At 52.2% G+C, this 70147-nt stretch overlaps 10 non-coding genes across 10 annotated transcripts; 5 read left to right on the forward strand and 5 right to left on the reverse strand.

The window, feature by feature from the left end:
• Window positions 1-3616: 3616 nt before the first annotated feature.
• TRNAG-UCC lies at window positions 3617-3688 on the forward strand. Its single transcript has one exon. It is a non-coding gene; the product is annotated as a tRNA-Gly (tRNA).
• Window positions 3689-8189: 4501 nt separating this feature from the next.
• Window positions 8190-8261, reverse strand: TRNAA-UGC. Its single transcript has one exon. It is a non-coding gene; the product is annotated as a tRNA-Ala (tRNA).
• Window positions 8262-11271: 3010 nt separating this feature from the next.
• On the reverse strand, window positions 11272-11346 carry TRNAM-CAU. Its single transcript has one exon. It is a non-coding gene; the product is annotated as a tRNA-Met (tRNA).
• Window positions 11347-18272: 6926 nt separating this feature from the next.
• On the reverse strand, window positions 18273-18346 carry TRNAT-AGU. The gene has a single exon. It is a non-coding gene; the product is annotated as a tRNA-Thr (tRNA).
• A 7182-nt stretch (window positions 18347-25528) lies between these two features.
• Window positions 25529-25601, forward strand: TRNAR-CCU. The gene has a single exon. It is a non-coding gene; the product is annotated as a tRNA-Arg (tRNA).
• A 10231-nt stretch (window positions 25602-35832) lies between these two features.
• TRNAI-UAU lies at window positions 35833-35926 on the forward strand. The gene is made up of 2 exons: window positions 35833-35870; window positions 35891-35926. It is a non-coding gene; the product is annotated as a tRNA-Ile (tRNA).
• An 18462-nt stretch (window positions 35927-54388) lies between these two features.
• TRNAR-CCU lies at window positions 54389-54461 on the reverse strand. Its single transcript has one exon. It is a non-coding gene; the product is annotated as a tRNA-Arg (tRNA).
• A 1676-nt stretch (window positions 54462-56137) lies between these two features.
• Window positions 56138-56209, forward strand: TRNAQ-UUG. Its single transcript has one exon. It is a non-coding gene; the product is annotated as a tRNA-Gln (tRNA).
• Window positions 56210-62901: 6692 nt separating this feature from the next.
• LOC123359526 lies at window positions 62902-63065 on the reverse strand. Its single transcript, XR_006575874.1, has one exon. It is a non-coding gene; the product is annotated as a U1 spliceosomal RNA (small nuclear RNA).
• A 6326-nt stretch (window positions 63066-69391) lies between these two features.
• On the forward strand, window positions 69392-69473 carry TRNAS-UGA. Its single transcript has one exon. It is a non-coding gene; the product is annotated as a tRNA-Ser (tRNA).
• The last annotated feature ends 674 nt before the right edge of the window (window positions 69474-70147 follow it).

A 70147-nucleotide genomic window follows, 5' to 3' on the forward strand; every position in this document is an offset into this window, starting at 1 on the left:
TGGCCCAGTATAGATTTTAGTATTTTGTGTTTTCAAATAGAATTTATTTTGCTTAGTTTCAAAGTCAATTTCTATTAAAAGGAAAGCTACTTGAGGAGATAAATTGTATAAGTTTTTACCCACTTAGACTGTAAGGGTCACTGTCTTCCCCAATTCTCTAATTTGCAAAGGAAAGGCCTGACATCTGTCACAGGATGTGTCCAGCATGTAGGAAAGCTGCACTCATCAACCATCAATATAAAGAAGAAGACTGAAATCCATTGCCTTTCAGGTCAATAAGCCAGCTAAAGGCTGGTCGATGTTGAAAAGCTCTGTTGGCAGAGCCACATATCTCAGGGGTGTGAAAAGTCCTCTCCACTGAGAGAAGTCATTAATGTGACCTGAGCACCAGTGTAGACAGTGTTAAGTTGTCAGAAGAATATTTCCAGTGTTTGAAGTGTAGACACAGCCTTAACTTCAATTCAGTTTTGATCCATTTCCCTATGTATGAGAAAGTTACTCGTATGGAGGGCTGCGCCACCTGTCCGATCACCTGGTTCCTCAACTGTAGCTACAGCTCTTAGTGCCCATGAATGTAAAGACTTAGAGAAATGGAGAATTCCAGCCATTGTCATTTTAGTATCTTATTGTTCCTCTATCTGTTTTTTGTGCTGGCCTTTCTGTTCTATCAGGGTGTGACTGTATAGCTCAGTGCATCTGTGACAAAAGCTCATTGGTGCCAATTGGCAAAGGGGTCACTGTTCTTCACAAGCAACTCCTGTGTCAGACCTGACAAACTCCCCACACCTAATACACTGCTTTTATGATATTTATCCAGGAAGCATAGCAGTGAGATCTCTGCTGAAAGCTTGTAAATTATTGATACTCCTACTCACTGCGAGAGGGGTGTCCAAGTCATGGTTAAGGAGTAATGTAAGTACATGGGAAATTATGCCCATATGGTATTGTTGTGAAAGTGAGTCACCCCAATCATAGGTCTTGGTGGGGACGGCCCATTCCAGTGGGAGGGAATTGGCACCTCTCCCTTGCTAGCCAGTTATGTGATGTATTGCTCCATTGTCAGCCTTTGCACCAACCCAGAAAAGCCAATGGAAAACCATCAAAGACAAATTACAGACATTGAAAACCTGTGGAAGTGACAAGGACAATATGAGAATGAGGAGTTCGTCCTTTCTGTGAATAAAGACAAAACACTGATTCAGTTCATAACAGGGTGGAGAAAAACACTCTGGGTCCATTCACCAAGGAGATTCCTAATGACCAGTGGTGCGTCATGAAAGGCAGGGCCGTGGCGCCTAGGGACTAGGAATCTGTGAAATTGACTGAAGTGAGAGGTGAGACTCTACTTACATAGGAAAGGTAACTATTAAAAAGTGTAGGTTGCATTTTCTGATTTTGTTTAGTTGGTAACAGTTGGTTTCCATCACTCACATTTGTTTGTTTAAATCTCTGTCGGTTGTTAAATAAATTTCTGCTTGTTTGATAACTATACTCAAGTGCAGTGTGAGATACAGTAGCAGTGGTCCACAGTAAAACTAGTAACCTGGGATATACCATTGCTTTGGGCAGAGAGAATCTGGGATTTCTCTGAGTATGTGGTGATCCGGGCTGGACCCCAGAGGGGGACACATTGAAGGAACTGAGGGGTTAGGGTGGCTGCTGTAGCTCAGAAGAGGGTCCTTGAGTTCCTGACAGGCTGGGTGAGTTTGGTCACTAACATCCAGCTGCCAAATGCAAAACTCCCTCTTCCTAGTGGAAGGTGGCAACAAGGAAACTCACAGCCCTCAGCTCTCTGAGAAGGGTCACAATATGTCTCTGTGTTGATTCACCTGTCCGATTCACACAGGGAAAGCTCCCTATAGCATAAAACTCTGCCATATGAAATCATGGAACATGTGCTCTTCACTCTGTGAAAGCATGTAAAGAATCCAAGCGCTGGAGGACAGGGTTTGGGTCCAGAGTGACCTAGACAAATTGGAGGATTGGGCCAAAAGAAATCTGAGGAGGTTCAACAAGGAGAAGTGCAGAGTCCTGCACTTAGGAAGGGAGAATCCCGTGCACTGCTACAGCCTGGGGACCGACTGGCTAAGCAGCCGTTCTTCAGAAAAGGACCTGGGGATTACAGTGGATGAGAAGCTGGATATGAGTCAACAGTCCCCTTATTGCCAAGAAGGCTAACAGCATATTGGGCTGCGTTAGTAGAAGCATTGCCAGCAGATTGAGGGAAGTTTGTTCATTTCAAACCTGCAGCTTATTCATTTCATGTGGTGACCCCTCCTAGTTCTTGTGTTATGAGAAGGAGTAAATAATACTCCCTTCCTTGGTCCTTTAAAAGATATTATGTGACCCCCTCCTCCTTGTGTCTCATGTCTTGGGACCAACATGGATACAACACCACTGCAAACAACAAGGTTCAAAGTCAATGCACATGGGAGAAGCATCTTGTGTTTCATTCCTTATGTCCTAGTCCCATCGTCTGGCCATTTCCTTTTCTTCCTTTCAGTTAAAAGCTTTGGTGTTTTGCACAGAAACATCATTTCCCCAGGAGAGACTCAGGAGTGAGGGCTGCATTCCTGTGCCAAACAGTCACTAGAAGGGGGCAGACAAAGGCCTTTAGGACGAGGCGTCTGTCACTGTCAAAAAATCATCTCCTTCCTGTGGTTCCGCGGGCAGCAGGAGCAGCCGCAGCTCGGTGGCCCCTGGCAGCAGCACTCCTGCGGTGGCCGGAGCAGCAGCAGGCCCCCTGGGGCTTCCCCGTCTGGGGCAGCAGCTGGAGTGGGGGCGGGGGGGGGGCTGAAATTTTGGACTGGACATTGTAGCTCCACCGTTATTTTATTGAATTGCCTCAAAACAGAAAGTCAAGAAAGTCTCCGAAGTGCCAGGCTCTCTGCCATGGGAACAGCTGCCCCTGCTCTCCAGGAGTCTGTGTATTCCACCCAGCAACGTACAAACCTCTGCACTGAAGGGGGGTCAGACAGTGATGGTAACACAAATCTTCCAACTGTTAAACCAAGTCCCTTCCTTCCTTTAACCCAGGATGTGCCAGTCAACTGTTAGCCATGGTGTTATCTTCATCTTAAAATACCTCTCAGGACATTGAACAGAGGAAGTGAACCCCCCTCCCCCAAATGGCTCCCTGTTGAGGCGTTGTACCGTACCTGCCCCTGGTTTTATATCCTTAGAGCTTTTTCTGTTCAAACCCCTTATCCCAATCTATGGGCCACCTCCACATTTCAGAGTTTAGAATTTACTCTCCTCACCCTCATATGGCACTTTCCATGTGGATTAGACAAAGGGAGTGGGGGAAGCTCCATGGCTAATGAAAACCAATGCTTTGGGTGAGGCCTGAACTCATAACCCCAGCAATGCACCTCCCTCACTAGCCAGGTGTGCCCCTGTAGGTGTTTCATAGACAAGCTTGGGAAGTAGGGTATTTACCTGTGTCTGTGATTAACCACTTTGGTGACCTAATTGAGAGGCTGATGGTTCAAACCCAGGTGAAGATAGTGATAGTTTTTTTTTAGTGATGAGACTCCAGTACATTTTAACAGGCAGTAAAATGCTTCAATTCTGGTCTAGTCTCATTGGGCAAGTGTAAGTGATACTTTTGCCAGATGCATTGGTGGTACAGTGGTGAGCGTAGCTGCCTTCCAAGCAGTTGACCTGGGTTCGATTCCCAGCCAATGCAAAGATGTGATGTTCTTTCCCCTGGGAATTGGTTTAATTCCAGTCATGTTGTATCAGTTTATTAATGGAACAAGAGAATCAATGTGCTGCAGGTCATTCAACACCCAGTGGAGGAAGAAAGGGGTGGGAGTATACAATGAGCAGGTGGAGTCATTCTGGTATTACAATGTTTGGTTTATTTTTTATTTTTTTCCCTTTACTTCCCTCTCCCTTTTAGACGCAGAGCCTTTAAGGTCAGAAGGAACCAATGTGATCATCTAGTCCAACCTCCTGTACCTTGCAGGCCAAAAGACCCCACCCACCCACTCCTGTAATAGACCCAGGAGGGGAGGCAGCTCTGTGCACTGCCCCTACCCCAGGCAGCACATGGAGGCCCTCTGCTCCCCTCCCCTCATGGGTGTGCAGAGATGTGCCAGCAGCACTGAGGTGGCTCCCTGCCCACTCTGCCTCCATCCCTCCGTGCTGCTCCCAGAAATGGCTGGCATGTCCCAGCATCCCCGGGGTGGGAGGAGTGTCTCCATTCACTGCCCCTGCCCCAAGTACCAACTCCACAGCACCCATTGGCCAGGAACTGCAGCCAATGGGAGCTCTGGGGGCGGCGCCTGCAGGCAGCGGCACACGGAGAACCCCTGGCCCCGCCCACCTAGGAGCTGCTGCCGGAGGGTTGTGTGTACCAGTCACTTTGGGAGCTGCAGTGCCCGGGGTAAGCGCCACCCCGCCTGTACCCCAACCCCCTCCCCCAGGGCAGAGCCAGCACCCCACACCCAAATTTCCTCCCAGAGCTTTGCTTGTCTTTCTTTCACACAGAACCATCCTTCTCCTGGGCTGCAAGTAGCCACCCCTGGGAAGCCAACAGGCAGTCACAGGATTCTACCTCCCAGCAGCCAACCGCACCTCCCCAGGCTTTGCAGAACGAATGGTGGTGCTCTACTAACCCCACTTAGCCGCACTGAGGCGCTTAGCTTCTGATCTGCCTTCCTCAGCTCGACTTTCTTCTTTTTCCCCATTCCTGCCTCACTCCCTCCTTTGGCAAGTCACGCAGAGGAGGCCAGCAGGAAGAGCCGGCCACCGTAGGCCAACCTCCCAGGGCAGAGGAGACCAAACCACAAGGCTTCAAAAGGTGACTGGCCAAGATCCTCTAGCTTTCCCATGCTGATGCCAAGGCTTTTTCTCAGCTCATTTCACCAACCTCTGTCCTGCAGGGGTTGAGTTTATCGCAGGTGTTACCCAAAATTGGGCTGGCTAGTAAGCGTAGGGAGGACTAATGACCAACCAGAGTTTGGCAGAAAGCAGCACGTTTGTTATACTGACAGCTAAGCTCAAAATAAGCGGCGGGGCGGGTGTCACACTCGCACTCGCATACTCACGCTCCCAGGACAGGCACGGCACTGGAGATGTCAGGATTCTGCAAGGTAAGTGTCCCACAGCGGAGCTATGGACGGTGCGATGAAGGTAAGTCTTCCTGAGGCACAATGAAATACAACGCAGAGAACCACTGGCCAGGTGGTCTGGGCGAAGGGCATTCACTGGAGGTACAAGCTTGTGAGTGCTCTCCTGAGCACAGGGCCCCTTCCCCTTTTAAGGGCCTGCGCCTCATGGCCTGTGACTAGAGATGACTTGGCTGCATCAGGTTGGTCACACTCCACCTTGGGCAGTGTCCATGCTCTGGGTGTGTGAGTGCTGCCTAATTAGCGTCCCAGACACCTTGTCTACCTGGGAGCTCTTCTGCTCTTCAACCAGCCAATTCATCCCACGAGCAATCCAGGAGGGAACGGGAGGGGGAAAACTACTTCACAGGCATTCAGAGAGAGGAGACAAAAGTGGGAGCAGGGGAAGTATAACAGACCTTTTGAGCATAGAAATCACTGCTGCTCCTACAACAGCAGGGACAGGCCAGGAGGAGCTGGGAAAAATAAGCCAGCATGTTTCTGCCTGGCTTTGAACCAAGGACCTTTTGAGCATTAGGCAAACATGATAACCACTACTCTATAGAAACTCTGTTGCAGAGCTCTGCCCCTTCCTTCATAAGAACGTAAGAATGGCCATACTGGGTAAGACCAAAGGTCCATCCAACCCCGCATCCTATCTGCCAACAGCAGCCAATGCCAGGTGCCCCATACGGAGTGAACCTAACAGGTAATGATCAAGTCATCTCTCTCCTGCCATCCATCTCCACCCTCTGACAAACAGAGGCTAGGGGCACCATTCCTTACCCATCCTGGCTAATAGCCATTCATGGACTTAACCGCCATTCATTTATCTGCAAAAAGAACAAGGAGTACTTGTGGCACCTTAGAAACTAACACATTTATTTGAGCATAAGCTTTCCTGGTCTAAAACCAACTTCATTGCATGCATGCAGTGGAAAATACAGCAGGAAGAGAGATATATATATACACATAGAGCATGAAAAATTGGGTGTTGCCATACACACTATAACGAGAGTGATCAGTTAAGGTGAGCTATTATCAGCAGGAGAAAAAAACCTTTTGTAGTGGCTTTCATGGCCTTTGAGAAAGCAAGACAGAGCCTTGGAAGACCCAGCAGGGTTTGTGGCACAGGAATTGTTCTCAGATTCCACTGAGACTTCAACTCAGATTGCAGGATTCAAAGTCCTGAGTGCTGGTCCTTACACCATGGGACCAGCAGAGCACCTGTTGATTACTGTAGACTTCCAGCAGGGAGGACTCTGTGGGCAGGGGCAGCTCTAGGCATTTTGCCGCCCCAAGCATAGCAGGCAGGTTGCCTTCGGCAGCTTGCCTGCGGGAGGTCCGCCAAAGTCGCAGGACCAGCGGACCCTTCACAGGCACGCCGCCGAAGGCAGCCTGCCTGCCGCCCTCACGGTGACCGGCAGAGCACCCCCCGCAGCTTGCTATCCCAAGCACGCGCTTGGCGTGCTGTGGCCTGGAGCCGCCCCTGTCTGTGGGGACAATTTTTTCTGGCAGGGAGGACTCAGTGGGAACATGCCTCTCTGGCCAGCCCTGCATTTGCTCAAAAAGTCAGCACACAGCACTTTGCTGCAGGCCCAGAGGCCTTTCTTCCTCCAGACTGTGAGGCCAGTGGACAGATGAGGCAGTAGCACCTTCAGTCCCAGGCAGTAAAGGGCCCTTCCTAGGAAAGGCCATGTCCTGAAAAGGAAAAACTAAAGTCAAGGAGAGTCCTTCTGAAACTCTCTGGGGATGTCACAGGGGGAAAGTGTTTCTTTGTTAGCAAAGACTTGAACCCTGAACCCTCAGATTAAAAGTCTGATGTTCTGCCAACTGAGCTAGCCAGGTTCATGTTTAAAAAAAAAAAGCAAATTTCATGCAGAAGAGGAACCAGTCAAGAAAAATGAGGGCAGGAAACAATACAGAAAACCTGCTACTCTTGCTCTCTTAGCAGTCCTAGCCCCAGCCTGCTCCTCCATCTGGAGCCCTGAGGCCTTATTCTTTTTTTCATTAAATATCAAATCCAGGAGAAAACACAGTTATACAAAGCAAAACGAAATCACAAACAGAAATGTCATTGGAAATACAGAAATAAAAAAGGAAAATGCAGTTCCCATCACTTTATCATGTCTGGGCCATTCCTGTACCGAGAGCACCCGCTAAGGTCCTTGTGTGCTTACGAGAAACGTGAAGGAACTCATACCACAGCCTGAACATGAAACTCAACTGCTCCCAGGTGCCGCAGTAAAACCCTTTCCCAGCCGTGACGTTGCACTCCATAGGGTTTTATGAATATATGCTAATGAGTGTGAATATAAAGTGACTGGACTATGCTTCATGCAAAAGGTCTCTTGTAAGGTATCATTACAAAGCTTATAATCTACTGTGTGTGTTCATCCTATTTGTATGAACCGATCATTCTTGGATCTGAAACTAGAAATATGAACTATAACTCTGAGGTCCTGTTGTAATGATGCAAAGTGTGGGCCATTAATAGTGGTTTGGACTCTTGATGGCTCCCATTAACCAGGACAATTCACTGTAGATGGCTCTGTCCTGCACCATCTGTGAGTCAGGCCAGGAAGAATGAAGGCTTGGGGGGGTCTCACAGGACATGTGACCATGTCACCTGGTACAGGAATCCATCTTAAACCTGGGGCTCTTCCTCAGGAGAGAGACAAAAAATTCCTGCCTTGTACCAAAGCTGTATAAGGGGGTGGAACTGAACAAACATGGCTGCAGTCATGAGACATCCCCTAGCTACCACCTGAGCTGGAACAAGGACTATACCAGGAGAAAAGATTGGGCCCAGACAAGAAATAAGTCTAGTCTTTGCCTCTCAGTCTGTGCAGATGGGACCTTTCCCTCCAGTGCAGGAGGAATCTCCCTTCTCATCTACTCTTGTCCCAAGCAGCACAGCGGGTGGGAATCTTAAATGTACAGAGAAGACTTAGGAGCAGAAACCCCCCCAGACCTTCCATGCAATTGGCACTTACCCCTCACTGAGCAGGATTGAAATTTCTGGAGGGCCACATTCCCTCTGGGCATGAGCAAAGCAGCAGGGTGAGAAGAACCTGGAAATGCTGGGGATTGAACCCAGGACCTCATACATGCAAAGCATGTGCTCTACGACTGAGCTACATCCCCAGATCGGTCATGTGTGCTATAGCTTACACTCAGAGCCCTCCTGTTTCCAGAGCATCCAGTGGCCTAAGAGCAGCATGGGAGACACATTCCCTGCTCTGAGGGCCAAACCTGCTGTCCTGGAGGCTGCTAGTTCTTAGGGGTCACTTTGCAGCAGGGCCAGATTCGATGTGTGGGGCAGAGAGAGTGGGTGCCCTGGACTCAGGATGCAGAGATACACTCAGCCCTCTCCCCTGCATTGGGTGGGGGGTGCTGCCACCCCCTGCTGGAAGGTAATGTGTCGGGGGGCACTGTGAGTCGCTCAGCACCTGACCCTGGTGGCAGAAGTGCTGTGGGGAGCTCCAGGTGTTTCTAAGATCTGCTCTTTCAACCTGCCTGTGAAGTCCAGCTTTCCCCAGCACATTCACTGCCGTGCAATTGGGTCACTGTTTTCATGGCTGAACAGCAAAGAATCACGCCCAGGTTCCCTTCTATCGGCAGCAGGGTTAGCCTGTGTCAGTGGTTAATGAGCTGGATCTAGTTGTAGATTGTTATTCATTCCCCACCTTGACAATTCACACAGTCCCTTTCCCATGCAGATTCCCAGCACCTCGGTGATCCTGGTAGCGGGGGTTGGGTCCTGAGATTTTCAGGGTCCTTTTTCCCCTCCACCTGCAGTGAACTCAGCTTTTCCCCCATCCCAGACAATCCATGAAATAACAACAGGGGCATAAAGAAAGAGGGGAGGGAACATCTCACGCCCAGGGCTGGATGTGCCCAGGGCCCCCTGCTTGTCCATTGTTTCCATGGAATTTGGCCCCCTGCTTTGCACAAGGGACAGAGAAAGATCTTGCTGTTCCTGTGTCTGTGCAAGGAAAATTGTGCTTTCCTACGAAAGAGAGGCAGGAAATGGCCCCGTGATGGGACAATAGCCTCAGGATTAAGACCTAAGGACTCAGGCTGAGAACTGATGTAACTGCACTCATCTGGGATTTAACAAATTGTCTTCCATGGAGCAGGGCCACTTCCAGTGTTTTTGCCATCCCAAATGGAAAAAAATAAAAAAGCTGCAGTCAACTGGAGCTCTACCTCTGCTGCTGTTGGCCTCAAGTCCTTCCCTCTGAGAGGGACAAATTGCTGCTGAAGCCTCCCCTTTCCATTGACTGCCCCAGGGACCTGCTTGCTGCGCTGGTGCCTGGAGCCAGCCCTGCCATGGAGACACTGGGAAGATGGGGAATCAGGAAAATACCATGGATTTGTTTACATTGCAAGTGAAGAAAGACTAAAGCATTTTTGGTTTAAAGTCACTTTTCCCTGACTGGATATTGAATCCAGGCCGTGATAATGAAAGTGCCAAATCCTAACCACCAGACCACCAGGTAGGTGATAATGCTGTTTTTCTTCTCACTTATGTTACACTTTCTTAGGCTACTTTCTATCCAATTTCCGAAGCTGCTCCATTGCCCATTCCCTGAGGGGCTAAGAGCAGAAAGTGCAGGAATCCCTGTACTCAGGGTCACAACCTGAGCCCAACCAAAGCCACTGAAACATAAGAACATAACATAAGAACATAACATAAGAACAGCCGTACCGGGTCAGACCAAAGGTCCATCTAGCCCAGTATCTGTCTACCAACCGTGGCCGATGCCAGGTGCCCCTGAGGGAGTGAACCTAACAGGCAATTATCAAGTGATCTCTCTCCTGCCATCCATCTCCATCCTCTGACGAACAGAGGCTAGGGACACCATTCTTACCCATCCTGGCTAATAGCCATTTAACAAACACAAATGATGCTTTCTCCAGCAGTATCACAGAGCCACACAAAAAAACCCATGAGGAACAATCCTCCTCTGCCTTCATTTACCCCATTGCAACCCTCTCAGCAGCCAACTCTTGCAGGAAGGACACTGAGCTGATAGGAGCTCTGGCATAGACACCAAGGGAGGGGTGTTGCACCCCCTCAGTGTGAGCTGATCACATTCTGACTCTGGAGGAGGAGGGAAAGGCGATGGCCACATGATGGGGCCAGTATGTACCACAACATGGTTCTTTTATGTGGGATGACTCTGAACACTGACTGATCTCCACTCCCTTGGATTTGAAGAGATGTTTAGTTGTGCACTTAGGAGGCTGAAGCAATTTTATGGATGGTGACACTACGATTAAAGGGTTATTTATTGTTGTAGAAATTGTTAAAAACACTGAGCTTAAACTGGAACTGCCTGTTATTAAAGGCTGGTTTCCCCACATCAGTTCCATAAGCTCTGCGAGAAACACCCTGGGTTCTCTCCTGCCTCGGTGGGAACTGGAGGGAATCGTCCCCTGCTGCCCTTGGCTCCAGGCTGGTTTTTCTGGGGAGGGGACGTGGAATTGATTTGTTTGCTGTTGAGAAGGGAGCCAGGCCAGTTCTCAGGGAACGAGAACTCCCAGCATCTTCCCAGCCCAGCCCAGGCTGCTGCCCTGTCCCAGCCTCTGTTCCCCTGGGGGCCCTGCGTGTTTGACTCTACAGCAGGCCGGGAGCAGCAGCTGAGGCAGAGGACAGCCTGGGCCGGGCAGATAAGAAGGAGTTTAGCAAGCAAAAAAGATAAAATGGCAGTGGAGTATCACCTTGGACTCGACAGCATTTCTCCATTGGTCTGTCTGCTTTGGGGCAGGGACAATAACACGTCCTGCTGCTTTCGTTATTTCAAAGGGCGGTTTAGGATTTTCATTCTCACACACGGTGCACAAAGCAGGACTCAACCTTTGGCGTAAACTAAACAAGCTGCCCAAAGATTCTGGCAGCCACAATGAGCATTTGGGTGAGAGCTCAGACCTGCCCCTGTCCCAGAGGAAGAGGGTCATCTCTGTGGGGACTGGACCACTGACCTACCCACTCCTAACTCCCAAACTTTCAGTAACTCTATTATCACTGCCTGTGAGTGTAATTTAAACCATGAGAAAAACCACACTGGGCTAGACCAAAGGCCCATCTAGCTCTGAATCTTGTCTTCTGACAGTAGCCAAAAGCAGGTGCCCCAACAACCAGTCAACAAAGCACCACTGGGAGTTGAACCCAGTATCTCCTGTTTATGAAACAGATGCTTTAAGCCAGCTAAGCCATGGTGCCTGTTGATGGCTAAAATACAGTGTCTGCCCACACCTGACTCCCTGCCATCGCCACCAGGGCCTGACAAGCTTTGCTTGTCTTTGGATTCTGCAAAGCAGAGGAGCAGGTGCACTACAAAGTTGTTTCAGCAGAATTATATTGCTCTTGTGTGTGAAAAACACATAATGCTCTCTCAGTCGGTAGCTTGTGGCTGGTGCACACACTGCAATGCCACGTCTGGCGACAAAACTGCCCTGTTTTGTTGACAAAATAAAACAACTTCGATGAGAGGTCTAGAGCTTTTTGCAGCAAACTTAAAGTAACACAGTAAACGCTGTTGTTTTATCACCATAACTGGCCTCCTCCAGTATCCCACAATGCCCGCCGTGAACTCGCCTGGCCTGCATTCCTGCTACAGAGCCATGGGCCCCTCCCGTTTCATCGCTCTGGGAAGTTCTGACAGCTGAGCCTGCTGCTCTGCTCCGGCAGCCAGGAGCAAATCACTGCCGTGGATGCTGCTCTCTCCTGCCCTGCGAACACAGAGCAGGGTGGTGGGAACTTCCTTACATGTGGGGGTGCACCGGCATCTAAAAGTGACACCCCCACGACACCCCTTCCCTGGAGGAGGCTCTTACCTTCTAAACAGGGACGGCTGTTTTCTAGTAAAATCACTAAAAGGGAAGGAGAAAACTCAAAAGAGGTTCCTCCTGGCGCTCGCCTCCGTGAACCCGAATACTCTCTCAGTCCTCAAAGAGAGACATGGAGAAGGAGACTTGCTGAAGCAAAGCCACAGGGGTCTCTGAGGTTTCCCTGGCCCCTCGCCCCTGACCTGCCTGCCTGATGTCAGCCTCTCTCTGTGAGGTCACCACCTCCCCACCACCTTTGACCAATAGTCTAAGGTCCTGCAAAAGGCCTTTGTGATGTCACTGCCACACCCCTCCCTTGCTGTGCTAATGTCCTGTCCCTGGCCAGGCACTTTGGAGGTTTGAGCTACTCCCTGTGGATCACCCCACTCAAGGAGCGTTCGTTCTAGGAAGCAAGTCGGCTAGACAGGAAAACATCAGACGCTGCTCCCAATGCTACACTCAGTTTTTCAGAAATTAGTAGACTTTGAGGCCACAAGAGACCATTACAGCATCTAATCTGACCCCCTGCATATCACAGGCCTCCTGTATGACATAATAGCTACTTTTGGACCAAACACATTCCAGAAAGGCATCTAGTCTTCATTAAATGACATCAAGGAGAATCCTTGATGGAGAATCCAGCACTTTCCTTGGTAGCTTGTTCCTGTGGTGAAACATCCTCGCTGTTCAATATTTGTGCCTTAGTTGTAATATGAATTTGTCTCTTCACCTTGCAGCCATTGGGTCTTGTTATGACTTTCTCTGCTAGATTCAAGAGCCCTTTAATACCCAATCTTTTCTCTCCATTAAGGCCCTTCAACACTTCAATGAAGTCACCTTTCAATCTTCTTTTGGTAAGCTAAACAGGTTGAGCTCTTTCAATAGCGCACTAGAAGGCATTTTTCTCCAGCCCTCAGAACATTTGGTGGCTCTTTGCTGACCCAGCTCCAATTTCACAACATCTTTTTCAAATGAGGACACCAGAACTGGAGGCAGTATTCCAGTATCAGTCTCACTGATGCCGTGTCACCTCCTGTGATGTTATTGACATAATCTGTAACTGTATAGATCACCGTTGGGACCACTGTTCTATATTTGCAGCCAATGTAGTAGAAAGGTTGTCGTGTAAGGGGTCTATGGAGAGGTTCTGATTGGCTGATTATAATGATGCTATCTCTAGATGTGTATCATTTTTGTAGCTGACGTTATGAATATTGGCTCTATGCTGCCTGTATTTCAAACTTGTGCTATGCTTCCAGGGAACACCCCAGCCAGACAAGTTGGTGTCAATTCTGCCTAGCCTGCTTGATGGCCAATTAAGGACCATCAGCTATACAATCGACCCATTGAGAGACGGCAGATACGCCTTGTGCCTCAGCAAGGTACGCAGGGACCTGCCTGTGGACAGAACTCTTAAGTTTTTCTATGCCACATGCTGGATAGAGTGTCCTCGAGACAAAGAAAGCAAAGACCACATGGCAAGAGACTATACAAGGCTGATGCCTCATCTCCATCTTGTCTTCAATCCTGCTTCATACCTCTGGAGGAACTTTGATACAAACTGAAGCTCTAGACAAAGGACTGAATGACCCATCCCTGCTGTGGATGGACTCCAGAGACTTGATTTGAACCTGCAGTTTATTCCATCACTGCTACAAGCCTGAACCAAGAACTTTGCCATTACTGAAGGGTTAAAATCAATGTGCATTTTATATAACAACCCAGTCTATGGATTGTGCCAGTTCTTTTCCAGACCCAAAGTCCGGAATATGGTCAAGGGACCGGAGGCCTAGGAAATCGTGATCAGCTAAGAGAAAGCTGGATAAACAGAAAGCCTTGCTTGCTAAGATAGGCCTGGTCAGCAAATTGCCAGGTGTTGGAGCTAAGAACTAAATAATTGTGTCTTATTCAGAGTTGCAGATTGAACAAAGAATCCCTGTTCCTATTGTGTTAGTCCCATCTGTAGGGAGACATTCTTCCCACAGATCCAACCTGGAGTTTATGAGAAGTTGGCACATGTCAGTATAAGATATGGCATTCTTCTCCCTCCCTTCCCATGGACCATGTAGTAAGTTTTTTGGCAGAAGGGGGTTGTAGTGAAAGGAAGTTTGAGAAACTCTGGCATAGAGCATCTCCATTAATGAGCTGCAGTGACATAGACTCAATGTTTGAAATGTTGACTTGTCCTTAGCCTCTGAATACATCTAGACTTGGCGCACTGTGGGTGATCTGACACTGAAAGTACAACCATGAAGATACCACACACCAGCCTTGCCTTGCTGGCAAGAATCAAGCCTCCACAGAAAGACACCCATGGTTTTCTAGCCCAGCTCCCTAAGCCCTCAGCCACAACCACTTAACACAGGGGCCTTTCTACACTATGGCTCTGTTCTCACTGAAAGGTCATTTCCAATTGTTTGCTCAGACCAGCTTCCCCAGCACACTCACTGCTCTGCAGCTCTGTACGTGTGGCCATGGCTGAACAGCAAGAATTCCTGCCCATTTCCCTACTGGCTGGAGCATGGTTAGAGTGTGTCTGTGGTTAATCATGTTGCTGTAGATTGTTCATTCCCTGCCTTGACAATTCAGACAGTCCCTTTTCCCGTCGTCTCGCCAGCACCTCTGTGAGTCCAATAGCAGGGCAGGTTTTCTCTGTGCACTGAGATTTTTCAGGGAGTTGGTGACTTCTTTCTTTCCTCACCCTGGAGTAAACTCAGCTTTTTATTCTATCCTTGATGACTCATGGAATAACAGCAGCAGCATGAAGAGGAGAGAGAATATCTCACTGCCGGGGGGCGGGGGGTGAAGGTGGCCGCATCCCCTCTGTCTGACCATTGCCATTGCAGGAGAGAAGGTTTCACTGGAATCGAATGCCCTGGCTCAGACAAGAGACACAGGGAGGTTTTGCTGATCATGGATCCATGCAAAGGAAATTGTGTTTCTGTGTGAAAATGGGGAGGGAAATGAAACGCCCACAGGGTGGTGCCTAAGGCAGAAGGGACCCCTATAGGATTAGAACAGGACACGTTCTCAAGAAGCATGTTTCTTACTTTGCCCATCTGTCAATTTTGATTATTATCGATGGAAATATTTTGCCATTGGGTCGTGTGTTTCCACAGAAATTGACATTTACCAACAAACATGTAATTCTTCCAGTCCTGCCGAGTCTGCCACTGGTGAGTTTAGAGAGACACACTCCCTCTTCCCACTCCCCATGCCAGGCCTGTGCTCTCCAGAGTGTCAACTTCCCACACAGCTGGGATCCCTCCCTGATCTCCACTGCCCCCCACCCAGTGGCGTAGCCAGGTTTTCAGCATAGGGGGAGCAAAAAACATAAAAAAGGTGCCGCCCCCCCTTGGCTCCTCCTCTGGCCACGCCCTCAGACCAGAACCTCCCCGCCGCTCACCTTCCCTCCTGCGCCGCCGCCTGTCCTCAGCTCCTGTCCCAGCGCTTGGCGGTACCTGCACCGTCCGGCAGGCTCAGCTTCCACACCAGCCTACCGCTGCAGCCCTGCGGCTCCTCTGGCTGTGCAGCCGGCAGGCACCGCTTCCGCACCTGCCAGCCTGATGGGAAGTGGATGCTTCTGCTGAATCCTGCCAGCTATGCTACTGCCCCCCACCCCGCCTTCTGGGATCCCCTCTGAACACTGTCCAACTCCCCTGCTGGCAGGATCCCTCCCCATTCCTTTCATTTCCTGCCTCCCCTCTGAGCAAAAGCTCTGGACTGTCCCCACACTGGGAATTGAACCCAGGCTGCCTGGATGAAAACCAGGAAACCTGACCACTAGATCCTATGGGACTTGCACAGGCACTAATCCAATTACACATTCACTAACATATTCACACATTCACATTCATTAACATTTAAAAGTAGCCGTTCAAAAATTGCAGAGTTACAATTTATTTGCAAACTTAACACCATTAATTTGAGCTTGAATAGGGACTGGGAGTGGCTGGCTCACTACAAAAGCAATTTTCCCTCTCTTGGTATTGACACCTCCCCAGCAATTATTGGGAGTGAACCACATCCACTCTGACTGAATTGGCCTTCAACACTGGTTCTCCCCTTGTAAGGTAACTCCCTTCATGTCATGTTCCAATAAATATTTATGCCTGTATCTGCAATTTTCACCCCATGCATCTGAAGAAGTGGGGTTTTGACCCACGAATGCTTATGCCCAAATAAATCTCTTAGTCCTTAAGGTGTCACCAGACTCCTCGTTGCTTTTGTGAAATAAAAGCAAAACGCATTCTAAGCTGATCTTAACCCTTTCAGTGCCCTTACAAACTTAGATGCTTCTCACCACAGGCTGGCTGGTTGCTTTTCAGCCAGGCTCTCCCCTTTCATCAGCTCTTCAGTCGCTTGGTGTGGGGGTGTCTGTAGGCGGAGCTGGAAGAGAGAGGAAAAGCCTGGCGAACGTCTCTCCTTTTACCTAGCCAATAGGTCAATTAAGTGACACACTGGTAATTAGTACAATGGGTCAATGATAGGATATTGTTAGCCTTTTTCCAGAGGGTATGGCTGGAGAGTCTTGCCCGCATGCTCGGGGTTCAGCTGACCACCATATTTGGGGTCGGGAAGGAATTTTCCTCCAGGGTAGATTGGCAGTGGCCCTGGAGGTTTTTCGCCTTCCTCCGAAGCATGGGGCAGGGGTCGCTTGCTTAAGGAGTGGGTGGATCGGCTTATGTGGCCTGCATCTTGCAGGAGGTCAGACTAGATGATCATAATGGTCCCTTCTGATCTTGAATTCTATGATTCTATGATTCTATGTCCTTTCTTCCCCATTGGCTTTGTGGCCCTCTTCAGAGTCAGGTGAGCATCACTGCATCTCTCCAAGCAAGGTTGAGCAATTCCCCGTGTGTGGCCTCATGCAGGTGATGGCTGATTCCCCCAACTTACAACATAGTGACAACCATACTGCACAATTCTCATAACTTCATATGCATGAATGGTATACATCTATGGGTAGAGAAATGACTTTCAGCAGATCATATCCTTTCCCCTGGTACATTACAAGTCATGCTTTATATGTAAGAATGGTTATATGAAAATGAGGAATATGGGGGTTACAGCACGCTCCCCCAAAGGTATAGAATGTCACACTGAGATTCTATTTTCATTTCTTATGTAACCAACTTTGACCTCTCTACCTAACACTTATAATCACTTACACTCTATCTTTCGGTAGTTAATAAACTTATTTTAATGTTTTATACTTACTTGTGAAATTGTCCAAAGTGCTTGGGAAAGCTGCTCAGATTAAAAAGGCTGGTGCATGTTCACTTTCTTTTTGAAGAAGTGGTGAATTAATTAATGAGCTTGCACTTTTCAAGAGGTTTTGAGCAGTGTAAGACCGTACATTTCTGAGATGCAAGGCTGAGGGCTGGGGAGATATGCTGGTGTCTCTCTACGTATAATTGAGAAGTGGCTTATAGAGCATTCATGCAACTTAGTTGGGTGCATTGCTGCATGTTGTTGGCTGAGTCATCACAGCACATGGAGGAGGTTTTGCTGCTTGTCACTAGTGCAGCATTGTAAGACACAGCACAGGCTGGAGAGATAAGAAGATAGAGCAATTCCACAGTTTGGGATTGTACACTGTGGATCCCACCACACAGAGACCCCGCTGTGACCAGCCATGGTAATATTGTGTTTAGTGCTCTGCCTTGTAGCTTCAACAACTGCACATGCAAGATGAGTTACAGTGACCTTGACCTTGTTTCCATGTTTATCCAAAGCCTCCTTTTGACAGTTGTCAGCAAAAAGACCTGTTTCTTTTGCAAGCATTTGTATAGCTAGCCAGAGTCGGGCTTCTCCGTTAACAAAAAAGATTGACCAAAAGGGGACAAGAGGAGGCATGTTCAGCAAGGCAGCACTGGATGCTGGATCCTGAATCTGCTCTTTATCCAGCAGCTCTCTTGGCAAGCTCTGCCATGGTGCCACACTCTGGGACTTCTCCCCTAATTGCTCCATTTTTCATCAACAATAACATGAAAGGTGAAAGGACAGCAATTCTCCATTTCCTGCAAGCCCTGCAGAGAACCCTCGAGAAGGGGCTCTGTGCATAGATATCCCCAGCGAATCACATGGGCGCATGACACAGGCTCTCCTGTCACAGTAAATTGCAGCCGGAGCAACCTCCTTGCCAATGCCAATAGCCTTTTGATCAACTCCAGACTGAGGATTTGATTCTCTCAAACGCTCTGCTGGAAAGAAGCCTTTTCCTTCACAAGCAATTACTTGGATTGTCAAGGGAGGTCTCTTCTGTTTCCTGGAAAGTCACAGGAAAATGTGAGCAAAGGAGATGAAAGCTATGGAGCAAGGCACCACTGGGAGTTGAACCCAGGATCTCCTGTTTACTAGACAGGCGCTTTAGCCAACTAAGCCATGGTGCCTTCCCCAAAAGAGCCTTTGCAACCACTCCACTTCATGGTCCAAGACTACACCTTCAAATGCCAAAGTACAGACATTCCCCATTTCCTTCAAGACTTGCAGACTTTTTGCTGTCTGGCTCTCTGTGCATGGAAAGCCACAGCTGAGCTGACAGAGGGCTTCTAACATGCACTTCTTCCACAAGCTGCCATGATCAGATACTGATTAGTGCTCACAGCAGCTTCAGCTCAACTTGAGTCATAGTAACCTTTCCATCAGCTCCAGATTTACCACTTAACACTTTCCACAAGACTTAGCTGCAAGGAAGGGTGTCTGTGTCATGAACAAGCACTTCCAAGGATTGTGCAGTGAGGTCTTTTCTTTTCATGAGAAGAAATAAAAGAAAGGAGCCTGACAGAAAAGCCAGGTTCAGCAGGGAAGAACTGGCAGGCCAAGCCAGGATCTCCTGGTGAGTAGGAAGGCTCTTCAGCCAGCTCTGCCCAAAGATCACTATCTAGAGGCCACTTCCCACAGAGACTGATTATGGTTACAGACCCATCCTGAAATTAGAGCAGGATATTTTAAAGCTTTATCTCACAGTGTAGTAATACAATTCAACCATGTTGGTACAGAGGAGAAAGCCCTTTTTCATTTCACAGTTATTGCTACTGATCTCACTGACAAACTTCCTTTTCTCAGGGCTGCTCCCAGCACTTTAGGGAGTTTTTCCTCTTCTCCCTTCCAGCTGTGGTGATGGGACTGCAGCAGCTCCCCGGATGGCCGGCTTTGCTCTTTCACTTACATCCTTCACTTCTTTGGCTGAAGCTGTGTTTGCCACCAGTTTAATCCATAGTTGAGACCTCAGGTACCAGCAGCTACTTACAAAGGTTCAATTCCCATCACCATCAGTGGGAGGTTATCCAGGGCTGCCTGGGTTGCAGGATTTGGCCCATGGACAGTCTAGGTGCTACAGCAGCTACATTCTTATGCGGTGAGTCCTGCAGCCTATTACCAAACTGCTCTGCCATAGTCTGCAGGGCGCCTGACTTGCTGAGAATCTGGCAGAAGAGAGACCCTGGAGTAGAGAAGGAAAATGTCCTCAGCAGTCGCAGCCGGCAGGAGCAGTAAAGACTGAGTATCAGACAGACTTTTTCACCAGGACAGTAAATGTGCACAACCCCCTGATATATTCTCCGTTCACTCCCCCTCCCAAGGAAGCCCTATTCTGCTCTATTACACTCTCATGGGATGAGAGGGAAGGTCCTCTCATGGGTAAATAACTGGTTACAAGGTAGGAATAAATGGTCAGTTTTCAAAATGGAGAGAGGTCAATAGTGGTGTCCCCCAGGGGCTCTGGGACAAGTGCTATTCAACATATTCATAAATGATCTGGAAAAAGGGGTAAACAGCGAGATGGCTAAATTTGCAGATGATCCAAAACTACTCAGGAAAGTTAAGTCGAAAGCAGCCTGCGAAGAGTTACTAAAAGAGCTCACAAAACTGGTTGAAAGGGCAACAAAATGGCAGATTTGTTGATAAATGCAAAGTGATGCACATTGGAAAACATAATCCCAACTATACATATAAAATGACGAGGCCAAAAATAGTTGTTGCCACTCAAGAGGGATCTTGGAGTCACTGCAGATAGTTCTCTGAGAACATCCACTCAGTGTGCAACGACGGTCAAAAAAGCAAAGAGAATCTTGGGAATCATTAAGAAAGGGATAGAGAATAAGATAGAAAATATCATATTGCTTATGGCCCCCCACATGCATTGGCCTCCCCTCAGGCAGGGGACTTATAGGCTCTTCTGCCAGTTGGTGTTGGCAGCAGCAACGGCTGGGTTCAATGTCTAGGGGAGGAGAGCAGCAGAGACGCAGGAGGAGAGAGAGCCCTGAGAGGGAAGCAATGAGAGCAGAGTGCAAACCAACCAGCTGAACGTCTCACAGGAGTCCTGAAATATCAGTAGCTCCAGGTCCCATCAGGGCTGCCCGGGGGGTAAGTGGGGCAATTTGCCCTGGGCCCCACAGGGGCCCCCACAAGAGTGTTTTGGGGCTCCTGGAGCGGGGTTCTTCACTAACTCTGGGGGCTCTGGAAAACTCTCGTGGGGCCTGGGCCCCCGGAGATTCTTCAGCTCTGGGTCTTCGGTGGCAATTCGACGGCGGGGGGTCCTTCATGAATGAAAAGTGACTTCACTGAAATGTTGAAGGGCCTTAATGGAGAGAAAAGATTGGGTATTAAAGTGCTCTTTAATCGAGCAGAGAAAGGCATAACAAGACCCAATGGCTGGAAGGTGAAAAGAGACAAATTCATATTACAACTAAGGCACAAATATTCAACAATGAGGATGATTCACCACAGGAACAAGCTACCAAGGAAAGTGGTGGATTCTCCATCTCCTGATGTCATTGAATGAAGACTAGATGCCTTTCTGGAATGTGTTTGCTCCAAAAGTAGCTCTTGTGTCATACAGGAGGCCTGTGATATGCAGGGGGTCAGATTAGATGCTCTAATGGTCCCTTCTGGACATAAATTTTACTAATTTCTGAAAAACTGAGTGTAGCATTGGGAGCAGCATCTGATGTTTTCCTGTCTAGCCGGCTTGCTGCCTAGAACGAACGCTCCTTGAGTGGGGTAATCCACAGGGAGTAGCTTAAACCTCCAAAGTGCCTAGCCAGGGGCAGGACATTAGCACAGCAAGGGAGGGGTGTGGCAGTGACATCACAAAGGCCTTTTGCAGGACCTCAGACTATTGGTGGGGAGGTGGTGACCTCACAGAGAGATGCTGACATCAGGCAGGCAGGAGAGGGGTGAGGGGCCAGGGAAACCTCAGAGACCCCTGTGGCTTTGCCTCAGCAAGTCTCCTTCTCCGGGTCTCTCTTTGAGGACTGAGAGAGTATTTGGGTTCACGGACATAAGCACCAGGAGGAACCTCTTTCGAGTTTTCTCCTTCCCTTTTCCTGATTTTACTAGAAAACAGACATCCCTGTTTAGAAGGTAAGAGCCTCCTCGAGGGAAGGGATGTCCTGGTCGTGTCACAGTTCGGATGCCAGTGGCCCCCCTACACTGTAAGGAAGCTCCCGCTGCCGGCTCTGTGTTCGCAGGGCGGGAGAGAGCAGCATCCACGGCAGTGATTTGCTCCTGGCTGCCAGAGCACAGCAGCAGGCTCAGCTGTCAGAACTTCCCAGAGCTATGAAAGGGGAGGGGCCCATGGCTCTGTAGCAGGAATGCAGGGCAGGCGAGTTCACAGCGGGCATTGTGGGATACGGGCAGAGGCCAGTTACGGTGATATAATGAACAGCAGTGTCTACACTGACACTCTCTCACTTTAAGTTTGCTGCAAAAAGCTTTAGGCTTCTCATCAAAGTCATTTTATTTTGTCACCAAAACAGGGCAGTTTTGTCGCCAGACGTGGCATTGCAGTGTGTACACCAGCCACAAGCTGCCGACCGAGGTAGCGTTTTGTGTTTTTCACACACCTGAGCAATATAATTCTGCTGAAACAACTTTGTAGTGCAGACATGGCCAAAGATTCACTCACACACAACTTGTAAGGAAAACGTCACCTGTTCCTCTGCTTTGCAGAATCCAAACACAAGCAAAGCTTGTCAGGCCCCGGTGGTGATGGCAGGGAGTCAGGTGTGGGCAGACCCTGTGTTTTAGCCACCCACAGGTACCATGGCTTAGCTGGCTAAAGCATTTGTTTTGTAAACAGGAGATCCTGGGTTCAATTCCCAGTGGGGCCTTGTTGACTGGTTGTTGGGGCACCTGCGATTGGCTACTGTCAGAAGACAAGATTCAGAGCTAGATGGGCCTTTGGTCTAGCCCAGTGTGGTTTTTCTCATGGTTTAAATTACACTCACAGGCACTGATAATAGAGTTACTGAACGTTTGGGAGTTACGAGCGGGTAGGTCAGTGCTCCAGTCCCCACAAAGATGACCCCCACCCCTTCCTCTGGGACGGGGCAAGTCTGAGCTCTCACACCAAATGGCTCATTGGGGCTGACAGAATCTGTGAGCAGCTTGTTTAGTTTTCGCCAAAGGTTGAGTCCTGCTTTGTGCACCGTGAGAATGAAAATCCTAAACTGCCCTTTGAAATAACGAATGCAGCAGGACGTGTTATTGTCCCTGCCCCAAAGCAGACAGACCAATGGAGAAATGCCGTCGAGTCCAAGGTAATACTCCCCTGCCATTTTACCTTTTTTGCTGGCTAAACTCCTTCTTATCAGCCCAGCCCAGGCTGTCCTCTGCCTCAGCTGCTGCTCCCGGCCTGCTCTAGAGTCAAACACGCAGGGCCCCCAGGGGAACAGAGGCTGGGACAGGGCAGCAGCCTGGGCTGGGCTGGGAAGATGCTGGGAGTTCTCGTTCTCTGAGAACTGGCCTGGTTCCTTCTCAACAGCGAACAAATCAATTCCACGTCCCCTCCCCAGAAAAACCAGCCTGGAGCCAAGGGCAGCAGGGGACGATTCCCTCTAGTTCCCACCGAGGCAGGAGAGAACCCAGGGTGTTTCTAGCAGAGCTTATGGAACTGACGTGGGGAAACCAGCCTTTAATAACAGGCAATTCCAGTTTAAGCTCAGTGTTTTTAACAATTTCTGCAACATTAAAAAACCCTTCAATCGTAGTGTCACCATCCATAACATTGCTTCAGCCTTATAGGTTCCCAAATGCACAACTAAACATCTCTTCAAACACAAGGGAGTGGAGATCAGTCAATGTTCAGAGTCATCCCACATAGAAGAACCATGTTGAGGTACATACTGGCCCCATCATGTGGCCATCGCCTTTCCCTCCTCTCTGTTAAAAGTTTTAATATTTTGCACAGAAACTTTCTTCCCTCAGGAGACACCTGGGAACCAGGGCTCCCAGCCAGACAAACACCTTTAAGAGGCGGCATAACCTGTCAAAAAGTGATCTCCCTCCTTCAGTTCAGTGACAGCCTGCGCATCTCTCTGCCAGTGCGAGAGCGCGTAAGGCACTAATCCGGATAGTGGTGGCTGGGTGAAGGTATGAAGAGCCTAGGTGGCTAGGGGGCAGGTGTGAAGAACCAGCAGAATGGCGCAGCAGGAGCGTGCTGGGCCCATAACCCAGAGGTCGATGGATCGAAACCATCCTCTGCTACGCATGCGCTTGTTTCTTTTCCCTCTGGGCCTTCAAGCGAGCCGGTGACCAGCAGAGCAGCAAGAGCCTAGGCTGTTGCCAGCCCAAAAGGCCTGAGGCAGCAAACAGTGATTCGTTGCCCGGAGTGCCTCGCTCCAATTAGACACACCAGGGTGGAGAAGCAAAAAAAGTTTATTTGAGATCTCAAAGCACAGGATGCTTGGAGGAACACACCTCAGATCAAGCACACCCCAGACAAACAGCTCTCTGTCTTTATACATGATCTTAGCTAAGCATGTCTATTACCCCCAATGCCCAGCTCCCCCCTCTCCCCCCCTCTTCTCCCTCCTTTTCAGTTCCCATACAGCAAATACATTATGAAGCAGCAATTACTCTAAACAGGTTAGATCATACTTGGCAAAAAACATATTATCTCGTTAGTAACTTTTCTTGACCGGTCATTCTGTTTCACTCCCTTTAGCCAGGTGCAAGCAGGCTGTATAATTGCCTCCTGGTACTGATAACTAGTTGCCACACATTCCATTCTTTCCATTTAGCCTGTGGAGTTAATTAAAGTCTAAACATAGACGCGGTTCGGACAAGCAGAGGCCTAATACAGGGAGCCTTCATTGGCACTGTCATTTTCCACCCCTCTGTCAACACTGGGTCATGCCTGGTGCCACCAACAAGGCCATGAGGCAAGAGGTGGCTGAGGCGAAGCGGCGGCCTGCCAGGGAGCTCCCCGGCACCTCTGGCTGCCTGGGCTGAAGGCAAGAGGCAGGCCTGGGCGTGGCGAGGGCCTCCTGTCCTGGAATGAGGCTGCAGTGCTTCCTGGTCCCCTTTTCCCACCCACACCGGCAGGCGGCTGCTGCGGGAGAACACGAGGGAGGCTCTCGGGGCGCTAGGCAGCGCTGTGTGTGTGGCTGTCAGGGGAAAGAGCCGAGGCTCCCGACTCGACCTGCCATTGACTCGCGTGGCTCTGCGCACCGTCAGCCGGGGCGGGGCGGGCCAGGCTGCGGACGTGACTCAGGCTTGGGCCGCATGGCCGCGCTTTCCTGACGAGGCATGAGGCATGCCAAGAGCTTTGCACAGCGTACAGGGAAGTGGGAGGGAGGCATCTTTGGGCCGGCCTGTCTCGTCCGCTTCTCCATTGCCGCTTGGGCAGGAGCGAAAATCCGTATAGCTCCAAGGAGCAAAACATACACAACTGAAGATTCTGCACTTGGATTAAGCCCGAGTCCCTGACATGGCTGCTCAGAGGCAGGCTTTTGCGGCGTGGCCCCCACACTCTTCCAGCCAGCGGGTGACCCCACTGTGTCCAAGAGGGAGCCTTCGAGGCGGCAAAAGGGGAACATCACAGCTCCCAGCAGACCTTGAGGAGCCCACGAGGAGCCTTCAGTGGCATCCCTGGGGGAGCATAAACTCCCCCTTCTGTGCCCATAACACAGAGGTTGATTAATCAAAACCCTCTTCTGCCAGCACCGGGCCTCCTGCTTCTTACACTGGGCCTGCAAGTGAGGGGGCGGCTGGCACAGCGCCAAGAGTCTAACCTGTGAGGCAGGAGGCGGCTGACGCCCGCAGCCTGCTGGGGAGCTCCCAGAAGTTATTAATGGACAGAGACTCCTCAATGCCCTTAGTAACAAGGGTTTGAGGGTCACCGAGGCCAGTAAGGGGGTCACTATGTCGGCCTTATAACCCTGGGTGTCAGGTCACTGTGCAGCTTTGATCTAGAGCTCGGATCCCAACAACCAACCAGCAGCCCACAGCCTCCCTCTGGCTCTGCCCCACCTGGTTACTCCTTACAGGCCGACCTTACCCCCCTTCCAGCACCAGATACACCCCCTAATCATCCTACTGCCACTCAGAGCCACAGCCGTGGAGGTGCTGAAGGAGGGAGGGGTGACTCTAGGGTGGGGTTCTTCTCCAAAGATGGCTGGCAGAAAGGTGGTGCTCAGCTCTGTCAGCGACCTGCCCAGGTGCCTCGCTGTCAGGGGATACAGACGTTTCTGTAAGGCAATTAAATGGGGTATTTGGCTTCTGAATTAATATGAGGAATGTGCAATCATGAGAGGGAATTTCCATCCCTCTTCCAGGTGCAATTAAGAGCTCCAGTGGCCTAATGGATAAGGCATTGGCTTCCTAAGTCAGAGATTGTGGGTTCAAGTCCCATCTGGGGTGAAAATCTCCTTCTTTCATGTATATTGCAAAGAAACCTGGTGTTATTTTTCACCAAGGAAGCTGGGAGATGTTTGAACACAAAGTACTGCAGCTTGGGAACAATCCCCCAGAAATGGCATCTTCCACTCCACAAATCAGTAGCAAACAGTTAAAATATTAGTGTTTGTCTGAGAATAGAGTGAAGGGGAGTGTTCACTCCGACACCTCAGTGAGTGAAACAGACAGAAAGAGCAAGGCTGTCCTGAAAGACAACGGATCTGTCTGGAGGCAAAGCAGACCTTGAGAATGAGCAAGAGTGTGAAGAGATTCAAATGTGGGTTAGGTGTTAGTTAGGTTGGTCTGACAAATTTCAAGAAAATACCAATGCTCGTAGACTGATGCAGACACGGCCTTACAACTCCCCCACTGCCAGCTCCCGATCGGTGTCAGAAGCTCTCCCTTCCCTGCTCCCCAGCCCTCAGCCCCAGGAACCACTGTCCTCTGCTTCCCCCTCCGGCCCCACCAACTTTTCCTCCCATTTCTGGGTCCCTCGCCCCAGGGGCCAGACACAGGGTCCCACTCACCACAATGCTCTCCACGAGGGCCCTTTGGAGACCTGGGGCTCCAGAGAGTCCAGCTCCTGCTGCTGTGCCAAGAAGCACAGACATGGGACAGCATGGAGGAAGCCGAGCTGTTGGGCCCTGTCTTCCACCAACTAGGAGGGGGGTATTAAGGTGGGGACCTCCCCAACCCACCTACACCAGCTCCACGGCTCAGGAACCCCATGGAGTTGGACAGGGAAAACCGCCCCGCTTCCCGAAACAAGTGTCACCCTGCACAGACTGGGGTTGTAACTGGGACAGTGTCTGCGGGGAGCAGACACCTTGGCCTGCGTGAGACAAATGCCCCCACTTTGGGGTGCCAGGTAACAAGGGAGAAGTTCCCCCCATTGGGGGTGATGGATTCTCTGGGACAAGACCCCCCTGCGTGGGTGGGGATGGAACAAGGGGCAGGACAGACTCGGGGGCAGCGCAGCTGGAAGATTTTTGTACCTCAGCTCTGCCCTGGAGGTGCTGCTGGATGACCCTGATGGTGTCTTGTTCAGGGGACACATCCTCCTCCTCCTTCTCTTCTTCCTCCTCCTCCTCCTCAACCCACTCCTCTTCCTCTTCCTCAGCCCACTGCTGCTGGGCACTGGGGGTCTCTGCACCAGGGAGAGAAGGAGAAAGGACAATCCCTGCTGCCACTGGGGGGATGCAGTGTAGAGAAATGGCTCAATGTCCCCCATCCTCAACAAGGAACCCCATGGCATAGAGGGCCCCACCCTGCCCCTCCCAGAGACACCCTCAGACCCATCAGCCTCAGGGCCCCGTGGCCGTCAGCCCCCTTCCCCAACATCATCAGGGAAGGCTGGAGCTCCCCGGACTCTGCCCAGCATCCCCTGCCGCAAGGTGTGGCAGTGTCACCCCCACAGGTATTAGTGGGGCTCCCGTGGCTCAGTCCTGGCACCTTGGTGACCCAATGGGCACAGGGTGTTCCTAGTCCCCCACTGCCCCCATCCTTCCTCCTGTCCCCAGGGTCTCCGCTCACCTGCACAGAGAGAGCCTTCAGCCTCAGGGCTGTCAGACCCCACAGAGGAGCTGCTGGCCCCTCGGGAGTAGGCGGAGCTGCTGGTCCCCATGCCGGAGCCGCCCAGCTCCTGCTCTGGGCTGGCTGGAGGCTCCTCGGTGGCCAGGCTGGTGGATGGCTTCTGCTGGGCCCTGGGGCTGGGCTGCTGCCTCCTCTGCTTCCTGGAAAGGAAGCCGCAGAGCCACCTTGCCTGGCTCCCGCCCTCTCCTGGGTCCCTCCTACATAGCATCACCCAGGCCCACCTCCATTTGGGACCAGAAGGTGCCTCAGGGCCTGCTAAGGGAGCTGGTGGTTTTCTCTTCCTCCAGAAGGTCAGGGAGCTCCTCCGCTTTGCCTGCCCACCGGCCTCTTCCCCACCCGCAGGGACAGAGGGGCCACTCTCCTCCTGGGCAAGACGGATGCTGCTCCCTACTGGCTCCAGAGCCACCTGCCCAGGCTTCCTCCACAGCATCCGCTTCAGCCGCTCCATCCTGGAACTGAGTGGGGAGCAGCCATGAGTCTGGGCTCAAGGCAGCCTCTCATTAACGGGCCTGCCTGCTCCCCTGCACACGTCCCCTCTGCTGAGGCAATTCCTCCTCACCACACACCCCACCCCAGGGCAGGGGGCTGCCGTCCACACGCACTGGCAGCAGCTCACAGCACAGGCTGCTCCCAATGTTCCCAGAGCAATGGGGCTCTCCGTTAGTTTGGACAAGCAGCTCCCTCCACCCCAGTAGGCCCCGCTCCCTCCCAGACCAGAGAAAGAGCAGAACCCGGACAGTCCTCAATGAAAGTTCGTTCACAAGGTGCCAGTCCTAGGAGGGAGGAATCGCCCTCAGTTCCCACTGATTTCACTGCTTGCGGTTGTGGGTGTTCAGCACTTGGCAGGTTCTGCCCTCCCCAAAGACTCTCGACGTTGGGAACAATCTCCTGCAAGGGAAGGGCTGGGAGCCCTATTGCTGGGCCATTCCCACCACCCTGGCGATGGCTCTGGAGACCTCCACTCACTTGCGCTAGATGGGATGGAGCTGGATGGCAGATGCTCTCTTCCTCGATCTCCTGCACCCAGGTGGGCTGGAAAGGGTGCTGCACAATGCCCTGCCAGCAGGGTTGGGGGTAGAAGCCAGGAGATCAAAAGTAGCTGTGAAAACAAGACAATGTTTTATTGCCAGGGGATGGATAAACTCAGCCTAGTAACTGGGGATTCACAACACTGACCTATGGCCAGCAGGACACCCCCCATCTCCAGGTCTCCTAGTACCTCACGCACATTCCTGAAGCGTGACGGCCCAAGGGCTCTAGCGCATTTCTTTGGAGGTGTCTCCGCTGTCGTCGTCTTCACTGTTGTCATGTTCCATTCTATATGATTTTATAAAAATATGCTAATGAGTGTGAATATAAAGTGACTGGACTATGCTTCATGCAAAAGGTCTCTTGTAAGGTATCATTACAAAGTTTATAATCTACTGAGTGTGGTCATCCTATTTGTATAAATGTATCACTTTTCTATCTGTATCTGGGTGGAAGAGAACAAATGGGGCAGCTATCATGAGAAATCCACTAGCTACCACCTGAGCTGGAACAAAAGCTGTACCAGGGGAAAGGAGCGTGAGGAGGGCTCCAGGGAGGCACGGCAAGGCCCAGCCCAGCGGCTCCCTTCAGCCCATTCCTGGCTGAGCGGCTCCCTCCGGCCTGGTTTCGCCGGCTCCGGCCTGGCGCCAGGTGAGCGCCCCAAGCCTGACCCGGTCCCAGCCTGGCCATGGCTATTTTGACCATATATGGCCTGTAATGTTATGGGTATAATATAATATCTCATTGGAAGGCCACAGGGCCAGAAAGAGTTAATTAACTCACAGACTGACTTAACCCTTTAAAGACTGGTTAGGAAGATATGTAAAAATCCAGTGACTTTCCTTTTGAAAGATCCAGTGTGGATAGCTTTGAAAAGGTCTCAGATGGAGTAAGAGCTGATAAGAAAGTTCAGCTTATATAACCAAGTGGCTGTGTTTGGCCAGCTGGTTGGGAAGACAATGGTGTTGGAACAGGAATGTTTCCATTCTGATTCTTTAAGTGAGCAGCCTGTGCTTCTGTGTTGATGCAAATTATTTGGCTGGCAGGGAGAGGAAAGACTTGCTAATAGCAGTTAGCAAAGAGAGTCCACCCCATCAGCCAGTGAATTCTGTTAAGCAAGAAAAATCAGGGTTTGATCCTTCAGAACAAGGAGGAAAGAGAGAACTTAAGTTTGTAAAGGGAAGCCACAGGTTAACCCTAAATGGCCCAAACCCCAATGGTATTGAGCCAAAGGTGTGGCATGATGACAAAAATGATTGTAGGTGGACACCAGCAATGAATTTGTTGTTATTGCTAATGGTAATTTTTGTAACTAATGTGTTGCTATTACCAAGAACTGTAAAAATGTTCCATCTAGGGTGACCAGATGTCCCCATTTTATAGGGACAGTCCTGATATTTGGGGCTTTTTCTTATATAGGCTCCTATTACCCCCACCACTGTCCCGATTTTTCACACTTGTTATCTGGTCACCCTAGTTCCATCCCTCCCTTTCAGAGGTCCCTGTGATCTAACCTGTCACAGCTTCTGCGCCTTCTATTTGTTTCCATCACGCTAGGCATCTGGCTTTCAAGTCTTGCCTACAAGAGGCAGCCAGCCTGTTCTTGTGGGGATCTCTGGAGCTTGTGAGCCAAACTGGCAGCTCCAGCCTTTGTAGGCAGAGGCTGGCTGGCATGTCACACAATCTCTTTATTACTCGCCTGAGATGGGTCACCTGTTACTTGTGGCTCTGAGTGTCCATATAAGGAAAAATCCCACAAGGTTTGACCATCTATGGCCATCAGGTACCAGTGATGTGAAAGTGCCATCACCACAACGGTGACCATAATGCCAGGTGTTTTGACCATCTATGGCCTGCGATGTTATGGGCATAATATAATATCTTATTCAGCCAATCACTCAGACAAACAAGTTGTTTATATTTGCAGAAGATAATGCTGCCCACTTCTTGTTTACACTTCTCTGCACGAGATGTCACAATTGTGTCCTTGGCAATGGAGTGTGATGTCACAGACTGTGTACATCACCATGTAAAGACTGACTGCACCCATCACTTTTAAACCACTTGGTTTGCATGCATGCCCTTAATCCTGTCCTAAAATTACCTTTTCACGTCACTGAGCTCTCTTGTTGCTGCGGGGTACTGTAGGTGTGAGGCAGGGCAGGTTGGGAGAAGAAATATTATTTATCTGAAGAAATGATCTGTGAGAGGAAAACATTTGAAAACTTGTTTACTGAGTAATGTGAGTTCTTCACTCTACCTGATGGCATTTCTCTGTTTGTAACATGAACTTGTGAACACCACATCCAATCAATTCTAAAATTCCAGGAATATTCTAGGCATCAGTGAGCAGAACCATATTGGTTTTGGTGAAAATTGGAACAGGAAATAGACCAGTAGTGCTTAACTTAGGTTTGGCACCTAACTCCTATTGAAATCGGTGGGTGTTATGCACCTAACCTGCTGGTGGGATTTTCAAAAGCACCTTTAAGCATCTGTTTGCATCTTAAGCACCTAAATACCTTTGAAAATCTGGTCCTTCATCTCTGCCTCAGTTCCCCATCTATAAATGGAGGTTAATACTTCTTTATGCTACTGTTTACCTATCTTGTCTATTTCTTTAGCTTGTAATTGAGGCACAGGACAATCTCTTACTATGTTTTTGTAATGGGACCCTGAATTTTGGTTGGGACAGCTAAACACTACTGTAAAACAAAAAATGATCAGCCTCCTAATATAAAGGCCCACCAATGATCTATTTTTCAGGGCAAGTCACAGGCCCAGCTGTGTCAGAGGAAAGTCTGAGAAACCCCATAGAAAAACAACTATGGATTAACCTGCCCATAGGAGAAGTTTCTTCCTGACCCCCATCAGTTAGTGGTAGGCTTATATCCTGAAGCATGAAGATTTATATCACTTCTACGTTTTGTATACCAGCGAAGTTAAGATGATATTGTCCATATAAATGTCTAATCCTTTTCTGAATCAGCAGCGCCTGACCCAGGAAACTCAACCCCAATATCCTGAGGAGAGAGAGACACAATCAGACAGACACTGAGGGCTCCCCCCGCCCTTTATCAACAAGCGAAACCCCCTCCCCACAGGGACATGGCCTGATTTGATTTGCCCCCATGTTAATCCAGCCCAGAGCCTGCCCCCCCGGCCTGGGGAAAGTGAGTGAGGGTGGGGGGGAGCGACAGAGGAGGGGGGATGGGGTGAGCAGGGCGGGGCCGCGGGGAAGGGGGGAGGTGGATCACGGGCTGCTCTGAAGTTCAGACAGTGACCGGGTGGGTGACGAGGCTGAAGCCCCTGAACTGCGACAACTCACAGGCTGGGGCCGCCCCTGGGTCCCTGCGCACACGGGATGGGACATCGCCCGGCCCCGCGGCCCCAGGCTGCCGCGTGTGGGGCTGCTCCCAGGCAGCTCAGCCCCCCCCTCCCGGCCCCTTTCACTCCGCGCTGCCTCTGCCCCCTCTCCTGGTGCCTGGAACTGGGGGTCTGAGCCCCCGGACCCCCGGGCGGAACCGCCACTCACCGTCCCGCCCCAGCGCCCCTCGGACCGGCCCCGCCCCCCGCGCCCGCCGGCTGCCCCCGAGCCGCGTCCCCCGATCCGGGACCCCCCAGCAGCGCCGGGGCGGGTCCCACTGGTGCCGCCCGCGGGGACTGAGCCACGCTACCCCTGGCCGCGAGCGGGATTCGAATCCCAACGGCCGCAGCGCGCGCCCGGGGGGGCGGGGAGGGAACCGGGGCCTCCCCCCACGCGCCGAGTCTCTGTCCCGCGCTCTCTCCGCCAATCAGGGAGCGGGGAGGGGCGCGGCGAAGTGACGAGTTACGGCCCCTCCTCCAATAGAGGCCGCGCGTGAGACAGAGAGAACTACGCTTCCCAGTGTGCACCGGGAGGGGGCGCGTTGTCTGAGCAACCTGTCCGTCACTTCCGCTCTGAGACGAGCCAGGAACTACAACTCCCAGCCTGCCCCGGGGCGCCTCCGTCCTCTCCAGCCCAGGTGAGGGCGGGTCCCTGGGTCAACCTGACACCTCCCCCCCAACGCAACTCCTCACCCCCGCCCCGCCCCCCTCCGGCTCCTGACACGAAGGCGCGTGTCCCGGGGTCTTGGCCCTGCCCCTCCCGCAGCGCCCCCAGCGCTTCCCCCCCCCCCGCCTGCTTCTCCCTTGGCCTCGTCTCTCCCCACTGGGGGGGGGGTCTGTTGGATGGAGCCATATGGAAATAGGGGGGAGGGGCAGGGCTTGGGTTAGGGTTCTCCCCCCAGCTCTGGGAGGGGAGTGGGAGATAGGGGGTAGAATGGGGGAGGGGCGGGGCTGGGCTGGGAGCCAGGACTCCTGGGGTCTCCCCCAGCTCTGGGAGGGGAATGGGGTGAGTAGAGTGGGGGAGGGGTTGGGGGTGCCTGCTGCCCTCGCAGCGACCAGCAGAGCGCCCCCTGCAGCTTGCCCCCAACCACGTGCTTGGTGTGCTGGTGCCTGGAGCCGCCCCTGGTTCCAGCCCCTCTGCCCAGGCAGCTCCCCCAGCCATTCTCTCTCTCTCTCTCTCTCGCACACGCACACACACACACGTGTCCCATCCCAGCTCTCCTCAGCCCAGAGGGGAGCCCCCCGCCTGAGTGGGGAATCAGAACCCCCCAAAATTACCCTGGGACCAGCATGATCTGCCTCCACCCTGCCCAGTTCTGCATGTATTCGAAGTGAGTCAGTTTCCCTGTCCAAATGTGTGTCCCGCCCTGTGTTTCTTCTCCTCCCCAGTTCCCTCCAAACCACCCCCTTTCCGCTGCACCCCGGGCTGGGTCTCTGCCAATCCCCCTTCTCCCCTCCTGCCCCCAATATCTCCCTGCCCCTACAGGTCTATAGGGCTGGATCCTTCCCTCCCCCCTTCTTCCCTCATTTCCTGCATCTGGGGGTTTATGGAGATGGGTCTCTCCTCTGCCATCCCCTCTTCTACCCCCCCATATCCCGCTGCCTCTAGGGGTCTATGGGGCTGGGTCTCTCCTCCCTCCATCCCCTCCCCTGCCCCCAATATCCTGCACAGCATATCCTGGGAGTGACTCAGATTCCCTGGACCAACATTTCACAAACCTCCACCCCACATGTCTCTTCTCTCCCCCAGCTCCCTCCACCCCACCCCATTTCCCCTGAACCCCAGGCTGGGTCTCTGCCAATCCCCCTTCTCTCCTCCTGACCCCAATATCTCCCTGCCCCTAAGGGTCTATGGGGCTGGGTCTCTCCCTCTCCCCATCCCCTCATCCCTTCCCCCAATATCTCCCTGCCCCAGGCTGTCTATGGGGCTGGGTCTCTCCCTGAAGCCCCGCCCCCAGCGCGGGGCTCACAGACAATCCCCGCCCAGCGGCTGTGACGGGCGCTGGGGCTGTGACGTGCGGTGACGTGCTCACTCCCCGCAGGCAACTCCTTCGCTTGAGACCGAAACGACAGAAGGCGTCACGTGCCTATGGGCGGGGCTATGCAGATGAGCAGTGTCTGGCGGCAGGACGCAGAGCAGCGAGAGGAACCGAAGGAGCCCGGCGGAGAGAATTCTCTGCGTGTGGCCAGAATCCGGTGTGGGGAGTTCGTGTGGTGGGTGCCTGCACCGGAGTCACTTCGGGGCAGTGATTGCCACTGAGCTGCATATTGATCAAAGGCGTGTGACTGGGGTGTGGTGCCTGGCGGGGAACAGCTCATGGTGATAAGGAAAAAGGTGGGAGCAGAAGATCCTGTCCTAGGAGGGGCCTATGTGGGATTTTTTTACAACCATGAGTGGGCTTGTCGCGGGGGCAACTAGACACCCCCCCCCCTTGATTCTGGTGGGCGGGGCTTCTACTGTCTGCCTTCGGGAGGGCAGGGTCCATAATGGAACAGCCCACTGTTGGGGGTGTGGGGGTTGAATCATGTTTCTGAAGTGGGAGAGCAACTTCCCCAGCTCCCACTCACTCTCCACTAGGGGCCTAGGCTGGGATCTCTAGGGAGGGAAGCACAGAAAAAACAGTCTCCCCAATGGAAGCCAGGAGTCCTGGCTCCCAGTCCCCCTGCTCTAGACCCCACTCCCCTCCCAGGGCTGGAGATAGAACCCAGGAATTCTGACCACCAAACCCGCCCCCCGCTCTGACCACCAGACGTCACACTCCCCTTTTAGATCCAAGGCCTGTAGTGTGCGAGTGGAGCTGGCTGCCAGTGGGGGCTGAGCTCCTATTTTTTCTCTGTTGGTTCTGCAGCCCTGTAGCTCCCATGGAGTCGCTGACTTGGCTCCTTTCGCACTCTAGAGAGGAGAGGAACCAGGGCTATGGCTGATCTATGGGGCACCAGGTGAGTGGCAGACGGTTCAGGTGCTGAGAATTTGCCTGACCCCTCAGGGACACAGTGTGAGGTGGTGTCCCAGGCATCTCTATGAAAGGAGCAGAACAGGATTTCCTTGGGGTGGGAAGTGTCTCAGGGGGTTGTACAGAGGTGTTGCCCGGGTTCGAGACTGGCTAAAATACAGGCCTCGCTGTGATCAAGATTTGAACCTGCACAGGGGAACTCTATTGGATTTCAACTCCAATGCCTTAACCACTCGGCCATCACAGCTGTGAGCCCAAAACTGCCCCCATGCCAGAGAAACTGGTAAAGAATCACAATGCCCAGGCGTGAAGTCATCTGAACTACAGAATTCCCACCGCAAACCTGGCCCCCAAAGCACAGGGGGGATTGGGGGTTTGTTCTCTTTGCTTAGCCATGTGCAGTCGCACAGAGAGCGCGTTTAAAAGTCGACATCTCAGCTCAAGCTCAATACCGGGCTCTGGGAGCCCTCAAGGTTGGGAGGGAGTTTAGCAAGCAAAAAAGGTAAAATGGCAGTGGAGTATTACCCTGAGCTCCTCTGCTTTACAGAATCCAAACACGAGCAACACTTGTCAGGGCCCAGTGGAGATTGGCACAGAGTCAGGTGTGTGCAGACATGATACTTTAAGTCACAGCGGGTACTATGGCTTAGCTGCTTAAAGCACCTGTTTTGTAAACAGAAGATCCTGGGTTCAACTCCTAGTGGTGTCTTAGGGAGTGGCTTTTAGGGCACCTGGTATTGGCTACTGTCAGAAGACAAAAATCAGAGCTACACAGACTCCTATGCTGCCCCTTCCTCCTGCCCTTACGGTCATTACAAGGTGGCAAGGCAGAGCCCTCCCATTTTTAAAAGCCCTGGGGTGTTGTTCCCCCTGTTCAGGCACCCCTGGGGCCCTGCACTTCACACAGCTCTCCCTGATTTCAGCTGTTAGTGAGGGAGCCTCACTGCTAGCGCAGACTGGGCAGTTTGTTGCATGAGAGACACTGTCCCAAAGCAGGACTAATGCTTAGAGCTGGTTACCAGTGATTTCAGATCTGTTGGTCTGCAGCAAGACTCTCCATTGAGTCTTAACCAGCTCGGTTATTACACAGGGAAGAACAAAAGGGTCAAATGGGGCCTGGAACCCTTAAGAAGGATCCACCCCACCGAGTACAACACTTGTCGCTACCTGCTCTTAAGCTCCACAGAGACTGTTTTGAGGGCACTCCTCGCCTTTATCAGCCTAGGGAACTGGGAGAAGAGCAATTAACAGGTGCTCCAGTGGCGCAATTGGTTAGCGCACAGTACTTATAGGGCAGTGCTGAGAGGAGCTATGCTGAGGTTGTGAGTTCAAGCCTCACCTGGAGCACTGGTTTTCATTAGCTAAGTGGCATCACCCCCTCCTTTGGCCCTGTGGAAAGTAGAATTCCAGCCCAGGGACACTGAGGATGGGAGGAGTTAAAAATGTCCCCTTCACTTATTACCTCCTCTCCAGAGCACAGGTGAGAATCTACAATCCTTTCTCCCCCCCAGCCCCTGTGCCAGGATCCCTCAAGCAGAGCCTGGAGTCCTGCCCCTGGCGTCTGTACTATTGACAAACACTAAGTGACAGGGACAAAACACTCAAATCCCGCCTGGTGCGGGGAGCCAGGTTTGCTCTTCAAATTCTGTCGTTGGTACATTTCCAGGTCTGGGAATGTCCCACAACAGCATTTAATGGGAAGCTGCCTGCAGAACAGTTACACTGCACAGAGCTCCTGTGGAGGAGGGGTGGGAATTAGTAACATTTTGAGGATCATTTGGGAAATGAGCCTTTGCTGACAAGGTTTGTCTCTGTTCATATTTCACCTTCAGGTGTTATGTTGAGGGATCTTTAGTGTATTTTTGTGAGATTAATAACTATCTCCTCAACTTTATTTACTCAACTTAAAAATTGGTGTCACTTGATTTTTGCATTTCCCTGTGAAAATACAACTGACACGTGTGGCTTTCTACAGGGGGTCATGATGTTATAGTTGGGGAATTCAGTCTCTGTACTTGGGGGGGGGGGTTGCTTTTTTACAGCTGCCTCAGGGCCAGGCACACCGGGCTGTTAGCTGCACCCACTGTCCTTGCCAGGGGCCCCTGCTGAACCCTGGGCGTCTGCACTGCCGTGCTGGGGTGACTCTGCAGGTGGAGAAGCTGCTGTGGAGCAATGTAGAGCAGGTGCACGAAGGAGACGGGGTCACTATTCACATTCTGACCTACACAATTTTCCAAATTTGGGAATGTCCAAGAACAATTCTAAGGGGAAGGTGAATGCAGAGCAGTGACACTGGAGATGCCCAGACCTCCAATGGGGGCGGCGTGGAAATTAATAATGGGAAGATCATTTGTGAAATTAGTCGTCACTGACAAGCTTTGTCTCTGTTCCTATTTCATGCTGTGGTGTTAGTTAGAGGAATCAGTGCAGATTTTTACTATATTAATTAAACACTTAATTTTATTTAACCAAGCCAAAAACTTGGTGTCACTTATTTTTTCTCTGGCCTAGCAAGAATGAATTGAATTTTGTGATTTTCTGGAAAGTGCAGAGAGATTGAATGTGGGGAATTCAGTCTCTGTGTTTGTGAGCTGATGTTTTCCTCTCACAGGTCAGTGCCTGTATTGAAATACCACGAGGGATCTAAGGGCTGGTGTACGCTGGGCACTGAACTGGCAGAGTGACGTCTCTCAGGGTGTGAAACCCCCCCCCCCAACCCATAGAGTTAAGGTGACCTAAGCCCTGGTTAGATAGTGCTAAAGAAAAGGAAGAATTGTTCTGTCCATGTAGCTATTACAGGGATGAGAAAAACCCTCCAGTCACTGTATACTCCAAAGTGCTATAGCAGTGCCACAGCAGCATTTTAAGTGTAGACAAAGTGAAAGTAGATCTGGCTCCAGTTTGCACTGTGGATGCTCAGGCACTAAGACTACAGTAATAATAACAACAGTGCAGTGCTTGCGTAGTTGGCAGGATTTGAACCTGCACGGGGAGACCCCAATGGATTTCTAATCCGTTGGTTTAACCACTTGGCCGCAACTACTTAATACACAGCTGTTTCACTACATGATGATTCTGTTCTCACTGAATTGTCACTTCAAATTGCTCAGACCAGCTTCCCCAGCACACTCATGACTGCACATCAGTGTAAGTGTGTCCTTGGCTGAACAGCGAGAATTCCTGCCCATTTCCCTTCCAGCTGGAGCAGGATGAGAGTGTGTTTGTGTGAATGACATTGCTGTAGATTGTTGTTCATTCCCCACTCTGACAATTCAGACAGTCCCTTTCCTAGTCAAATCTCCAGCACATCGTTCCAATAGCAGGCGGCAGGATTTCTCTGGGGCACTGAAATTTTTTCAGGGGGCTGGTGCATGAACTCAGCCTTGCATTACACCCTTGATGTTTCATGGACTAACAACAGCAGCAAAAAGAAAGAGCCGAGCCAATACCTCCCTGGCAGGGATGGAGGTGCCACGTCCCCTCTGTCTGACCGTCGCCATTGCAGGAGAGAAGGGTTCACTGGAATCGAATGCCCTGACTCAGACAAGAGACACAGGGAGGTTTTGCTGTTCATGGATCTGTGCAAAGGAAATTTTGTCTCTGTGTGAAACTGAGGTCGGAAATGAAACGTCCACATGGTGGCCCAGTGCTCTAGGGAATGTGGGTGAAGGACTCGAGCTGAGAAATGATTTAACAGGGGTTTGTATCAATTTATTGCCTTGATTAAAATCTATGGCTAAAAGGCAGCCACTGTTGTTAGTACTTGTACCTGTGTAGGGACACCCCAGTGGGTGTCAAGTCCACTGCCTTCACCAGAGGCGGTAGATTATTTTATCAAGGTACAAATTTCTTGGTCAAGGCCTAGGCTCCAGAGAAAACAATACACGGCTGATAAGAAGTACATAAAAGATTTTGCAGCCACCATGGGCATAACTATGATGTGTCGTGTTTCACTCTTTATATCTGGCGCCACCTCCTTTCCCTTTAGCCTTGTAGTTGACGAAGGGGAAAGCTGAACATCTCCTCAGATACCAGGGAGTGTTTATGTCCATTCCTGCGAGCTACACAGGGGTTTGATGTTGCTGCTTTCAATCCTCCCGCTCTGCCGGGATAAGGAACAATTCAGGCTGACACTGAACTGAAGGAGGAAGATCAGTTTTTGACAGGGAGAGAGACGCCTCCTCTTAAAGGTGTTTGTCTGGCTGGCAGTCCTGGTTCCCAGGTCTCGCCCGTGGGGCTCCAGCAGTTTTGGGACCGGGTCACTCCCTTGGCCCCACCTGCTGCCCCCAGGCGCTCCCCCACCCAGGGGCCCCGTCAGTGCAGTGGAGCTGAGCAGCATCTGCCTGCTCACTCCAGTGGCTGCCGGCCCCTCCGCATGGCAGGGCAGGGTGGGTCTGTTCTTCCGCGCGCTGCCCCTGCCCCGAGCCCCTGCAGCCAATGGGACACTGCGGGGGTGATGCCTGGGGGCAGCAGCACACGGAGGCCCCCCAGCCTGCCCCGCCTTGGAGCCCCAGGTAAGCGCCTCACTCCTGACTCCCTCCCAGAGCCTGCACCCCGGTCCACACACGCCTGCCCCCAACTCCCTCCCACAGCCTGTGCCCTCTCCCTCCACACACCCCCTCCCGCCTGCCCCAATCTCCCTCCCAGAGCCTGCACCCCCACCCCTCCTCCTGTTCCCCCTACCCCCTGTCCCAGCCCAGAGCCTGCACCCAGCACCCAAACTCCCAGAGCCAGAACAAGGAATTTTTGTGCCCGAGGCAAGGGCCGGCTCCAGGCTCTTTGGCGGCAGATCCCTCAGTCCCTGTTGGAGGGAAGGACCTGCCGCCCAATTGCCGCCACTGCTTCATTCATCCTTCGGCGGCAATTTGGCAGCGGGTTCCTGAGTCCCTCTCGGAGAGAAGGACCCACTGCTGAATTGCTGCCGAAGAAGCAGCAGCGGTAGAGCTGCCGCCGAAGCGCCGCTGATCGGGGTACAGCTGCGCCCCGCCACTTTGCGCGCCCGAGGCAAGTGCCTCACTCGCCTCACCCTTGTTACGGTGCTGCAAACTCCATCCCAGAGCCTGCACCCCAGAACCCGTCCCCCACCCAAACTCCCTCCAGAGCCTGCCCCCCAGAACCCCTCCCCCACCCAAACTCCCTCCCAGAGACCAGCCTCTCACCCCTCCTGCACCCAAACTCCCCCCAGAGCCTGCACCCCTCCTGCATCCCAAACCCCAGCCCAGGGCCTGCACCCCAGACCTCCTCCCCCGACCCAAACTCCCTTCCAGAGACCAGCCTCTCACCCCTTCTGCACCCAAACTCCCCCCAGAGCCTGCACTCCAGAACCCCTCCCCCACCCAAACTCCCTCCCAGAGACCAGCCTCTCACCCCTTCTGCACCCAAACTCCCCCCAGAGCCTGCACCCCAATCCCCAGCCCAGGGCCTGCACCCTAGACCTCCTCCCCCTATACAAACTCCCTCCCAGAGCCTTAGGCAGGTGGAGGGTGGAGTTTTGGGGGGCGGGTTCTGGGCAGTATGAGTGACATTATTGGCCCACTGGGAGGACTGGAGGACTGGCACTGGCCCTAAGGTAAATGGAGGTTGAGACCCTGCTTTAAGGGATTGGAGCAATGCTGGAGAGACTGACGGGCAGGGAGCTGGGGAGCTGTGTGTGCTCCAAGGAGAGTTGTTGTTGTGCTCTGGTGACACAGAGCGGGGGTGGGGAGTTTGTAAGCTGTGGTGTTTGTATAGAAGAGAGAAAGTTTACTAACCCCCAGGTTAAAAACTGTTCCTGCTCTGGGCTCTCCAGGGCACTCTCTGTTGTGAGTGTAGGTCAGTGGGTGAATGTTTCCTTCTAGGATAATAGGTTTGTAGTTCCAATCCAAGTGATTCCCTTTAAAAACTTTTTCAAAAGAAAATCAATTTCCAGACCCATCTCCAGTATGTTCAGGAGTTCGCTGAATGGGGGCAGGGGGCTTGAAATGAATTTAAACACTCAGCATTTTCCTGTGCAAATGAATAAAGACCTAGCAGAGCTGTCCAGCAGCTGAAATCAGTTCCAGTCCTCGCCGTCTCTAAGAGGGACACTCGGTAGCTGAGGCACGTGGGACACCTCTGTGGTGAGGACAGGTGAAAAAATGCTGGATTCAATGAAAGCTGAGACCATAGGAGGGGAAGGTGAACGGCAGCACCACACAGGGTCATAACACTCAGACACGGGGCTTCGCTGTCACTGCCCCTGTGTTTTCCATTATTTCTATCCTAAGGAACACACCCTCCCCCCCTTGTCACACACAACCTTCTCCCCTTGAGCCCCATCCCATCCCTCCCCCTCTCCCCCACACACGCCATGGGACACAGCCTCTCGGTGACTCACCCAGATGGGGGCTTGTCTCTGCATCTCCCCAACAGGGGAGCAGAGAGCCGAAAGGGCCACAGGAGGCCAATGGAGCTAGGCAGGGATAGAAAAGACTTCCCCTCCCTTCAGTCCCGTTAATCTCACCCATGAGACATTCCAGCACCGGGTGGGCTCAAAGCACCAACCTTCCCCTCAGCAACGGAAGGGGGAACCAGCTCTATCACATGGAAGGAGGCGCCCCACCTCTGCTGCTGCCATCCTGCAGCCTTTAATATGGATTTGTTTTAGCTAATGCAACCCCCCGCCCCTCCGCTAATCCATCCATGAAACATGGACACAAGCTCCTGAAAACAGGGTCCAGGGGTGCAATGAGTTAGTGTCCAGTACTTACAGAGCAGTGCTGAGAGGAGTCATGCTGAGGTTGTGAGTTCAAACTTCATCTACAGCACTAGTTTCCTTTAAGCAAATGGCTTCTGCCAATCATTTTGCCCTGCAGAAAATACAGTTGCAGCTCAGAAGACACCGAGGTCCCCTTGCTTTACAGAGAGCAGGGCAGATTCCACAGATCTCCCAGGCTCTGCTCTCCACCAGCCGCCTGTGTCAGGAGGGGTCGAGCAGAGCCCAGAGCACTGCCCCTGACTCCCCCTCAGTCTTTGCTCCCCAAACCACCTGTGGGCTCACCCTCTTCGCTGTGAGACTCAAACCCTGCCTGGCTTTCTGTATGTTGGGGGTTTTTTGTTGTCTGTCATGTTGATGTGCATGTGGGTCCTGTGTGATTTTTGTGGATGCCATATAGTTTTGTGTGTGGGTGTATGACTTTTGCATGCAGATTGTTTTTTGCTATGTATTCTGGTATGTGGTTTTTGTGCTTTCCTGTTGTGGGCTTTTGCTGTATTTTTTGGTGTGGATTTGTTCTATGTTTTGTGTGGCTTTCCCTTGTGTGTCTATGGCTCTGTGTGCTGTGTGGGTTTGGTTTTTGTTTATGTCTGTGTGGGCCTGTGCAGTCTGTGATGGTCTCTTTCTCTCTGTTTGTCTCTCTGTTTGTATCTTCATGTGTAAATTCACTGGAACATTTCAAACTCTCCACAGCTTTGCCAATTTTCACCAGGAATTTTACTCATTAACAAATTCTCACTTGTTCCCTACCAGTTGGTGACCATCGCCCCAGGGGCCTGTCAGTCTCAGGGTCCTGATTTCCCATTGGCCCTTCCCCCTTCTATTGGGACTGGGAACTAGCCAACCAAAAAACCCCACTCAGTTTTAGTAAAGGGCCAACAGTCCCCTTACACAAGCTGGGCCTGTGAGGGAGGGAGAGCTCAGTGGTTTGAGTATTGGCCTGCTAAACCCAGGTGTGTGAGCTCAGTCCTTGAGAGGGCCATGTAGGGATCTAGGATAACAATCTGTCTGTGGATTGGCCCTGCTTTGAGTAGGGGGTTGGACTAGATACCTCCTGAGGTCCCTTCCAATCCTGGTATTCTATGAGAGGGTCACCAATGTTCAGAGGAAACTAGCACAAGCTGGTCCCATGGTGTAATGTTTGGCATGCTGAAATCTGAGTTCAAATATCAGTGGGACCTTGTGGTAAATCCCTGGAGATCCAAGTGCTTTCCTATCTCCAGCTGTATGAAAATGAGTTGTTTACCTTGTGCTGAGTGACTCATACCCCCTGGAGCGAGGTCTTTGGTTGGAATGGGGTCTAGAAGTGGCTATGGTTTGACTGGGTGTTTGGGATTTTTGATGCCCACACATTTGGCCCTTGTGCTTTCTACCACACTTTTTCTCTTGCCCACATGGCGCTTGAAGAAAGGGGTGTCAGGGTCAGGTTTCATAGTCAGGAAAAGGCAGGAGGGAGGAAGAGTCCCAGGCTGGAGCCCAGCACCTCTCCTCCTCTGGGCACCTAGGACAGAGGCGGCTGGTGCTGACAGCTCCAAGGGACGGCTTAAAAGCCACAGAGCAACCAAGGGCAGGGCAAGAGGAGGGGAGAACCATGCCTATGCGTGGCCAGCAGACAGCCACAGAGACACCCAGCCAGGCTGCTCCCTGCTCCCTGGCATGCCGAACACCCACTGAAAACCACCCACAGCCAGCTGCTGCTGCTTTGTGGCCAACATCAGAAGATGGTAGGAAAGCAGGGCCAGCCCCCCTGGTGGGGCCTCTGACTGTTCCCACTCACGGTGCTCACTTTGGCAGTGGGGCAGGAGATTTTACCCCAAGAGGCTTTTCCCCAGCTGGCAAGAAGCAGAGAAACACCCAGGCTCCCAAGGTGCTATTTAGCAAGTACCCTCCAGCACAGGGACAGGTGCACACTTGGAAGAGGGAAACTGCTCCACACTCTAGCCCGGGCAGCTGCCCATTTTCTTTGGCAAGTCAGGAAGGGCAAAGGTGAGACTGGAAGCACCTGGGGCTCATGCCCCAGCCTTTGTGACACCCAACCCCCAACTCCTTCCCGGGGCTCTAGCTGAAGCCAGAGCATTGGCCTGAGCGGCCAAGAAGAGGTTCCAGCCCTGAAGGGAGCAGGACTTTCAGCACAAAGGTAAAACTACACCAACACAACCATGAAGAGACTTGAACCCTCAATCGCCTGATCCAAAGTCAGACAACTTATCCACTAGGCCATGTGGTCACAGGAACAAAACCTTTCCAAGTACTTATTTGGACAAGGCAGACACTGTGTTTCTCAGGTCCTCTACTGAATGGGGCCGAGACTCTCTGGGCACAAGAAGTCGAGTTCCCAGCGAGATGTGAGACAATTCTCTGGAGCCAGGTACAGGACTTTGGCAGGGAGGCTCAGGCATGAGGGATTGGGGTGCAGCGGACAGACCAGCTGTCTAGGTGCTTAGATTTGGTCTCACTGAGGAGAAGGAGGAATCCTGCTGACAGGCAGTGGCTGTGGAGAAAAAGTGGGATGTCCAGGCTGCTCCGGTCTCCTTCTTCCAGCTCATCTGGCTGAGCTGCTTCACCGGCCTAGACAAGTCCTCTGCATGCACAGCAAATAGCCCAAGAGCCATTTCTGCCCAAACCTGTGCTGGGGGGTGAGCGTCTGTCTTCCCTGTCCCATCTGCGCTAGAGCAGACCACTAGATTGAGAGAGACAGTCAACAACTATTAAGGCTAAGATTATATAAATGGCGTCACAGAAACTGTGACTTTCAGAGATCTCAGTGACATTTTCCACCTCAGCCCTGGGGCAGCAAGACTGGAGCTGTCGGCCGGTGGGGGCCCCACAGCTATCAGCCACCAGTGTCGGAAGGGGCTCCCACAGGCCCATGCCACCACGGATGGACCCCACAGCTCCCAGCTGCTGTGAGTGGATCCCAGAGCTCCCAGCCACCACATGGGACAGGGGGACCCTGGAGCTCCCAGTGGGGTGACTGGGTTATAAAGTCCGGTCAGCGGTGCTGCGGGGCTCAGGCAGGCTGGTCCCTACGTGTCCTAGGGCACCGCACTGTGCCCTGGAAGTGGCCAGTAGGTCCCCCCTGCTGCGCCGCTGACCAGGAGCCACCTGAGGTAAGTCTGCACCCCAACCCCTTGCCCCAGCCCTGAACCCCCCGAAACCCAGAGCCCCCTCTTGCACCCCAGAGCCCTCACCCCTCTGCACTTCAACCTCCTGCCCCAGCCCAGAGCTTCCTCCCACACCTGGAACCCCTCATCCCTGTCCTCACCCCAGAGCCATCACCACATCCTGGACCCCAACCCCCTGTCTCAACTCACAGCCCCCTCCTGCACTGCGAATCCCTCAGCCCCACACTGCAGCCCCCTCCTCCACCCCAAACCCCTCATCTCCCCACAGCTCCCACAGGCAGACCCTGGAGCTCCCAGCAGCCATGGGTGGCCGGGGAGCCCCCACAGCCCCACACCACTGCCTATGGACCCTGCAGCTCCTACGAGTGGACCCCAGAGCTCCCAGCTGCTGCGGAGGGACCCAGGATTTCCCAACAGGCCTTGATGGTGGGAGGACCCCGCAGCCCCACGTCATTGCTCACAGACCCTGCAGCGCCGAAGCCCCCGGAGCTCCCGGCCGCCCCAGGCAGGAGAGGAGCCCCCAGCGCTCAGACACCGCAGGCAGAGCCGGGAGCTCCCAGTCACCGGGGCGGGGGGGTGAGGAGAAGCCGCAGCCCCCGGCCATTGCAGGTGGCCCCGCAGCTCCCAGCCGCCGCGGGCGGATGCCAGAGCCCCCAGCTGCCATCGGGACCCCCCGGCCGCCCCGGGCAGGACCCGTCACCCCGCGACCGGCAGAAAACAGCCGCGCGCGGAAGCGCCTCGCGCCCTGTGACCCCCCCCCCCCGGTGCTGCGGCTTCTCGCCAGGCGGGAGGCGGCGCCGCTGCTGCGGTCTCGGTCCCTCCGCCCGGCAGCGGGACCTGCCCCGCGCGGCCTCGCGCCGCTTCTCGCGGGCGGCGCTGAGCTCTGAGCGCACAAGGCCCTGGCGGCTCCGCCCCGCATCGCTGTAAGACAATGTCACCAATGGGAGCTGAGCCTGTCAGAAACATCAGTTGGGGAGGGCCCAATGGGAGACCAGCTTTCAGAGACCCGCCCCGCACAAGGGCCAATGGGAGATTAGCTGTCAAAAAACACTAGGCAGGTTGGCACCAGCCAACCAGGAACCGCCCCTCATCTCAAGGATCCAGACAGCCCCGCTCCCACCCCCCATCTGTCCTACGCCCCACAGCAGCAACCAGCACCAGGTGGCTCGTGTCACACCCCACAGCTACCCCCAAAGCAGAGTCTCAATTCCCCTTCCCCACCACTGCTCTTCATTAGGTAACAAAAACCCCACCCAAACACCAAAAAAGAAAGGAGACACTTTCTGCTTCCTACAACCATGCTTCTCCCGCAGCCCCTTCCCCATGTCTGGCCACACGCTCCCAGCTCAGGGTGACATCACACTCCCCGTCGGGGCAGGCTCTGCTCAGCCCGGCTCCCCACAGCCTGCACTAAACATGTGGGTCCCAACCCCAAAACTTACTCATATTTTACCCCAATGGCCCCAAACTGCCGCTTTTAATATGCAAATAAGGTGCTGCCACACTCAGGCCACACCCGAGTTCTGCCGTGGAGCCACCCAGCAGAGAACCAGGTGATATTTAAATTAGCCAGGACGCCGCTCAGTCATTTCCCTCTGCTCCCAACAGGTGGCGCCGGAGAGCTCCGAGCTCGCTCACTTCCCTTTCTCGCGTCGGCTTCAGCCCCCGGGTTACAAACGCACCAGTCGGGGAGCAGGAGGGCGGGGCTGCTCCAGTGTGACCAGATGTCCCATGTTTAAAGGGACAGGCCGGTCTGGCTGGACTTTTTCTTATACAGGAGCCTATTGCCCCCCCACCCCCGTCCCGTTTTCCACAGTTTCTTCAATGTCACCCTATGGGGCAGCTCTGCGGCGACGGACTTGCACACTTGGGAGCCATCAGCCGGATCTGCGTGCCTGGGAAGCTGCGTCCCTCCAGAGGCGCTTGGGAAGCCAAAGGGGCCGTGGGTGAGTTTGTGATGAGGTGAGTGTGAAGTGTGGAAGGGGGAGGGTGGCAAGAGGAGGTTTTGAGAGGAAGAAAGGTGCTGCTGAGCTGGTAGGGGAGGGCAAGGTCCCAGGCGGGTGTTGTGTGAGGAGCTGTGTAGGCCCGAAAAGACATCGTGCTGGGCAAGGGCAGGTGAGGAGGGCCAGGGCTTTTCCCAGGGCTGTTGCTGTGGCCAAAGCCTTTGGGAAGCAGAAGAGGGCCGGGGGTGTTGTTGCCTGCTGGGGCCCATGCGACGGTGTAGGTGTACGCTGACCATAGCTGGTCTGTGGGAGCTGAGGCCACTCACCGTGCCCCTTTCCTCGTTAGTATAGTGGTGAGTATCCCCCCCTGTCACGCGGGAGACCGGGGTTCGATTCCCTGACAGGGAGGCTGACCCCTTTTGAAGGGGGGACAAAGAAATCCCTGGCCTGCCCACCACATGCCTTGCGTTCTCCTTCGACGGCCACTTCCCTTCGCACCCCGCACTGATGACTTTCACCTCCAGAGAGACAATTACCTCGCAAGGATACGCTCACCCTAGCCAAAGCCTCCCCCGGGGCCTGCACGTGGGGTCACGCTTCAGAGCGGCAAAGGGAAATAGGCTGGCCAGGGGCATGAGCAGTGATTTCCCAACACCCCCCACAGTTTTGTGAACTAGTTACACGCCAAACCTGGTGGCTGAACTTTGCGACTTTGTCCTCACCCACAACTATTTCACATTCGGGGACAATATATATCTTCAAGTCAGCGGCACTGCTATGGGTACCCACATGGCCCAACAGTATGCCAACATTTTTATGGCTGACTTAAAACAACGCTTCCTTAGCTCTCGTCTCCTAATGCCCCTACTGTACTTGCACTACATTGAAGACATCTTCATCATCTGGACTCATGGAAAAGAAGCCCTTGAGGAATTCCACCATGATTTTAACAATTTCCATCCCACCATCAACCTCAGCCTAGATCAATTCACTCAAGTGGTCCATTTCCTTGACAGTACTGTGCTGGTAAGCGATGGTCACATAAACACAACCCTATACTGGAAACCCACTGACCGCTATACTTACCTACATGCCTCCAGCTTCCATCCAGGACACACCACATGATCCATTGTCTATAGCCAAGCTCTAAGATACAACCTTATTTGCTCCAATCCCTCAGACAGAGATAAACACCTACAAGATCTCTATCAAGCATTCTTTAAACTACAATACCCACCTGTTGAAGTGAAAAAACAGGTTGACAGAGCCAGAAGAGTACCCAGAAGTCACCTACTACAAGACAGGCCCAACATAGAAAATAACAGAACACCACTGGCCTTTACGTTCATCCCCCAATTAAAACCTCTCTAGCGAATCATCAAAGATCTACAACCTATCCTGAAAAATGATCCCTCACTCTCCCAGATCTTGGGAGACAGGCCAGTCCTTACTTACAGACAACCCCCAAACATGAAGCAAATCCTCACCAGCAACCACAGAACAACAACAGTAACCCAGGAATCTATCCTTGCAACAAAGCCCGATGCCAACTCTGTCCACATATCTATTCAAGTGACACCATAATACGACCTAATCACATCAGCCACACCATCAGGGGCTCGTTCACCTCCACATCTACCAATGTGATATATGCCATTATGTGCCAGCAATGCCCCTCTGCCATGTACATTGGCCAAACCAGACAGTCTCTGTGCAAAAGAATAAATGGAATGCAAATCAGACGTCAAGAATTATAACATTCAAACACCAGTAGGAGAACACTTCAACCTCTGGCCGTTCAGTAACAGATTTAAAGGTGGCAATTTTGCAACAGAAAGCTTCAAAAACAGACTCCAACGAGAAACTGCTGAACTTGAATTAATATGCAAACTAGATACAATCAATTTAGGCTTAAATAGAGACTGGAAATGGCTGAGCCATTACACACATTGAATCTATTTCCCCATGTTAAGTATCCTCACACCTTCTTGTCAAACTATCTTAAATGGGTCATCTTGATTATCACTACAAAAGTTTTTTTTCTCCTGCTGAGAATAGCTCATCTTAATTAATTAGCCTCTTAGAGTTGGTTGGGCAACTCCCACCTTTTCATGTTCTCTGTGTGTATGTGTGTGTGCATATATATATATCCTCACTATATGTTCTGTAGTGCCCCTCTCCACCTGATTACCTCCTTTAATAGCAATCCACTTACAGGTTCTGATGGACAGGTCTGGGTTCTTTTGGATCCCGCCACCCACTCAGTAGGGTGAATCTTTTTTCTTTTTTTGGTTATGAAATTAGTTGGCGGTGCCTCCACCCCCCTCGCTCCTTCCTGGCAGGGTCACCAGGGCAGCTTGGGCAGAAAATCCTAACTACAGAGGAATCCCCACTTATTTGCCAGATAGTTGGAGACTTCCAAGAGATAACACAACACATAAAAATATATTCAACACAACAATTATATTAAACAGGCAACAAATACAACATAACAGGGAAACACCATTTTTAGGGTCACCGGTGCCCACACTTAAAATACCCGTGTCTGGATGTAACAAATGTAAAACTAGTGTCCTGTTGGTACGCGTACCTTGCTGGGGCCCTTGATGACCTATACAATTCTCTGCAGAGGTGTAGCCGTGCGGCTGACTGGGTTCAGTGTAGCCCAAAAGACCCACAAGTGGGAGGAGGTGGTGAATCCCTCCACAGGTGTAATAAGCGGTAGATTATAAAATCCTCAAACCCTCACTCCCTGGCTTGAGGACACAGTTCAGGGAGTAGAGGGTCCCCAAAACAAATTCCCTGACTAACTAAATTCCCTAACTAAAGACAAGGCGCTCACGAACTCCACAAATGATCTTCAGGGTTGAGGATGACGCTGGACGATTCCAGGGGCTGCTGTCCACTGGCAGGGATCCTCCTCAGGCAGGAATCAGCCCTGGACTAGCAGCGCTGACCATGTGGGGACTGGTCTCACCAGGGGAGCTGGAGGCGAACCCAGCCTGGCTGGGGAAATTTCTCAGCAAACGTAACAATTGGGAATCATCCGTGAGGAAGGAAAACCCAGCTGGGGAATCTGGTGTCAGGTCCTTAGAGGCCAGTTCTCAGGGGGAACCCTGCTTGCAGGCCTGGGACTCACCAGCTCCCCACACAGCCAGTTTGGCCTTTTTCGTGGCTCGCCCCAGCCTCCCTCAAAATGGCTTCCCCCTCTCCTCAACTCCCTGGGAGGGGCATCTCCACTGCCTATTGGTTGCTGGGCAGACTCTGAGTTTGCCTTGGCTCCTTCTCCCTGAGCTGCCAGCAGACAGAGCTCCAGGACTCTAGGTAATCTGCTTGGGGGTTACACTTGATTTTTGCATCTCCCTGTGAAAATACAACTGACACGTGTGGCTTTCTACAGGGGGTCATGATGTTAAAGTTGGGGAATTCAGTCTCTGTACTTCTGGGGGGGGTGTTGCTTTTTTAACAGCTGCCTCACGGCCAGGCACACCGGGCTGTTAGCTGCACACACGGTCCTTGCCAGGGGCCCCTGCTGAACCCTGGGCAGTTGCACTGCCGTGCTGGGGTGACTCTGCAGGGGGAGAAGCTGCTGTGGAGCAATGTCAAGCAGGTGAAGGAGGAGACGAGGTCACTATTCACATTCTGAACTGCACAGTTTTCACTCCCAGCCCTACCAGTGCCCCTCACTCCCAACCCGCAGCCCCCTGGGCTCCCAGCTGAGCTCCCCAGTCACTGCGCAGCTGGTGCCCCTCACTCCCGACCTGCAGCCCCTGCTATCCCAGCCCTGACTTCCAGACTCACAGCTCTGCTGGTGCCCCTCACTCCCGACCCGCAGCCCCCTGGGTTCCCCCCAGCTATAGCAGTGCCCCTCACTCCTGACCCACAGCCCCCTTGTCTCCCCACTTTGCTCCCCAGTCACTGTATGGCTGGTGCCCCTCAGTCCCAACCCGCAGCCCCTGCTATCCCAGTCCTGACCTCCAGACTCACACCTCTGCTGGTGCCCCTCAGTCCCGACCCGCAGCCCCCTGGGTTCCCCCCAGCCCTACCGGTGCCCCTCACTCCCGACCCGCAGCCCCCTGGGCTCCCCGCTGAGCTCCCCAGTCACTGCGTGGCTGGTGCCCCTCACTCCTGACCCGCAGCCCCCTGCGATCCCCGCTGAGCTCCCCAGTCACTGCGCTGCTGGTGCCCCTCACTCCCGACCTGCAGCCCCTCGGCTTCCCCCAGCCCTACCGGTACTCATCACTCCGGACCCGCAGCCCCCTGGTCTCCCTCCAGCTCTGATGGTGCCCCTCACTCCTGACCCGCAGCCCTTGCTATCCCAGTCCTGACCTCCAGACTCACAGCTGATTGCTTTGAGAGACTGGTAGTGAGCAGGGTGTGGTGGCTGGAGAACAGACAAAGTGGTTACTGGTTTATGATTTTCTGTTTGCTTATTTCGGGTAAGGGAAATAGGGAAAGAAAAATAAGCAAAATAATGAAGAGTGAAGAGCAGAAGAAGCTAGAACTGCACAGGTTGCAAGTTGCTGCCCAGAAAGGCTGAACACTGGGCGCTGGGAAAGTCTCTGTAACTAAGAAGCCCCTGAGCTGAGTGCATCCCAGTTTCAGTGAAATGCAGAGGGGGGGTGTTTCAGCACAAGAAAGCAGGAAAATGACCACCAGTGAGGCAGCTACTTAACTAGAGCTGGCTAGACTGGAAGCAGAAGAGAAGGCAAAGGACCGGGAGTTTCAACTGAAGCTCAAAGAAGCAGAGGCACCTGTGCACAGAAGGGCTATGGAAGCAGAGGCAGCCAGGGAGGGAGCTGCTCACACAAGAGCCCTGGAGTTAAGAGACAGAAAAATAGAGGCCCAAATTGAGGCCCAGAAGCATGGATTGGCTGTTATGGAGTGGAAGAGACAAAACCCTCCAGCAGCTGGCTCCACTTCCCCAAAAATCCACAAATGGGCGTGACTATGTCCACAGTATGATGAATCCAGTGATATTGCTGAATATTTCATCACCTTTGAGAGACTCTGCACCTCTGTGAAATCCCTGGTGATCAAAAAATGGTCACATTGGTGCCAAATTGACTGGAAGAGCTATGGACATATTGAATGAGATGCCTATTGATGATGCTACAAACTATGGTAAATGTAAGGAACTAGTTTTAAAACAGTTTCAGATGACACCTGAAACCTACAGGGTTAAATTCAGGAGTCTTAAGATGGGATCTGGATTCAGTAATGTGGCTTATGTAAATGAAATGCTGGATCCGGTGTCCCCTCTGGTGCGCAAGTCACAACAGCCAGCAGGCAAAAGACTGGCTCCCGCATCATTTGAAAGAGCAAGACAAAGCCTTGAAACTCCAACTTTGAAGCAACAGGTCCCAGAGTCCCCCTGAGATCTGAGCTCAGCTTGCACTAGTCAGTGTTCTGACAGCTGAACTTTACATCAGGGGACCAGATGGTGTCACAGTCTCTAGACACCTGTGACCCTCAGCTGGCAGGTTTGCACTCTGCACTCACAGCTTCTCTGCAACTGCTCCCGCTCTCTTCTCCCCTCGGCTTTCTCAGCACCTGGCCCCACAGCGCTTCCTGCCAGCCAGAGACTGCGCTTTCTGGGCCTGCTCCTGCAGATGGGGGCTTCTATCCTGCTTCCTAAGGACTCAGCAGGAGAAAGGGGCCTTTCCAGGAAATTGCTACGGCTTCTGGGAATCCATGTGTGGCTCTGGATACCACCAGGAATCATTTGGCTCCTGGCACACAAGGCAACTTAAAAGCTGAGCGCTTAGAGAGGAGCGGCTTGACCCCTGGGCTCCCAGATTAAGAGCCTGATGCTTTAACCAACTGAGCTAACCAGACTTGCTGGCCGGGTCTCCTCCTTTTACCACAGGAGCCAGCAGGCAAGTAAATAGAGGCAAAAAAACCTCCCAGCAACCCCTCCTCTTTTTCTGCACAGCCACTGCCTGTCAGCAGGATTCCTCCTCGTCCTCCCTCCTGTGCCTCAGTGCGACTAAATCTCCACACCTAGACAGCTGGTCCGTCCGCTGCACCCCAGTCCCCCATGCCTGAGCCTCCCTGCCAAAGCCCTGCACCTAGCTCCAGAGAATTAAGTCTCACGTCTCGCTGGGAACTCGACTTCCTGTGCCCCGAGAGTCTCAGCCCCGCTCAGTAGAGGACCTGAGAAACACAGTGTCATCTTTTCCAAAGAAGAGCTTAGACCCCCTCATCATGTGGCCTAAAGGATAAGGCATCTCCCTGTGGATCGGCTGATTCAGGATTTGAGTCCCCTCCTGGTTGTGCTCACTTTGTGCCGCAAGTGCTGCTCCCTTCAGGGCTGGAACCTCTTCTTGGCCGCTCAGGCCAATGCTCTGGCTTCAGCTAGAGCCCCGGGAAGGAGTTGGGGGGTGGGTATCACAAAGGCTGGGGCATGAGCCCCAGGTGCTTCCAGTCTCGCCTTTGCCCTTCCTGACTTGCCAAAGAAAATGGGCGGCTGCCCGGGCTAGCGTGTGGAGCAGTTTCCCTCTTCCAAATGTGCCCCTGTCCCTGTTCTAAGGGCTTGGCAACACTTGCAAGTTTGAGCGCATTAAAGCAGCCTTAACTCCTGAGGTGTCCACACTTGCAAGGCACATGGAGCGCCTGGGCTCTGCAGCTGGGGCTCTCCTGGTAATCCACCTCCATGAGAAGTATAAAGCTCGCTGAGCCCTGCTGAAATGCCCGGGCATCAGTGTGGATGACGTGTTGCATCACTGCACTATGTTTGGCATCAGGAAATGTCCCATAATCCCCTGAAGCCAAGAGCCCACTCTGGTCATTGTTTTGAAATTGGCTGCAGGCATGCGGATATCCCCTTTCAAAGCTCCGTTTCTGACAGCCGGCTGCTTATCTGCTCCGGGACAAAGCAACCATTAGTGTGGAATGCTGCTGCTGTGAGTGTGTATGAGGGGAGGCGGGGTCTGCTGCTGTCTGAACACACAAGACAGCATGCTGACACACTCTCAGCCCCCCAAACACACTGTCTCCCCCCCCACGTACACACAACACACTCCCTGTCACACTCCACCCCCGCCCCCCATTTGAAAAGCACGTTGCAGCCACCTGCACACTGGGATAGCTACCACAGTGCACTGCTCTCTGTGACATTGCCAGAGCTGCTAATGTGGCCACTCCAGTGCGCTTGCAGCTGTCAGTGTGAACACACGGCAGCGGTTTCCCTGCTGTGGTTTAACTCCCAGCGCTCTACCTCTGCAAGTGTAGCCAAGCCCTAAATTTGCCAGACCAACCGAACTCAGTAACTGCCCTCCACCACCACGTGCAGGGAGTAGGGGCACCATGGAGCACACGCCACACTTGCTGGCTCAGCCTTGTGCATGGTGGGGTGGCCACCTCCCCATTGATGAGACCTGGTCCCACCATCTCCGTGGAGCTCCAGTCTGCCCTGCTGCCATCCCTGTCTGTGTTGTCTTCTCTAGCAGTTGACTGGAAGGTGAGCACTGGCCGCATGCCATGTAGCCGTGTTGTCTCGAAGGGCGAAAGCAGGAGGAATGGTGCCTTCATAGCCCACCCAATATTCCATAACATAGTTAAGGAAAATATTTCCCAATGAACTCTCAGTAAAAGATCAGAAGCAGCCAGTGTCCGCATCAGTCTACGAGCATTGGTATTTTCTTGAAATTTGTCAGACCAACCTAACTAACACCTAACACACATTTGAAGTTCTTCTTTTCACACTGTTGCTCATTCTCAGGTTCTGCTTTGTCTCCAGACAGATCCATTCTCTTTCAGGACGGCCTTGCTCTTTCTGACTGTTTCACTCACTGAGGTGTTGGAGTAAACACTCCCCTTCCTTCTATTCTCAGACAAACACTAGTATTAAGTGTTTGCTACTGATGGGTCTAGAAAGCATTTATCAAGTGGAAGATGCCATTTCTGGGGGATTGTTCCCAAGATCCAGTACTTTGGGTTCAAATGTCTCCCAGTGTCCTTGGTGAAAATAACACCAAGGCTTCGTTGCAATAAGAAAGGAGTTTTTCACCCCAGATGGGACTTGAACCCACAATTTCTGGCTTAGGAAGCCAATGCCTTATCCATTAGGCCACTGGGGCCCTGAAGAGCAATAGAAAGAAGGATGGAAATTGCCTCTCTTAATTGCACATTCCTTCAGAAGCCAAATACCCCATTTAATGGCCTTACAGAAATGTCTGCGTCCCCTGGCAGCGAGGCACCTGGACAGGTGGCTGACAGAGCTGAGCACCACCTTTCTGCCAGCCATCTTTAGAGAAGAACCCCACCCTAGAGTCACCCCTCCCTCCTTCAGCACCTCCACGGCTGTGGCTCTGAGTGGCAGTAGGATGATTAGGGGGTGAATCCGGGGCTGGAAGTGGGGTAAGGTCGGCCTGTAAGGAGGAACCAGGTGGGGCAGACCCAGGGGGAGGCTGTGGGCTGCTGGTTGGTTGTTGGGATCCGAGCTCTAGATCAAAGCTGCACAGTGACCTGACACCCAGGGTTATAAGACTGACATAGTGACCCCCTTACTGGCCTCGGTGACCCCCAAACCCTTGTCATTAAGGGCATTGAGGAGCCTCTGTCCCTTAATAACTTCTGGGAGCTCCCCAGCAGGCTGCGGGCGTCAGCCACCTCCTGACACACAGGTTAGACTCTTGGTGCTGTGCCAGCCGCCCCCTCGCTTGCAGGCCCCGTGTAAGAAGCAGGAGGCCCGGTGCTGGCAGAAGAGGGTTTTGATTAATCAACCTCTGTGTTATGGGCACAGGACGCTTCCACTCAGTAGCATAGCTGGGGGGGAGCAGGGGGAGCAGCTAAGGGCGTCGGGTTCCTCCGGTGGGGGTGTGGAGCAGCCGTTCGTTTTCCTGTTCGCACTCTTCTGCGGTGTGAAAATCGGGGAGGGGAGGCAGAAGCCCCACTTCCCTCCCGAAATGACGCCCAGTGGGGGAAGCCAGGACAACAGGGTGGGGCGGCAGGTGATGATGATGAGCACTACCTGGCACAGGTCTGTAGCGAGGTTTGCTTAGATGATGTGTTTCTCCACAGTGGAACCAGTGGCGGCTGGGCAGTAGCCTCCTATTCCTCTGACCCGAGCTCACACCAGCCGCAGAGGGGATACACCTTTCTGCGGGGACAGACCAGGAGTCGCACTGACCAGATTTACGTGAAGGAGAGCACGTCGACAGCCCAGTGCAGGGTGGTACCAATGGACAGTTCAGATAACGCAGCTCTCACCGTGTGCTCAATCTGAGCAATTCCCTGACGCACGGGAGGGGGGTGAGGCCTGGCAGTGTTGGGAGAACGTTAAAGCATCAGAGGGTCCTATGGCAACCAGGGGGATTGGTGGGAGTCAGTGAGGGAGGAATTATCGGCTTTGTTCCAGCAGTCAGGGAAACACGGCAACATTAAAGAAACCAATGGTGCCAAGTCCTGCAGCATCATCTGTGAAATTTCCACAAGAGCATCCAGGCTGGGGAGCCAGTCAGCGTGTGACTGTACGACCGGATCAAGCAACAGCTGCCCGAGATCCAGGAGATGAGGCTGCAGCTGTCCGATTTGAGCGGGAGCACCGAGTGAAGGGAGGGGCGGCCTCCCCTGACATTTTTGTGGCCTGCAGGGAATGGAGACAAAGCAGGTGGATGCGGGGACTCAGGGCAGGACCCGTGGATCCGATGGAGCAGGACCACAGTGGATGGAGGAAGAGAGAGAGTCCTGGGAGATGAAGCTGCTGGTGGGAAGCAATAAGAGTCACAGAGGTCGAGAAAATGAAAAAGCAGCAGGTCCCATGGTGTAATGGGCAGCACTCAGGACTTTGAATCCTGGAATCTGAGTTCAAATCTCAGTGGGACCTCCTGGAGATAGGTTAGTTTGCTGCAAAGCCCTGGAGCTCAATGTGTTTGGCTACCCTCTCTCAGGGTGAACTAGAGTGAGTTTTTTCCCTCACGCTGGGTGACTGATGCCCACTGGAGATAGGTCTCGTGTCTGGCTGGTTCAATGGGCTGGCGGCTATAGGTTGGGGTCCTAGAACTTAACAGTCTGGCTAGAGATTCCTGCGGGTTGACTGAATGGTTGTTTCTCGCTGCTTCACCTGATGTCCACAACTTTGGTCCCTGCAGCTGCCACACTCTTCCTCTTGCCCACATGGCATTTAAAGGAAGGAGTGCCAGGGCCAGGCTTCATAGTCAGGGCTAGGCAGGAGGGAGGCAGAGTCCCAGGCTGGAGCCCAGCACCTCTCCCCTGGGCACCTGGAGCAGAGGCAGATGGTGCTGACAGCTCCAAGGGAAGGCTTAAAAGCCACAGAGCAACCAAGGGCAGGGCAAGAGGAGGGGAGAACCATGCCTATGCGTGGCCAGCAGACAGCCACAGAGACACCCAGCCAGCCTGCTCCCTGCCATGCCAACCCCCCACTGAAGGTCACCCACAGACCAGCATTCGTTCTGCGGCCGGCCAGCATCACAAGGTGGTTGGAAAGCAGGTGGGGCCTCTGACCGTTCCCACTCAATGGGCTCCTTTTGGCGGTGGGGCAGGAGATATTTTCCCCAAGAGGCTTTTTCCCAGCTGCTGAGAAGCACAGAAGTACCCAGTGTTTGCTCTTGGGGTGAAAGGGGTTAATACGTTTAGGCAGCCTGGCTAGCTCAGCTGGCAGCACCTCTGGCTCTTACTCTGAAGCCTGAAATTACAATTCCCTGTTTGGGTGCTTGGGGCTCCTCTTCAACAATACAACACACAATCTGCTTAAGCCCCCACCCAGTAACCTGGTTAAATGAACCCTGGTCACTGGGTGCTTCTAAGGCCTGGTCTACACTAAGAAGGGGGGTCGAACTAGGGTACACAAATTCAGCTACATGAATAGCGTAGCTGAATTCGAAGTACCCTAGTTCGAACTACTCACCCGTCCAGACGCCGCAGGATCGAAGTCCGCGGCTCCAAGGTCGACTCCGCCACCGCCGTTTGCAGTGGTGGAGTTCCGGAGTCGACCGGAGCGCGCGGGGAGTTCGAACTATCGCGTCTAGATTAGACGCGATAGTTCGAACTCCGAGAAGTCGAACTCTCCGCGTCGACCCGCGCGGTAAGTGTAGACCTACCATAAGAGGCAATACTTTCCCCACTCACAACCACTGAGTGTAGAAAAGAAACTGTAAGAAAAAGGAGGAAAATCACCTTGTATTAACTTCGGAAAACACCACAATCAAGATTCATAACACAACACTATGAGCAAAACACCCGCCCACAGTGCGCTGGGCAGTGGCCTTTTGCCTCGGGCTCCTAAATCCAGACACCAGAAGCTCTGTGGATGTGCCCCTCCCTTCACTGCACCTCACCCACAGCTGCTGCCCTGGGTCAGTGAAAACCCAGAGTTCACCTCTCACCTCCCGGGGGGAAAGCCCCTTTCTCCCTCCGCTGTCTGGCCACATTGCCGGCCACTTGCCGTTCCCCCCGTCACTGCTCTGCTGGGCACCCTCTCTGCTCTGGGACGTCTTGTGGTCCCACCAGGAGCGGAACAGGCTCCCTAAAAGCAGGGCCGCCCAGAGAATTCGGGGGCCTGGGGCAAAACATGGGAGCGGACATAAAAAAAGGCGCCACCTGCTGCAGCGCTTGTACTCACTGGGCGGCGTCCGAGTCTTCAGTGGCGGCGGGTCCTTCACTCGCTCCATGTCTTCGGCAGCACCGAAGACCCAGACTGCTGCCGGGTGAGTAAAAATTAAAAAGGTGCCTCTAGCCAGGGAAGGGATTCTAGGCCAGGGCTCGCGGGGGCCCTGCGGGGTCGGGGCCTAGGGCAAATTGCCCCATTTGTGTCCCCCCCGGCAGCCCTGCCTAAAAGTAGCGGCCACCAGAGCACGAACGGTAGCCCCACCCCTTCCACTCGAGGCAACACCCCTGCCCCACCCTTCTCCCCAAGGCCCCGCTCCTACGCTGCCTCATCCCCCCAGACCCCACTTCCCGCTCACTGCTCTCTGCCCCCTCCCCACCCTCACTCGCCCTTACGGTCATTACAAAGTGGCAAGGCAGAGCCCTCCCATTTTTAAATGTCCTGGGGTGTTGTTCCCCCCTGTTCAGGCACCCCTGGGGCCCTGCACTTCACACAGCTCTCCCTGATTTCAGCTGTTAGTGAGGGAGCCTCACTGCCAGCGCAGACTGGGCAGTTTCTTGCATGAGAGACACTGTCCCAAAGCAGGACTAATGCTTAGAGCTGGTTCTCAGTGATTTCAGCTCTGTTGGTCTGCAGCAAGACTCTCCATTGAGTCTTAACCAGCTCTGTTCTTACACAGGGAAGAACAAAAGGGTCAAATGGGGCCTGGAACTCTTAAGAAGAATCCACCCCACCAAGTACCAACACTTGTCGCTACCTGCTCTCAACCCCATGTTTTGGGGTCACTCCTTGGCTTTATCAGCCTAGAGGGTCACAGAAAACACTGATTGACAGGTGCTACAGTGGCACAATGGGTTAGCGCACAGTACTTATAGGGCAGTGCTGAGAGGAGCTATGCTGAGGTTGTGAGTTCAAGCCTCACCTAGAGCACTGGTTTTCATTAACCAAGTGGCTTCACCCCCTCATTTGGCCCTGTGGAATGTAGAATTCCAGCTTAGGGGAGCCTCAGAAGGGGAGGAGTCAGAAATGCCCCCTTCCATTATTACCTCCTCTCCAGAGCTCAGGTCAGAATCTACAATCCTTTCTTCCCCCAGCCCCTGTGCCAGGATCCCTCAAGCAGAGCCTATAATCCACCATGGGGTCTGTACTATTGACAAACACTAATTACCACAATCTAGTTGAAACAGGGTCAGTATGAAGTCTACGTTGGTGATCTGTTGTCAAGGCCTTTTGGGGCTGATGTCATTTGCATGGTTACACCCACCCCGGATTGCATGATGGGATTGCTTGTCCAAATGGCCATTTCAGTTGCTGCGGGATCCCCAGTCTCTTTGTTATTGGGGCAGGAGTAATCCAGTGTATTTTCTTGTTGATCTTGGATCAAGGACAGAGTAACTGTACCTGGCATTTGAGGCCTGAGAGCATCACCCTCGCCTGAAAAGTGCTCACCAATAAGGGGTATGGGTTCCTAACGGCAAAACATGGTGGGTGATAGAAATGGATTTTTGTTGTGGCTTTGTATGTAGTGGTTTTGTTGATGTTCTTTCTGCTGTCCTTGGCGTGGAAAAACAGAGACAGTTTTGAATCTCTTAAAATTGTTGTTAGTGCTGCAGTTCCTCATCATCAACTTATGCCATTAGATTTTTTTACATAGTGTATTTTGGTCCTTAGAGATAAAAGATTGCTCTGTGTGTGGCGTTACGGAATGAGATAGCAAATGTTAGTTACAAAGCTGGTGCATCTCCTGCAAAAGTCATGTGCCCCCACCACCATGGTTCTGGTCTCAGTCAGGGCCTTCTCTTGTTAGAAAGGAGATGAAGCCTCTTCTGGTAAAGTAGCATTTCACACTTGGTAATGCTTCTCTCCTGACTGGTGGCGGGGTTTAGTGCCAATGCTTATATATCACCTTACAACATGGGCTACGGCTATTATAGGTGAGAATAATGCATGCACCAACTCATGAGCTTGTCATAAACTCTAAACACGTTTTTTTATAAAGCTAATGCCTGTTTTAACAACACTAACAAACAGGTGAGCAAGACTAGTTTCCAGCCATGCGTTTGTCACTTTTCAGTAAGGCCTACGGGCCTTGGCATGAGCTGGCACCTGGTCTGCCAGTGTCAGAAGAGAATCTGCCCTCTCTTATCCCCAGGTGTCTGTACTGGGAGCAGTACTGTTCAACTTATTCATAAATGATCTGGGGAAAGGGCTAAACAGTGAGGTGGCAAAATTTGCAGATGATACAAAATTGCTCAAGAGAGTTAAGTCCCAGGCAGACTGCCAAGAGCCACAAAGAGATCTCACAAAACTGGGTGACGGGACAACCGAATGGCAGATGAACGTCGGTGCTCATAAGTGCAAAGTAATGCACATTGGCAAACATAATCCCAACTATCCCTATAAAACGATGGGGTCTAAATTAGCTGTTACCACTCGAGAAAGAGATCTGGGAGTCATTGTGGATAGTTCTCTGAAAAAATCCACTCAATGTGCAGCGGAGCATTGGGAATCATTAAGAAAGGGACAGGTAATAAGACAGAAACTATCATATCGCCTCAATATCAATCCATGGTACGCCCACATCTTGAATACTGCGTGCTGATGCGGTCACCCCCAACCTCAAAAAAGATATATGGGAATGGGAAAGAGTCAGAAACGAACAACAAAGATGATGAGGGGATATGGACCAGCTTCCGTCTAAAAAGAGATTCATAAGATTGGGACTTTTCATCTTGGAAAAGAGACGACTAAAGGGGGATACGAGGGAGGTCTATAAAACCATGACCGGCGTGGAGCAAGTAAATAAGCAAGAGTTATTTACTCCTTCTCATAACACACGAACTAGGGGTCACCAAATGGAATTAAAAGACAGCAGCTTTAAAACAAACAAAAGGAAGTCTTCCTTCACGCACCACACAGTCAATCTGTGGTACTCTTTGCCAGAGGATGTCGCGAAGGCCAAGACTGTAACAGGGTTCAAAAAAGCACTAGATAAATTCATGGAGGATAGCTCCATCTATGGCGCTTCGCCAACGGTATCCCTAGCTAGGTATCCCTGTTTGCCAGAAGCTGGGCATGGGCGACAGGGGATGGAGCACTTGATGATTCCCTGTCCTGTTCATTCCCTCTGGGGCACCTGGCATTGGCCGCTGTCAGCAGACAGGATACTGGGCTAGGTCTTTAACTTTGACGGGTAGCTGAGAAGACGGTAAATCAGACAGAACCCGTTCGACAAACCTCTTCATTTCCTTGTTATTGCCTGACTCCTTTATTCATTTCCTTTTCCTTATTTCCCAGCAGACCGACTAGCCACCAGATTTGGGTGCTAGCAGAGGGACCTGACGAGCTCCTTCTTTTCGGCAGCGTTGAACATGCCAGGGCACAGTCAGATTCTGGACGCTCATCAGAATGTAACGCCTAGCGCTCACCTTTATTTCTGTTTCTTAGCTCTTTTGGGCCACCGATCTTTGGCCTGACCCGTAGGATCCCTGCATTAGGAGAGATGGCTAATTAAGGAGCCCACAAACCTTGGAAATCAAATGAAACCTGAAGTCCGTAGAAGACCTCGAAAGGCCCTTGGGGGGTGGAGTGCAAGCTGAGGAAGAGTTCCCTGCACAGCTTACCTCTCCATTCTCGTTTTCCTGCCCTGAGCGCAAAAGCCAGGAAGCAGCTCCGGGTAGGGAGGGGATACCATATGTGTGCAGTGGTTAGACAGGAAACAGCGAGGAACTGGACTCGTATGGAGTGAAACTGTAAGCATCTTCTGTATGCCTGATGACTGCAGGTTTGAGAGAGTTATGTGGGAAGTGGAGGCTTTCGGTGGGCTTTCAGAGGAAATGTAATGGAAAGGCAGCCGAAAGTGGAATCCCAGGTTTTTAAACAATCCTCCACTAACACGCCAAACAGCTCAGGTCTAGTTACTCATTGAAAATTAGAATAAAGTTACAGCAAGATTTCATCATAAATGAAGTCAAACCCTAAAGATTTCAGAACACAACTGCTATAAGGAGCCACGAGGGAAGCAATACAAAGTCAACCTTGCCTCAGAGAAAGGCAGTTAAACAATTTCTCTTTTTTAAAGCAGCCTAATCTCCCCAAACGGAAGGGCACTGTTCCCGGAGAAGGGTCCTGGAGAGGGTTTTCCTCGTTGGTGCCGGCCATCCACCTCCCCGAAGGGCGGGAGCTAGGTCGACGGAAGAATTCTTCCGACCAAGGCGCGGACTGATGTAGCCGCGCCGATTTACGTTCCCCGTGCAGCCCAGGCCCGAGGGTCGGTGCGTGCTGAACAGTTAAGTCAAAACAGCTCCGTCCGTCAGAGGTGTGCAAAAGGGAAAACCCGCTGCTGGGCGACACGGCCACGCCGCCCTAACCCGCAGCGTAGCTAAAGGGCATTCGGGCAGGCGGTGGGTGGGCCTCAAGCGACGGAAAGCCCTCCTCCAGCATGGGGTTGTGACAGCCTAGTCTCCGTAGCACAGACAGGGTGGCCACCAAGAGACAAGAACAGACAGCGAAAGCCAAAGCGGCCCCAGGGCAGGGGGCGAGGCTGCCTGTTGGACGAGGAGACCTGGTGGGACAGGCGTTTTGGACAGGCCGTCCTCCCGTCAAAGGAGGAAGAGCCCGAGAAGAAGGGCCGGGTAAGAAGCTACAAGCAGGGAAAGGAGCAGAGCAGGCAGGCAGGCAGGTCCCCTTAGAGCCAAGGAAGGCACCGGTCCAAGCCCCCCAAAAGCAGACTAGAGAGCAGATCAGCTGCAAAAGACCAGGGAAAGCCAAGAACACAGAGAGACCCAAGTAAAGTTTCAGAGCTGAGCTTTGCTTACAAGGAGGAACGTGTGACAAAGATACCTAGAAGTACAGGGCCTGTGGAAAAGAGCACTCCCAAAGGCCCAGAATAACAACTGCTTTCCAGTGCACTAAGCCTAAACAGCCCACTGTCAGTTGTTCAAACCAATCAGCAGGGGAGAGCGCGAACGCAGTCCCCCACTACCACAAATTATGCAGTCGAGTTTCCCGCATTTGGGGAAATCGCAGGGGTCAGCACACCCGCAGTGCAATGGATGAGCCTCACCCTGGGAAAACCACCTTCGTGATCATGGTATCTCCCCTGCCAGGTAAGTATGAGTTCCTGCTGCCCGGCCGCCGCCCGCCCTCGCTCGCCCCGCACTTATAACACACGGGGCGGACCACCGCGCCCCCACCGCCGGCCTCGCCCACACCGGCCCCCACTGCCGACAGCTGCCCCGACGCGGCCCCCGGAGACCGTCCCTTCCCCACCCCGAGCTCCCGGTGCCAAAGTCGGGCCCTGCCTGGCAGCCTGCGTCCGCTCCCACGATTCTCTGCTCGCACACAGATCTGCATACCTGCTCACGCGGCTCCGCCCCTCCGCTCGGGCCCCTCCCCCTGCCCGCCCGGGCCGCCGCTCTTGCGTGCTCAGCTCTTTGAGCTCAGATGGGGTGTAGTGCTCAGATCGAGTGGGACAGACCTTAACTTTGCCATGTGAGGGTCATTCTATCCCCATTACCTGGCTTGCTTATTTATACCTATGACTGTCTTTAACTCTTGTATGCGTGATGTACCCTCACTGCTTGCTGAAGGTATCTTGAACTCACCCACAGTATAGCCCACATTGGGGACATTGCACACTGTATAAAAGTTATGTGCTGTCCAATACCCTAAAGTACTAGCATCCCCCTATACTCTGTATGTCACCCCTGATGACCAGTAACTGATGTTACAAACTCTCTGTATTATCTATTCTTAAACATTTTCTAATAAACATTTAAAACTAAAATTGCCCTATACTCTGTATGTCACCCCCGATGACCAATATCTGACGTTTCAACTCTCTGTATCGTTCATTTTCAAATATTTTCTAATAAACTTTTAAATCTTGGCCTATCCAAGGCCGTGATCAAGTGTCTTGATGTTTTTGGTCTTTTGGCCTCGAGATGAAAACCTTGTCTGTGTCTTGGGATCCTTGAGGTAAAAAATTATCTAAGTTGAAGCGGGTCCCGTCCCGGGAAGCCAGGCCATAGGAGAGATGACGTGGCCCACCTGCTGCTAGGGAAAGAGTGCAGCTTGCATTTCGCTTCTCTCTCGCTCTCTCCCCACCGGAAGTTGGTCCAATACAAGAATGACCTCCCCTGCCTTGTCTCACGTCAGTTTCTCCTCAGGGCAGAAGGTCGGGTGTTGTCAGCCACTCTCCAGAAACTGGACGGCCACTCGATCCCTTTTGTTACCTGCCAAGTGAGGCTGAGTGCACTGGCAGGCAGCGCCGTTTGAAGAAGTGGAAGATTGGACAAATGACCAGGGAGGAGTATAAAAATATTGCTCAGGCACGCAGGAGTGAAATCAGGAAGGGCAACTCACGCTTGGAGTTGCAGCTAGCAAGAGCTGTTAAGAGTAACAACAAGAAGGGTTTCTTCAGGGATGTTAGCAACAAGAAGAAAGTCAAGGAAAGTGTGGGCCCCTTACAGAATGAGGGAGGCGACCTTGTGACAGAGGATGTGGAAAAAGCTAATGTACTCAATGCTTCCCCACCCTCCCCCTTCGTGATTTTGTCTTCACGAACAAAATCAGCTCCCAGACTGCTGCTCTGGGCAGCACAGCATGGAGAGGAGGTGACCAGCCCTCTGTGGAGAAAGAAGTGCTTCGGGACTATTTAGAAAAGCTGGGTGAGCACAAATCCATGGGGCCGGATGCGCTGCATCCGAGGGTGCTAAAGGAGTTGGCGGGTGTGATTGCAGAGCCACTGGTCATTATCTTTGAAAATTCATGGCCATTGGGGGAGGTCCCAAATGACTGGGAAAAGGCTAATTCAGTGCCCATCTTTAAAAGAGGGAAGAAAGAAGGAGGATCCGGGGAACTACAGGCCAGTCAGCCTCACCTCAGTCCCTGGAAAAATCATGGAGCAGGTCCTCAAGGAATCAATTCTGAAGCACTTAGAGGAGAGGCAAGTGATCAGGAGCGGTCAGCATGGATTCAGCAAGGGCAAGTCACGCCTGACTAACCTAATTGCCTTCTGTGAGGAGAGAACTGGGTCTGTGGATGAGGGAAAAGCAATGGATGTGTTCTTCCTTGACTTTAGCAAAGTTTTTGATACGGTCTCCCACAGTATTCTTGTCGGCAAGTTCAAGAAGTTTGGGCTGGATGAATGGACTATAAGGTGGACTATAAGCTGGCTAGGTCCTCGGGCTCAACGGGTAGTGATCAATGGCTCCACGTCTAATTGGCAGCCGGTCTCAAGCGGCGTGCCCCAAGGCTCGGTCCTGGGGCCGGTTGTGTACAATATCTTCGTTAAGGATCTGGAGGATGGTGTGGACTGCACTCTCAGCAAGTTTGCAGATGACGCTAAACTGGGAGGAGCGGTCGATACGCTGGAGGGTACGGATAGGCTACAGAGGGACCTAGACAAATTGGAGGATTGGGCCGAAAGAAACCTGATGAGGTTCAACAAGGACAAGTGCCCGGTCCTGCACTTAGGACGGAAGAATCCCGTGCACTGTTGGATGGAGCCATATGGAAATAGGGGGGAGGGGCAGGGGTAGGGCTGGGAGCCAGGACTCCTGGGTTCTCCCCCAGCTCTGGGAGGGGAGGGGGGTTGCGTGGGGGAGGGGCTGGGGTGCCTGCTGCCCTTGCGGCGACCAGCAGAGCCCCCCCCCCCCTGCAGCTTGTCACCCCAGCCAGGCGCTTGGTGCCTGGAGCCGCCCCTGGTTCCCCAACCAGATTGAAACACTGAACTGAGATAAATCAGAAGAGAATAATTATAATACATTCAAATCAAAGTCCCCAAACAGACTAGTATTGGTTTTTCAGCAGAAAATTTTCAGTTTGGGGAATTTTGTTTTCTCAGTCAGACCTTGCCAAGGGAAGCAGGGAGAAAATGTTGGAGTTGCCTCCTTCAGAACAGCTTGGCCTAGACACTAGCTCTGGTTCACTGTTCTGGCCTTGCTCGGGTTGAGGGTATTTTAATAATTTGGGTAGGTCCCAGGGTGTTTGGGGGAGAAGATGAGGATGTTCCCTTTTGAGATAAAAACTAAGAAATACGGGACAAGATAATTTTTTTTTTTTTAGAAATCTGGGATTTAGACATTTTATTTAAAGCAAGGGGGGATCTGAGTTTCTGAGAAGCTTTTTGTTTGCAAGAAGCAACATTATTTGATCTGTCATTGTACCAAAGGGGGAGATGGTTGTCTATAAAGGAGGGGTGAAGACTAAATGCACCTGATAAGAATGGGATTTGAACCCATGCGTGCACAACACAATAGATTAGCAGTCCATCATCTTAACCACTCAACCACCTCATGGAAATGTCAAGAAAAAGACAGGAGGAGAAATCTAAGGCCAGCAGAGAGAGGGAGACTAAGGAGTTTTTAAATACTAAGCGGAAGCAGGGGCTGAATGAGCTCCCCCCTCACATCTAGTGAGGAGCTGGGGGAAAGACTTCAGGAACAGAGCGTGTTTGCATAGACACACCTACTCTGCCTAGCTATGCAGCATGATGGGGCCGCTTCCCCAAAATGACCAGTTTTGGCTGGTGGCGGGTTACAAATCACTTTCGGATTGAGTGGAATGAAATGTTATTATCCTTCCTGCATGAGTGAAGGGCAGCAGAACATACCTAGTCGGTCCTGATGGAGGGGTAGGTGGGTGAGGAATAGCTTTTATTGGACTTCATAGAAGTGATTGAGAACGTCATCCTAAAACAGTGGTCCCCAAACATTTCACACTGTGCCCTCTTATCCAGCTGAGGGAGGGCAAAACCAGAGCTTGAGGGATTCAGCCCTGGGTGGTGGGGCTCAGACTTCTGGCTTCAGCCCCAGGCACCAACAAGTCTAATGCCAGCCCTGGCGACCCCATTAAAACAGAGTTATGACCCACTTTGGGGTCCTGACTCACAGTTTGAGAACCACTGCTCTATGCTGCTGGGAGAGTTTTCCTGTGGGTGCAGTTAATCCACTTCCCCAAGAGGTGGCAGCTGTGTCAGTGGGAGAAGCTATAGCACTGGGTGTTCAAGCTGTGGTGGTTACCACATTTATGAAGTTTAATCAAACCCCATTTTTAAAACCACCTGTGGTCTGGGAATGGCAAAGGAGCTTGATGAAGCAGGGTCTGTCTGTCAAAGTCCTGGAGATCACGATTCCATTCTACTGTTGTGATGGGGGTAGAGCTCAATGGTAGTTCAAAACCCTGTACCCTCTTATAACCTTCTTTCTTTTTAAAAAAAAAAGAAAAACATTTTCATTTCCATTCTCCATTATGTTCAGGAGCTCCACTATACGGGGGTGCTTGATATGGATGTAAACACTCAACATTTCGCTGTCCAAATCATAAAGGCGACTAATTTCTGAAAAATGGAGTGTGGCATTGGGAGCAGCGTCTGATGTTTTCCTGTCTAGCCGGCTTGCTGCCTAGAACGAACGCTCCTTGAGTGGGGTGATCCACAGGGAGTAGCTCAAACCTCCAAAGTGCCTGGCCCGGGGCAGGACATTAGCACAGCGAGGGAGGGGTGTGGCAGTGACATCACAAAGGCCTTTTGCAGGACCTCAGACTATTGGTCAAAGGTGGTGGGGAGGTGGTGACCTCACAGAGAGATGCTGACATCAGCCAGGCATGAGAGGGGTGAGGGGCCAGGGAAACCTCAGAGACCCCTGTGGCTTTGCTTCAGCAAGTCTCCTTCTCCAGGTCTCTTCTTGAGGACTGAGAGAGTATTCGGGTTCATGTGCGTGAGCGCCAGGAGGAACCTCTTTTGAGTTTTCTCCTTCCCTTTTCCTGATTTTACTAGAAAACAACCATCCCTGTTTAGAAGGTAAGAGCCTCCTCGAGGTCTGAAACCTTTTCGGTCTGATCCATCTGGTGACAGTTGAATTCTAGGCATGGAAAACATGAGCTTAAGGAGGCAGAATTTTATTTCACACTTGGGATTTTGTCCCATAGAATCACTGGGGACATTAGGGTTTGTCCTTTTTGTTTCACCTTTTCCTCCATCCATCCCTCCCTCCTTTCTCTTCATCTCTTGCTTCTTTTGTCCTTTCTCCTGTTCCCCTCCCAACACCAGGAGCGAGGTGTGTGTGTGTGTGTGTGGGTGTGTGTGGGTGTGTGTGTTGCGGGGGAGTGCTCGGCAGCTCCCACTCTGGGAGGTCCACCCAAAAATGTGGGGCTGAAATAGTACTCGGGCAGTGATCCCCACCAGTGACCTGGGCCATCCTTTGGGCTCTCTGGTGAGAACCCTCAGCCTCCCGTCCTCTGTCTCTACCCTGATTGGCTGAGCAGGGGGTTATTGACAGGGAGGAGACTCAGGTCCTTGTTCTCTTTTAAGCCCAAGTAAATAAGTCATAACCAGTTCTATGTTTGACAAATTTTGCTGCTTCTCTGCATTAATGGTCTCTGAGCAGGTCATGATTCTCTCTAACATTGCAGTTCTCCTCAAATACTTGCTGAATAATTACTGTGCACTGTTGTTGGTCTGGAGCTCATCTGAGAGCACTTTATTCAGGTCATTCAATGTGTGAAATTCAAGATCTGATGGTTAGTTTGAAAATCAGGGCTCTTGGGTCCTATTCCCAACTCTGCCACTGGCTGGCTGTGTGACCTAAGACAAGTCAATTCTCCTTTCTCAGCCTTAGCTTCTCCCTCTTTCAAGTAGGGATAATAATGATCTGCTCTGTGGAAGCAGGGAAAGCTTCAATAAGGATTTGAAGGGGATTTTAATGCGTGTCAGTCAGTTAGCAAGAGTCAGGCCATACTGTAACCCTAATGACGTGAGACTTGTAGGAGCAAAGATAGTGCGAGGCGACAGGACAAGAACTGTGTACAAAGTTATTACGACCTTGCAATCACTAACCAAAATGCAGGCTTGCTTTTCTTAAGAGAGAGACAAATAAGATAAGCCTTTCTGCTATGTATAAACAAAATGTATTTGTTGCTTTTTACTGTCTCCATGATTGCTAGAAATTGTCTGTAACAAAGGTATAAAGGCTTGATGTAATTGTTTACCAGTTGAGAGACCTGTCCGGGACTGGGGTGACCCTGTGTCCTATGGCACTCTCTCCCTCCATTGTAATTACTGGAGAAATAATAAAGTATTTGATTTTGCTGCACCCAAACAAAAAGCGAGAACTGAGTTTTTCTTCGATAGCTCCTACCTACCTCACGGTGGGTGGAGGATGGAGATCCACTGGAGAGTGTCACTAGGAGTATCAGAGGGGTAGCCGTGTTAGTCTGGATCTGTAAAAGCAGCAAAGAGTCCTGTGGCACCTTATAGACTAACAGATGTATTGGAGCATGAGCTACTGCACATGGCTAAGCAATGAGAACAAACCCCCAATCCCCCCTGTGCTTTGGGAGCTAGGTTTGTGGTGGGAATTCTGTAGTTCAGATGACTTCACGCCTGGGCATTGGGATTCTTTACCAGTTTCTCTGGCATTGGGGCAGTTTTGTGCTCTAGCTGTGATGGCCGAGTGGTTAAGGTGTTGGAGTTGAAATCCAATAGGGTTCCCCTGCGCAGGTTTGAATCCTGCTCACAATGAAGCCTGTGTTTTAGCCAGTCCCTCACCCGGGCAATACCTCTGTACAACCCCCTGAGACACTCTCAATTCTCTCCCCACCCCAAGTTAATCCTGTTCTGCTCCTTTCATAGAGATCCCTGGGACACCCCCTCACACTGTGTCCCTGAGGGGTCAGGCAAACTCTCAGCCCCTGAAGCCTCTGCCACTCACCTAGTGCCCCATAGATCAGCCATAGCCCTGGTTCTGCTCCTCTCTCTAGAGTGCGAAAGGAGCCAAGTCAGTGACTCCATGGGAGCTACGGGGCTGCAGAACCAGCAGAGAAAAAATAGGTGCTCAGGGCCCACTGGCACCCAGCTCCCCCCCGCCCCCACTACAGGCCTTGCCGACAAGCTCCTCCTCTTCCCCTTCAGCGCCTCCCACCTGCCAGTGATCAGCTGTTCAGTGGGGTGCAGGAGGCCCTAGGCAGGGAGGAGGAAGAGCAGAGACTGAAAGAGGTGGGAGAGGGAGAGGAATGGGGCAGGAGGGGACAGGGCTGGGGGCTTGGGTGGAGTGGGGGCAGGGCAGAAAAGGGGGGATTTTTCCCGGGCCCCGCACTCCTCTAGGGCCGGCCCTTGAGGGAAGCACTGACTATCACAGTGACAATAGAAGTGACCAGCCTTGCGGGGGAGGCTGAGGGAGATCCGCACTCACCAGG

The sequence above is a fragment of the Mauremys mutica genome, unplaced genomic scaffold, assembly GCF_020497125.1.
Source record: "Mauremys mutica isolate MM-2020 ecotype Southern unplaced genomic scaffold, ASM2049712v1 Super-Scaffold_100127, whole genome shotgun sequence".
In the NCBI taxonomy this organism is placed as follows: domain Eukaryota; kingdom Metazoa; phylum Chordata; order Testudines; family Geoemydidae; genus Mauremys; species Mauremys mutica.